This window comes from Lutra lutra, chromosome 13, assembly GCF_902655055.1.
Source record: "Lutra lutra chromosome 13, mLutLut1.2, whole genome shotgun sequence".
NCBI classification, from domain to species: Eukaryota; Metazoa; Chordata; class Mammalia; order Carnivora; family Mustelidae; genus Lutra; species Lutra lutra.
This window is the reverse complement of record NC_062290.1, coordinates 23,756,989-23,829,077: the sequence shown is the minus strand read 5'-3', so window position 1 is coordinate 23,829,077 and position 72,089 is coordinate 23,756,989. Positions and strand designations below refer to the sequence as shown.

Below are 72,089 nucleotides of genomic sequence, written 5' to 3'. Positions count from 1 at the left end.
CATGCTTGCTTTTCATTTTTTGTTTGATTGCAAGATGCAGGTTAGTGTAATTTTTAACCATCCTGATATAGAGGTACATGTTATATGACTTTAAAAAATGTCCTCTTGGTTTGGATTCCTATATTTTGCACTTGGCTTAAAAACATTTTCTTAAAGTAATACACATACCTATAGAATAAAATTCAAGTGCTATCAAGTGGAATATAGTGAAAAAAATTTTCATTCTCTATTTTTTAGTTTTTTGAGTTGGAACCAACCCTACCTTTTAACAGGTAGTCATTGCAGTCATTCATGTGTGTGTGCGTGCGTGCATGTGCACACATGCGTGTGCATGTGTGATGCAAATGGCAACATATTATTCACACTATGCGCTCCTTGTTTATTTAGCAAAATATCAAGTTACTTGTTTTTTGATAAAATATGAACTTGTCAGAGAAATTTCTTTGCAATTACGGTAGGTTTTTTAAGGTACATTTATTCAGGAAATATTCAGTAAGCACCTCCCACACTGTAGGTACTCTAGTGTTTGACGGGCTATGAATGACAGGTGGTAAATGAAAGAGACATGGTCCTTGCTTTGATGCAACTTATCTAATGGTAACCCTTTCTCATTGGACTGGGTTGGCACTGTAGATACTGAAGAAACAAAAAAACACAATAATATTCATCCCTTGGAATAAGCCATCTTCTGCTTTACCCTTATCTGAGGTTTGAAAATCTTTGCTTTCTGTATGGTGACAATGATTTTGCTCTAAGACTGGGTTTCTCAGTGGTAAGTGTATTAATGCTGTAAAGCAAGAAGGTTTAAAGGCTACTTAGACAAGTATTTTTTAATAGCTATGGATTTATTTTTCTAATTCTCTTCCTTATGACCAATGATACTGATTTTTCGAATATAGAGATCAAATTTCCTCTTGAAATAAATCTAGGTAAACAAATAATGATAAATATGCCATGCAAATAAATGTATGATGACAATGATAATAGTTATGGCAAAAAATTGTGAAGGCCATACTTAGATCACTGCAATTAGGGAACATGATTGTAGACAATAACAGTGGTAATAAAAATGTTTTGGCAAGGAATCACATAATCAGATTTGGGATTTAGGAAGATCACCTTGGTTGCCATGTAGAGAATGGGCTGACAGTGGGGAAGAATGGAAGGTTATGCTAGGCTGGTTGGCAAACAGTGAAAGCTTGAATTAAGGCAGAGACATTGTGGGAAAAGCCCAGCTCTCAGGACAGTAGAATGTGAGAAGAGAGGAGGACCTGAGGAAAGCTCCCAGCTTCCTGGTTTAGGTGATTAGACAGTTGGATATAATTAAGCAGAATATGAAATATAAGAGAAAACAGCAATAAGCTTTGGAGAAAAGGGGGAGTCCAATTTTAGCAGTGTTTAGTAAATTTGAGGTGTCTGTGGGTCACAACAGAAATGTCTAGTAGGTAATTGGGTGCTGGGGCTCAAGGAAAGGTTTTGGCTGGAGACATGAACTGGTGGTTAGAAGACAGGAGTGAGAGTATAGGCCGTCAGCGTGGATGAGGCTGCCAGGGCATCCAGGTACTAAGGGAAGAGAGACAGTGTAAACACCCTCCACCAGTTACACCAGCATTTAAAAGTGGATAGAAGGAAAGGACCTGCTTCAGGAAACCTAGCCATTTTATGGTTTGGGGTAACCTGAATAGTGAAACCAGGGGAGAAGGAAATCTCCAGGAGGGAGTGAATAATGGTGCAGAAGGATGAGGCCAGAACTGTTTACAAGACTTGTCAACTAGCAAGGGCTTGAGTGGTGCCTCAGTGTAAGATATTTTTTTTTAAGATTTATTTATTTCTTTTAGAGAGAGAGATAAAGAGAGAGAGTGTATAGGGGAGGGGCAGAAGGAGAGAGAGAGAATCCCAAGCAGACTCCCTGCTGAATGTGGAGCCCAACGAGGGGCTCAATCCCCTCAGGACCTGAGCTGAAACCAAGATGCCTAACTGACTGAGCCATCCAGGCACCCTGATATGGTGTTTTGTAACAGTAAAGTGGACTAATGGAGAGAAAGACGTTTTCAGATTTAATGTCTTTGAGGAGGTGAACAAGAAAGAACACAGGAGGGACTTCCACTTCTGCAATGACAGCATGAGGAGCTCTGAAGACTTACTCCCCAATGAAACAACCACACTTTGTGAAGATTATTTAAAAACAACCATTTAAAGTTCCTGAAAATTGTCACTACAGGGGTTCAGCAGTAGATCTGAACCAAGAAAAGAACAAATTAACAAGCTTGAAGATGGAAATCATGAAACCAACAGAGAGAAAAAGGAGAGAATGAAGAAAACCAGTAAACACACCACTACACACATAATGAAAGTCCCCAATGGAGAAGAGAGAATGAAAACTGATAAGAAAACAATGTACATACAAAAAGCTCAACAAACTCTATGTAGATAAATGTAAAGTGATCCACATGAGGACATGTTGTAGTAAAAATATTGAAATCCAAAGATAAAGAGAAAATCTTAAAAGTGTCAAGAGAAGAATGACAAATGACATACAAAGAAATTGCAATAAGAGTAATGTCTCACCTGAAACTTTTCACCAGAAACAATGGAGGCCAGAAGGCATTTGGATGTCCTAGTCAAAATTTGAAAAGTACACGCACAAACAAGAAAACCTTTCAACCAAGAATCTTATATTTAGTGAAACCATATTTCAAAAATGAAAATGATATGCAGACATTCCCAGATAAACAAAGATAAAGAATTTGTTGCCGGCCAACCCACCCTACAAGAAATACCAAAGAAAGTTCTTCAAACCATTTAGATAGTAATTTAAATCCATACAGACAAAAACGAAGAACACTGGTAAAGGTTATTATGTTATTATAAAAAACAGGATGAATGCACATTTCTTCTTTCTTGTATTAATGGATTTAAAAAGCAACCACACAGAGTAATATGTATTTAATTGTACTGTGGATCTATCACATACAGAAACATAATATGTTTGCCAATAATGGTACAAATAAGGTGGTGGGAATAAGGAATATTGGAGTAAGGGATTTGTGTCTAGAATATATAAAGAACTCCAACCACTCAATAATAGGAAGACAACCCAATTAAAAATGAGCAAAGGATCTGAATAGACATTTCTCCAAAGAAGATACACAAATGGCCAAGAAGCACATTAAAAGATGCTCAACACCATTAGCCATCAGGGAAATCCAAGTCAAAACCATGATGAGAGGGGCTCCTGGGTGGCTCAGTGGGTTAAGCCTCTGCCTTCGGCCCAGGTCGTGATCCCAGGGTCCTGGGATCGAACCCCACATTGGGCTCTCTGCTCAGCGGGAAGCCTGCTCCCCCCACCCCCGCCTCTGCCTGCCTCTCTGCCTACTTGTGATCTCTCTCTCTGTGAAATAAATAAAAAATCTTAAAAAAAAAACCATGATGAGATACCATTTCATCATACCCACTAAGATGGCTATAAAAAAAAAAGACATAGTAGCAAGTATTGACAGGGATGTGCAGAAACTGGTAGGACTGCTGGAGTAGGCTCTTTGGAAAACATTTCGCTGTTCCTCAAAAAGTTAAGTATCAAATTAGCCATATAACCCAGCAATTTCACGTCTAGATATATGCCCAGGAGAACTGAAAATATAGGTCCACAAAAAAATCCATACATGAATGTTCAGAGCAGCATTAGTCATAATAGCCAAAAAGTAGAAAAAACCCACATGGTCATCAACTGAGGATAATAAAATGTGATATATCTATATAATAGAGTATTATTCAGCCATATAAAGGAATAAAGTACTAATACCACTTGGATGAAACTTGAAAACATTATATCAAGTCGAAGAACCCTAACATAAAACGCCATACATTATATTATTCAATTTCTATGAAATGTCTATAGTGGGCAAATTTATATAGACAGAAAGTAGATTAGCAGTTACCTAGCTCTGGGGGAGGGAGAGTGAGTAATGGGGGGTGACTGCTAAAGCCGATGGGATTTCTTGTGGGGGATGTTAAAAATGTTCTACAGTTGATTATAGTGATGGTTGCAAAACTGTGAAAATACAAAAAGTCTCTGAATTGCACACTTTAAATGGGTGAGTTGTATGGTATGTGAATTCTCTGTCAATAGAGCTGTTGCAAGAGAAAGAAAATGCAAGAGGCATATCCCCAGCATTTGTAGAATATGTATTTACAAAATGTTACTATCTTGAACATCTCCTAGGCTTCCACAGCAATCCCGGGAAGAGACTGGTATTGCCAGAAAGTAAGCTCTAAAGACTCTAAGTGATTTACCTAAGATATTTGCTAGTTTGTGGTACAGCAAGGAGATGCCAGCCACCATCCCAGAGGCCAATTCCAGTGTTATTTCCATCACACGAGTTTTTTTCCCAAGGTATTTTCTGCTTACTCCTTACTTACTTCTTATTTAGGGACTCATAAATAAGTTTCACTTTTTTTTTTTTTAAAGATTTTATTTATTTATTTGACAGAGAGAGATCACAAGTAGGCAGAGAGGCAGACAGAGAGAGGGGGAAGCAGGCTCCCTGCTGAGCAGAGAGCCCAACGTGGGGCTCGATCCCAGGTCCCCGGGATCATGACCCGAGTGAAGGCAGAGGCCTTAACCCACTGAGCCACCCAGGTGCCCCAATAAGTTTCACTTTTGTGCCTGGCACTGTTCTAAGACCCTCAAATATATTAACTAATTAAATCCTTTTTAGGACCTTCTGAAGAAGCTGCTACTTTGACCCCATTTGCTGATTAGGAAATAGAAGTATGGGGATGAAATTCCCCAGACCACAGAGCCGGGAAGTGGCAAAACTGGGATTTGAACCGAGGGAGTCTGGCTCCAGGCCCTCTTGCTCTTGAACTTGTGTACTTGGCAGAGAGCTTCTCTTCTTTGGATGCTGGGATCTTGGACCTCAACCTCAATTGCAGGAAGAGCTGAAGAGAACCTGCTCTCTCTGTGTAGTTGTTTTGAGATCCAACGTGGTTTTGAGTTCCCAACACTGAAGCCCAAGGTGAATGGCATCAGGGAACTGATGACTTCCGGGCTCAGAGCTCAGCTGGGAGCAGAACTTGCTTTGCAGTAACTAGAGGAATCCTTCATCCATCAGGTGATCCAGCTGGAGTGGGGGTGGGGTAAGGCAGGGGAGAGGAGGAGCTACCGATTGTTTGTGACCTCAGGCCCATGCAAACCTGCCTGGAAACATAATGCCACTAAAGAAGGATCTGAACAAGAGCTGTGGGATTCGAGAAGACTCACCGTGCGTACACACCCACACACACATGCATTGTGCGGATGGCCACACCACACTCCCCACAGCGTCTTACTGCTAAGTGGCCACAGGGTTGCCTGTTACTTTATACCGTGGCTCCCGGGTTTTGCGTCAATGGGCGTCCACAGCCAGTTCCTGGACTTGTCTTTCTGGTTGGTTGTTTAGAGAGGGCTTACGGGTGCAACAGTGCTTTCCTTGTGACTTCCCGTCCCTATTTGCAATCGTGTGTGTCAAGTGTAATTAAGAGTTCCTACCAGGTCACGCAGGCTGCCCTCCCCAGCGGTGACTGTACCTGGCCACCTCAGGGGGAGGCGCGGTCACACTTGTATTTGGTCTGTGGACATGGGCCAGATTGCTTCGTTTCACAGTTATGTTGAGTCGTTCCGAGAGTTCAACGGGCAGCTTTTGGGCTGCAGTGGAGGAATATGCAGTCTTCCTAGCGCTGACTTGGGAGGGGAGGGCTACACCGACCTGACCTGTACCTCGAGCTGTCATGTGTTGTTCACCTGTAGTTAAATCGAGGGCTGTGCACTTTATTGTGGGAGAGGGGAGGAAGACGGTGTGTCACTATGGGGAGGGGTAGTGATGACCGTGCATTTGCTAGGGACAAGCCTTAGTTTGTTCATAATCTGGAGCTTCTGCAATTTATCCTCCCTTTAATATACTCAGGCATATCTTCCTCTCAATGTCCTATTTAACTCTTTATTTATTTCAAGTACAACTTAAATCTAAATTATGATTTTATTTTAGGGAAAGGGTTTATAAATGCTTCTGTATTGGAAGTTGAAGAGCAGCTGAGACATGTTAGGATATTAGGACTATTCAGTTTTAGATGACTTCTAGTTTGTTCTGGTTAATACTGTCTAGTACTCTGGCTTCCACCACCCACAGGAACCCTCTCTCGCTCCTAATTACCTACTAGCTAAGAGGAAGAATAATAAGAGATAAAGTGACAGGGAAAAGAGCCAGTCTGTGTAGGTTTTACCACACAGCTATTGTAAGAACTGTAGCTCTTAATCCTGAGGAAGAGGAGAAGGTACTGGAGTTCGTTGAGCAGACACTTAAAAAACACAGTTGCAATACCATTATGCCCCACACAATTAATAATAACATGCTAATATCATCACATACCCAACCAATATTTATCCTTCTATTTCTCCCATAAATGTTATATTTTAGTCTTTTTTTAGAAAAAAGAAGGATCCAAATAAGAGACACACGTTCAACTGGTTGATGCATCTTTTAGTCTGTTTTAATCTGTAAGTTCTCCCCTCTCCCCTTAGTGTTTTTTTTTTTTTTTTAACTCTTTAGTTTATTTGTGGAAAAATCCAGATTACTGTTGCTGACGTTGTGGAGACTTCCACATTCTGGATTTGCTGATGGTATCTTTTGGAGCTCTCCAACATGCCTCTCTGCCCCGGTACTTCTTATACATTATTAATTAGGCTTAGAGGTCTACTCAGATTCAGGTTTTATTTTTGTCAGATACCTTTTATTATACTTACTTTTTAAAAAAGATTTTTACTTATTTATTTGATAGAGATCACAAGTAGGCAGAGAGGCAGGCAGTGGGGGTGGGGGCAGGCTCCCCACTAAGTAGAGAGCCCAATGCGGGGCTCAATCCCAGGACCCTGAGATCAGGACCTGAGCTGAAGGCAGAGGCTTTAACCCACTGAGCCACCCAGGCACCCCTATCAGCTACCTTTCAAATGGCTTTGTGTTCTTCCATCAGGAAGTAAAATATCTAGATTTTGCTTTTTCGGTGTCGTGTTAGCACCTGTTGATATTCAATGCTTAAATTTATTAATCCCTTCGGTATTGCAAAGTGGTGATTTTCAAATTCTACTACTTTAAAAAAAAATATTTTGCTCAGCCTTGAGAATAGCTTGGGGCAGATGAAGGAGGAGCTAATCATCCAAGTGAGTAGTCTTTTCAGATTGGCTTCAGTGACTTAGTAATATGCACCTAATGAGCTGGATAGCTCATTAATGTTTAATGTTTAATGCTCAATAATATTCCATTGTCTGGATGTACTACAGTTGGCCCATTCATCTCCTGGACGTTTTATTTGCTTCTGAGTTTGGGCAATTATGAACAGAGGTGAAGTGCGGTAAACATCTCTGTGGTAAACATCTCTTTGTATGGGCATAAGTTTTTAATTCCTTTGGGTAGATACCAAGGAACTCAACTGCTGGATTGGTTGGTAAGAGCATATTTACTTTCGTAAGAAAATGCCAAGCTGTCTTCCAAAGTAATTGTACATTTCCAGCAGCAGTGATGAGAGCCTCTGTTTTTCCACACCCTGGTCAGCCTTTGGTGTTGTCAGTGCTCCATATTTCAGCCATTCAGATAGGTGTGCAATGGTATCTCGTTGTTTTAATTTTCATTTCCCTGATGACTTATGGTGTAGAGCATTTTTTCCATATGCTTGTTACCTGTATATCTTCTTGGGTGTGAGGTGCCTGTGAAGGTCTTTGACCCATTTTTTAATGCTGATGTTTGTTTTCTTGTTGAGTTTTAAGAATTCTTTGTATGTTTTGGATAACAGACCTCTATCAGATGTATTGTTTGCAAATATTTTCTCCCAGTCTGTGGCTTGTCTTCTTATTCTTTTGATAGGTCTTTTGCAGAGCAAAAATTTTAAATTTGATGAAATACAACTTCTCAGTTATGCATTTCATAGATCCTATCTTTGGTGTTGTATCTATAAAGGCAAAACCACACCCCAGGTCATCTAGGTTTTCTCCTATGTTATCTTCTAGAAGCTTTATACTTTGGCCCCTTACATTTCAGTTTATGATGCATTCTGTGTTAATTTTTGTGAATGGTGTAAAGTCTATATCGACATTCATTTTTGTTTTTATGTGGCTGTCCAATTGTCCTAGCATCATTTCATAAACAAAGTATCTTCGCTTCTTTGTATTGCCTTTTGTCCTTTTTTAAAAAAAGATCAGGTGACTCTATTTATAGAGGTATTTTGCTGGGCTCTCTATTCTCTTCCAATGATCTATTTGTTTATTCTTTCAACAATAACATAATATCTTAATTACTGTAGATTTACAGTGAGACTTGAAGTTGGGTAGTATCAGTCATCCACCCTTGTTCTCCTTTAATATCATATTGGATATTCTGAGTGTGTTACTCAGAAGTATATTTTAAAATTTCCAAGCATTTGGGGATTTTCCAACTACTTTTCTGTTATTAATTTCTAGTTGAGGTTCCCTATGGTATGAGAACAGACATTGTAAGATTTCTGTTCTTTTAAATTTATTTGTTAAGATATATTTTATGGCCCAGAGTGTGGTCTGTGTTGGTTCATATTCCACGTGAGCTTGAGAAGAATGTGTATTCTGCTGTTGTTGGGTGACATAGTCTATGGATGTCCATTGTGTACCGTTGATTGGCAGTGGTGTTGAGTTCAACTGTGTCTGTAGTGATTTTCTGGCTGCTAGATCTGTCCAGTTCTGACAGAGGGCTGTTGAAGTCTCCAGTTAGAATAGTGGATTCATCCATTTCTCCTTGCAATTCTATCAGTTTTTGCCTCATAAGCTTGGTGCTCTTCTGTTAAGAACAGATGTGTTAAGGATTATTAGGTATTCTTGGAGAATTGACCCTTTCATAATATGTAATTACCATCTTTATCCCCGATAATGCTCCTTTCTCTAAAGTCTGTCTGAAGTTAGTATAACTACTCCTGCTTTCTTTTTATTAGTGTTATCATAGCATATTTCCATTCATTTACTTTTTATCTATAAGTGTCTTTATACTTAGAGTGGATTTCTTGTAGACAGCATGTACTTGGGTCTTGTATTTTGATGCATTATGACAATCTCTGTCTTTTAACTGGTACAGTTGCACTGTTGTAAGTGACATAGTTGGATTAATATTTGCCACATTCCTTACTGTTTTCTATTTGTTGTCTTAGTTCTTTGTTCCTATTTTTGTCTTCTGCTCTCTTTTCTGCCTTTTGTGGGTTTTGTTGAATGTTTTATATGATTTCATTTTTCTCCTTTCTTAGCATGTAAGTTATACTTTTTTTCCTAACTTTTTTTTGTGATTGCCCTACGGTTCGCAATATACACTTAAAACTAATCCAAGTTCACGTTCAACTCACACTGTACTGCTTCACAGGTGGTGTGAGTACATTACAGTACATTATAACAAAGTAATTCTAATTCTTCCTTCCTGTCCCATTTATCTTTGCTGCCATTCATTTCATATATGTATGCCTACATAATCAAGCACTTTATTTCTCTTCATGTTTTGAACAAACTGTAATAGTTAGAACAATTAAAAATAAGAAAAAGAGAACTTTTATTTTACCTTCACTTATTCTTTCTCTGATGGTCTTCTTTTCTTTATGCAGATCTGAATTTCTGATTATATGATTTTCCTTCTCTCTAAATAACTTCTTTTAACATATCTGTCAAGGGAAATCTTCTGGCAACAAACTTCCTTAGTTTTTGCTTGAGAAAGTGGTTGCATTCTATGATTACAATTTTAAAATTACTGATACTTTCTATTTATTTTCATCTATAGGCCATCATATTTTAAATCAGCTCTCTTTATAGATGTCTGGATACCTAGTGAGCTCATGGTAAATCCTCTAGAGTGAACAAAAGTCTGAATTCTAATTTTTCTGTATTTAAATTTGTAAATATAGCAGCTATAATATTTTCATAAGTTTTGTGTTTATTCAACAAACATTTTATAAGATAAAATTATCAAATAATTTGTTTATAAGTATTTTCAATGTTTTTCCAATATAAATGGTGAAAATTTGTGTATTTTCTCAATCTATTTCATTTCAATGTAGAATATAAAATTATCCAATTAAAAATAGGAGCTCCATGAAAAGAGCATTGCTATACATCAGGATATCCAAAAGCACAGTTAGGGAATTTCAAAGCTAAATATTATTTCCCATGTGAATTCTGACTACTAATTTTTTTCAATTCCTCCCCTCCTTGTTTTTATAGAATATAGTTCAGGAAATTTCTGCCTTTAAACATTAGTTATTATCACTGAAACTTTTAAAAGCAAATTGTAAAAGCTGAAATTTTTGCTACTCCATTCATTGAACATTTTACTAAAAATCTTCAAGTGATGCAGAACAAGGGGTACCAACAATTTAGAGGACTTACTTATAAAATGTTCAATGTAAGTGCGGAACATTAAGGTTAACTTACAAAGCACTTTTTAAAAACTCAGACTTTTCTAAATTTGCTTGAGGTTATGCATCGAAGAAAGAAAGCATATTTTTGCCTTGCAAAAAATCTTAACATCTATTCACACACTGTTTTGTAATTTATATATGTATATATAAAGCTTACAAATATTACTTACAAATATTAGATATATTTGTAAAAATTTATAATGATTCCCATTTACTATCTGTAAGTATTTATAAATATTTTAAAATATCATATGAACAATGAATCTTGGAACACTGAAAAAATAAAATAAAATTTTAAAAATAATAATAAAAACAAATAAAAAAAACTCAAAAACTGTTCTCGAACAATAAAATAGGTAGTTACAGATTAATACCATCTAAAGGACAAGACCTCCGTAACCAAGTTCACTAAACTACTAAGACTACTCTTAGAAATAAAAAAAAATTTCTTAGCCTGTGCTCACTCTATTTCCTGTGTATTTTTTATGTCCACCTGACCTGTAATTCCTGCGCTGACCCCTGACCTTACTGACTGGCAGCTGTGTCTTCATTTTGTAGGCCACGGAAGCCTCCAGAGCAACACTGGCTGGTGCACCAAGTGGCTGGTTGCTGTAGGAGCTTCCACTGTTTTTCCTTTCACCACCAGATACCAGGAGTTAGCCAACTCTAACTTCATTGACTGATTAATTGATTGCTCAACTGAGGTAAGCGCAGTGCTCCACACCCAGCACAGAGCTGGATATGGAACTCGATCTTAGAACCCTGAGACCATGAGCTGAGCTGAAGTCAAGAGTTGGATGCTTAACCGACTGAGCCACCCAGGTGCCCTGAGTTAACCTTCTCTTCTGTCCAGACTTTCTTTAAAGCAGTAAGTGTCTTCAATGCTGTATTTGAGAGGGAGGATTAGGTTTCATCTTGAAATGGTTGGGAAAAGAGAGATGGGTTATTTTAATGGAACCACATGTTAATGTGAAAACTTTGTTTACTCCCCATGTATCTTCCATATTATTAAGCAAAACGAAGGCAGGAGTTGGAAGTACAAAGTGGAGACCTCACAAACCCATCCCAGCTCACTGTAATAAAATAATAATGATAATATTTCATTAAAAATGAAAAATCCTGGGGTGCCTGGGTGGCTCATTCAGTTAACCATCTGCCTTGTGCTCAGGTCATGACCTCAGGGTCCTGGGATCGAGTCTAGCTTCTGGCTCCTTGCTCAGTGAGAAGCCTGCTTCTCCCTCTCGCTCCATCACTCCCCCCTGCTCATGCTCTCTCCCTCAAATAACTAAATAAAATCTATTTAAAAAAAAGGAAATAAATCTAATAAAAAATGGAAAATCCAGGACACAAGCTAGATCATATGGGATGCTGTTGGGACCACAGGCATAATCCAAGACTCTCCTATGCAAACCAGAAAGGTTCTAGAGAAACAAATGTATGATTATCCCACCTTTCGATAGTCAAGGGGAGAGAGTCGTGCATGCAGTTAGATAAGTGAGACTTGGGTTCCTGATGTGTCTGTTCTGGAACACATTAGGTAAAATCTACACATTTGGGAATCATCAGTATGTAGATTGTATTGAAACCATGAGATTGGATGGGGTTGCCAATGGGAATAAGAAAGGGGAGAGGCCCAAGGACTATGCCTGGGCACTCCAATCGTGGGAAAGGGGAGAAGTGGAGGGGCCAGCAACAGAGACTGGAAGTTGAAACTCAAGTTGCAGAATGCCACTTCTTGGGTTGCACAGAGCACTCAGAATATTGCCTCAGGGTTTGCGCTATGCTAGGAGATTTTACACCCTCATGGGACTCCTGAAGAAGAAGTCCATAGGTCTGGGCACAGAACACAAACCCTAACGCAGGTCAGTATAAGACCAGAGGGGAGAACAGAGTGTGCCAAATAGGAGAAGGCAGGCCTCCTCTAAAGGAATTTATAAAGTACATTTCACAGTTTTGGGAATCAAGGAAATTATGTCTGTGGACACTGTAAAGCCTGTGAGTCATAAGTTGTGATACTGGGGGGTGCCTGGGTAGCTCAGTGGGTTAAGCCTCTGCCTTCAGCTCAGGTCATGATCTCAGGGTCCTGGGATCGAGCCCCACATTGGGCTCTCTGCTCAGCAGGGAGCCTGCTTCCCCCATCCCCCACCTGCCTCTGCCTAATTGTGATCTCTCTCTGTCAAATAAATAAATCTTTAAAAAAAAAAGTTTGTGATACCGCATATAACCTTCCAACAGATATTCCCATGTTTCTAGGCAGGATAAATGCATCGCAGGGCCACATAGCTATTAAGTGGCAGATTCTGGGATGGAAGCTTAGGTTCGCAGAGTTGGGGTTCTTTTCACTGCACCGAACTGCTGCCCTGAAAGTTCTGAAAGCAAACCTTGCTGGAAGCTGACTGACAAATCCAAGCACCAAGCTGGCTCTGTCTGTCTGTTTGCTGGAGCGAATGCAAAAAGTGGAGAAAATTATATGCATTTTTTTCTTCCAGAATATTCTCATTGGTACTTTGAAGTATTTCTACCTCCACACCATCCTAGTTCTAAAAAGAAAATGGAGGCACTTGTTTGCATTTTTCACTGGAAGAAAATGTATGGAATTCAGGCACCATAGAGGGAAGAAGAGACAGAGGCATCCAGGAATCCTAAGGTCCCTAAAGTGTGTTTTTGGCCCTCTGAACATGACTCTGGGAGACTGAATGACCCCATAATGCTGCCTGTTATTCTTGGAGTCAATGACCTTTTTCCTTTTTTAACTTTCTGGTTTACTTCAGGATTTAGGCTGTCTGTTTATTATAGGTGGCTAGAATGTTCCTTCTTGGCTGTACCTCTTGTGTTTCTTATGGAACCCACAAGGTGTAATGTTCAGAATATTGACCTTGAGTCAGCAAGCTGGCGTGTGGGGCCAGGCTTGGCCACATACTATCTATGTGGCCTTGGAGCACATCACCCAGCCTTTCTGACTCTTGCCTTTTAATTTTTTTAAATTCTAAAACAGGGAAAAAAACACCTTCTGCCATTACTTCCTTAGATAGTGGAGAACCTAAAATATAGTATTTGTAATTTCACCTTTGTAGAACACTTTATTAAGTCTGTGGATATAAATATTCTTTTTTTTAAACATAAGCAGGAGGAAAGGTGTCTGCTGGTATGGAGAAAGGAAAAGGCAAGCTTAAAAAAAAAATCAGATTGTGAGCAAGGGAATTGCCATGGGGTAGAAAGAAGGTCAGCCAACCTTGATCAAGAACTTATAGAAATCATGTTCCAACTTATTGTGCTTTGAAAGTTTCTGATTTTTTTCATATGTCAAAAGCAATCCTGTGTACCCAGGGAGTGAGGGCAGGGAAGGGGGAAGGGATCAGCTTTCTGCCCAGCTGTCCGTTTTCTCACTGTGACTGTAAGGCAGCAGAGACCCAGTGTTCTGGAGTTCCTGACCCATCTGGAATCACACTACTGAACATAGGACTGTGGATGGTACTTTCCGTGCTGGGGAGAAAGGGTTCTAGAAGTGTTTGGACTTTTAAATGAGACCTTAACAGGCAAGATAAGGTAAGGAGGCCCAAGGAGGGTGTTCCTTCAATCTTTGAAGATTGTGTAGTTCACAGGACTTTCTAAAGCCCATATATCCTTTCCTTATAACAGCAACACTGTGCAAACAGGGAAGATATTATTGTCCTTGTTTTATAATAAGATATTTGAGGCCATATTGACTGAGAGCTGGCAAGTGGCCAAATGTAGACCAGGATGTGAGCTGTTGTACTGCCTACTCTTTACCCACAAAGCCATCCATGGTTCATAGTTGCTGGAGCCCAGAGAGAATAAGTAACTCTTAAAAGGTCACACAGCAATAAATAGCAGATCCAGGACTTTAAACAAGGCACCCTGGCTCTGTATCCTATGCATTCTCCACTATTCTATGCAGCCTTCCTAAGGAGCTGTGGAAAGGTTATTTGACAACTGCTGGGCACTAAGCAGGTGTCAGGGTGAGGCATCAGTGAAGTGGTATTCCATGACCATATGTGACACACCTGGGTCTGCCATACCTACCTGAGAATGTGCCACAGACTCTTCACTATATTGGTAGGTGCTGCCTTTTTTTTTTTTTTTTTTTTTTTAGGTGTTGCTTCTGAAGTTTTATCTTTTTATTTCCCTTAAGGCCCACTGGTGCCAAGGACTAGAAGATAAAATCAAAAGAAATGAAATATCGTTAAATAGTATCACACAATGGGTCTGTATGAGACTTCTATGGCATGGGTTAGAATTTGAAAGTCTTAGTTGAATTACTAGGTTACAGAAGAATGGGCACTGTCATTCCAGTGAAAGTACAGAAGGCAGCTCAGGGTCCCTGTGATGGAGAAACAAAATGAAAGACTGTCTTGTGACATGAAATTGACATAAACCTTCTCTGTGGTTTCCATAGCATTAGAGATGGTCTTCTTAAACTCTGGAATGATTCATAGTGTCTTGGAACATTTACAGTAAATAGTGGGTTCCCTTGAATATGCAGAGGACAGCAGATTTCTATAAGCAGTAATAAGAGAGAATTGAGGAGACCTGGTGACCTTTGTTTTCACTAAAGTCATAGCAGTTGAGTTGGAATTGATCGAACTTATTTCTAACTTCTACTGCAATTGACCCTTGACTGATGTGGGGGTGAGGAGGGATGGCCCCTCATGCAGGAGAATATCTGTGTGTAACTTGATTCCCCCAAACTCCTAGTAGCTCACTATTGACCAAAATTCTTACTGATAACATAAACAATTGATTAACACATGTTGTGTGCACTATATGTTTTATATACAGTATTCTTACAATAAAGTAAGCTAGAGAAAAAAATATTTAAAAAATCATAAGAAGAGAAAACACATTTAGTCCTGTACTGTATTTATTAAAAAATCCTGTGTGTAAGTGGACCCGTGTAGTTCATACCTGTGTTATTCAAGGCTTGACTATGTCTTTTATGTTACTCTCTGCAAAACAATTTTCTGAAGGTATTCTTTTGCAGAATCAAGCAGCATAGAATATTTCATTGGGCTGGAGTAGAAAACACTGGTTGTCCAAATTCTCCAGTGGTATGCTCATTTTATTCTGAGTGCAGTATCACTAACTGCATAGAAGGGGTTTATGTGGTTAGCAAGATTTAGTCTTGTCAACTGTGCCTGAGATTTTAATTATCTCTTTGTTACAATAGGTCCTATCAGTACTGTACAAGAGGTTGGAGAGATTGATGGGAAAAAATAGATAAGGTTTCTGAGTTAGGCCTCAGTTACAATTTTCAGTATGTGTGTATGTGTGTACATGTACACAAATGTATTCCGAGAGTCTAGTGGCTTTCTTCGTTTTCTTCCACACATGAAGAAAGACAATGGACCTGTAAGATGGAACAGTGACCTTTATGAAGGGGAGGCTCTTTCTTAGTCTGGGCTTCCTTAGATTGAAGGGCCCTAAGAAGGAAGATGGTGTGTAAGATCCCTTCCAGCTCTGCTTTTGGAATTTGTGATTCAATCCGATAAATGAAGGCAATGATAATTATTCTGGAAGTGGTCCAATCTGACATGAGTTAAATTATTTGATTAAGGCTGCACATTTAGGCTAACAGACACATGAAAAAAATGTTCATCATTAGCCATCAGGGAGATTCAAATCAAAACCACACTGAGATACCACCTTATACCAGTTAGAATGGCCAAAATCAACAAGATAGTAAATAACTTTTGGAGAAGATGTGGAGAAAGGGAAACCCTTTTATACTGCTGGTGGGAATGCAAGTTGGTGCAGCCACTTTGGAAAACAATGTGGAGATTCCTTAAGAAATTAAAAATAGAGCTACCCTATGACTCTGTAGTTGCACTACTGGGTATTTACCCCAGAGATATAGATGTAGTGAAAAGAAGGGCCATCTGTACCCCAATGTTCATAGCAGCAATGGCCACAGTTGCCGAACTGTGGAAAGAACCAAGATGCCCTTCAACAGATGAATGGATAAAGAAGATATGGTCCATATATACTATGGAGTATTACACCTCCATCAGAAAGGATGAATACCCAACTTTTGTACCAACATGGACAGGACTGGAGGAGATTATGCTGAGTGAAATAAGTCAAGCAGAGAGAGTGAATTATCATATGGTTTCACTTGTGGAGCATAAGGAATAACGTGGAGGACATTGGGAGAAGGAGAGGAGAAGTGAGTTGGGGGAAACTGGAGGGAGAGACAAACGACGAGAGAGTGAACTTTGAGAAACAAACTGAGGGTTTTAGAGGGGCGGGGGTGGGGGGTTGGGTGAGCCTGGTGGTGGGTATTAAGGAAGGCATGTGTTGCATGGATCACTGGGTGTGGTGCATAAACAATGTATTTTGGAACACTGAAAAAAAAATTTTTAAAAAAAGTCTGCACATTAAGTTTCCTTAGAGCTGGATCTAGATCCAGGGGATGGATCCTTAGCCTAGTGTGACTTCTGGTCTATCTGACTTCCTGCCATCTTGCAAGTATTGAGCCCCTACCACATGTGAAGACCCCAGGCTTAGGTGCCAGGGATATCAGAAGAGGTCTTTCTCCCTGAAATGTCCTCTCCTCTTGGTTTTGGTGATGCCAGGCTTTGTGGTCTTCTACATCTTTGGTAGCCTTCCTGGACTTCCTGAAACCACATGTCACGTAAAACAAACCTATTTTCAGAGAGAAGCAAGTCTGCATTGCTCTCTTCATACCATGTCCTCTTTAGCTCTAAGTTCCAACTGCACCAGACACTGGTAATGTCTGTAGGCAACTCCTCACTGCAGTGCAGAGTAATAGACCTTGTGTTTCTTTCCAATATCTCCGAGAGATGGTTCTTTCTCAAAACAAAGTTTGACCAAGTAATTGGGTGCGCAAGATGAGGCCAAAAATCAACCATGGTATCTCCTAAGTTGCTTTTGGAAAAGTGATGTAATTGCTCAGTGCCTTGGTTTTCCAGTTGCAAGATGGAAATAATATTTGCCAACATACTCCCTTCTCCATGTTAGAGCTCATCAAGGTTCAGCACTACTGCACAACCCTCCCTTCCCAGGCCATTCTTGTGGCATCAGTCCCCATCTACATCCCCCTGGGTGCCCAGCAGACTGCTGGGCGTGGCCTCATTCCTTTCCCCGTCTGAATGTCCAATCAGTCACAAAGCCCTAAAAGCCTTCATTTTCTCTGCCACTGGCTTCCCTCCTACTGGCCTTCTCCAGATGTCTTGCTCTCCTTCAATGCATTCTCCACACCAGTGGTGTCCTGAGGGCTGGGGGCAGAGAGAGGAGACGTGCCCTGGGTGTATTAGGAAGGAGGTACATTGAATGTAAAGAGTTTAAAAGCAGTAAGAAAACCTACTAAACGTAGTGATAATAGGTTACCTACTAAACCTATTATCACCATGCAAAGGCAATTCTAAATGGTTTCAGCAATGAAGTACTCATTGCTGGAAAAGAAAATCTTTTTTTTTTTTTTAAGATATTTTATTTATTTATTTGACAGAGAGATCACAAGTAGGCAGAGAGAAAGGGGGAAGCAGGCTCCCTGCTGAGTAGGGAACCCGATGCAGGGCTCAAGCCCAGGACCCTGAGATCATGACCTGAGCTGAAGGCAGAGGCTTAACCCACTGAGCCACCCAGATACCCGTGGAAAAGAAAATCTTAACCTAAGTTGTATACAACTGTTGCAGTTGCTCTGGAATTCTATTAATTAATATATGAGATTTAAATGAATCCATTTGCAATTCTTAACCCTTTGATAAACATTGTATTCTACATGGAAATGGATCCTTGAGTGCTCAGTAACACAGCGGGCCCCTGACTCACATGGCGTCATCAATCCCCATCTTTTGAACGTTAAGTTCATGACTGTGTGTCTTCTGGAGCTTCATATTCAAGCATTTAAATGGCTGATCCAAATTACACGATCATAGCACAGGGAATATAAAGAGTTACTTTGGTTCCATTATTTCATGTAACCACATAGAGAATTTATATGTTTAAAGTTTTCAACAGCAAAAGTTTGATATGTCCACTTTTTGCTCATACACAAAGTGATCTGTTGATTTTAGATGATGTCTTAAGAAAGTACATTTAAAGGTATTGCACTAAACCCAAACAGCTCCAGGAAATAATAATTGTTGTTGGAAATCATTTTGCCCTATAGAGAATGGGGAGTGTTAAGAATGACCTATCGCATCTCCACAAGGTGGCCAGAGTGATCTTTTTTAAAACTCAAGATGGCTCCTTGCTTAAAATCACTGGGTTCCAACTCTCATCCTAGGCCACAAGGTCGCATGCAGTGTGACCCTTTGCCACCTCATCTTGGGTCACCTCACACCCCCACTGTGCAAATGCAGGTCACACCAACCTTTCTTCCCTTCCCTGTGCCAGGCTCTTTCCCTTCTCCCTTCCATGTGGATTCTCACATCAGCACAAATGTCTCTTCCCAGGGAAGGCTTCTCTAACTCGACATTACCCTTCATACAATCTTCCAGCATCTTTACTTGAGCATTGGTCAGGGTTGCCGGTGACCTTGCACACATGATCCTCCCTTGAAGGTCTGCCTCCTCCAGCTGCGCATCCTGAGAACAGAGACCTGTTTGTGTGGTTACATCTCCACGTGCACCACAGTGCCTAGCACTTGCTGGTACTCAGTAACCTTGATGGCACAAGAGAGGACACCTGGAATGGGCCTTATCCTGAGGGTGCTATTGGAGGGGAGCTCCTTAAGGTATTTGGTTTTATTTATTATTATTATTTTTAACTCCCAGGGAAGCAGGTCTGGATCACAGACTGCTGCATCCTAGAGGATGACTGGCTAGTGGCTGCGGCTGGCCACCAGCCCCATTCTCTCTCTCTCTGCACTGCTGCCACCATGTTGTCCAGGCCGTGACTGAGCAAGGACTGAAGGACTTCTCCAGAGCTGTGGGGCTGCTTTTCAGGTATCAGTACTGGCTGCATGCCTGATGCTTTTTCTCCCGGGGGGGAACAGTATGGGTTGGGTTCTGATGGCTTTCTCCCGCCCTTTCCCCTCACTCCGCATAAAACATTATCTCTTTGGCATAAGACTGCACAAAAAATGCAATCTGTTGGATGGGTACTACATTCAGTTGGTGTAAAAAGTGAAAAGAGTATGAAAAGCTATCCTCTGAGACTGTGCCCAGATCCATGTTGTATTAGCTGGGGAGGATAGTCAGGGCAGGGTACCACCAACAGGCTTATGGGATTATAGGCCTGCCCTACACCAGTTCCACCTCATCTTCACTAATTACATCTGCAATGAACCTATTCCCAAATAAGGTCACATTCTGAGGCACTGGGGATGGGGCTTCAAAATGTAAAGTTTTGGGAATCACACCTCAACCCATAACACATATCCCCCATGATATTTTATCATCTGATTGGACTTCCATGCAGGTGAAAAAAGCACTTTATAATTATCTGAGCATAGATGACTTTACATAGACACTCAAAGTAATTTTTGCACAGTTTTAGTATGCGCTGAATTTCTCAGAAATGCAACTACCATACTTACTGAGTTTGTTTTGTTTGGAAATTTACAAGGAGTTGCTCATATCTTTGGAAAATTGGGATCACTAAGATAACACACTGAAAATATGCTTCATTTACAGAAAAATGTCAGGGTCCTGCAACTGTAAAAATGATCTGGAGTGTGCTTTTCATTTTGTTACACAGTTTTCTTCTTTTGAGGTGGGAAGAATGGGATTGCAAAATGTTCTAAGCCAGATTTACAGATATTCCCAAAATAGTCCCAAAAATATTATGGGAAAAATACACAAAGAGATGTGCACGCACTCACACATACATATATATTGACACATTCATGATTTATGCATAAAGTTAAATATTTGTAGCATTGGGGAGGTTCGGAACATAATGATTTTGTACAATATCTTGAAGATTTAAAATTTTCTTTTTTTTTTTTAAAGATTTTATTTATTCATTTGACAGAGATCACAGGTAGTCAGAGAGGCAGGCAGAGAGAGAGGGAGGAAAGCAGACTCACTGCTGAGCAGGGAGCCCGATGTGGGGCTCGATCCCAGGACCCTGAGATCATGACCTGAGCTGAAGGCAGAGGCTTTAACCCACTGAGCCACCAGGAGCCCTGATTTAAAATTTTCTTAAATATTGTTAGTTGTTGTTGGTCCACTTCTTTAATTTTCCTCCAGTTCCTGGGGGCTCTGTCTTTTCTGCACTGTTTTGTCCCCAAGTTTTCAAAAGCCCAACATTTCTAGTTGTGTCTTTTTTTTTTTTAAAGATTTTATTTATTTATTTGTCAGAGAGAGAGAGGGAGAGAGAGCGAGCACAGGCAGACAGAATGGCAGGCAGAGGCAGAGGGAGAAGCAGGCTCCCTGATGAGCAAGGAGCCCGATGTGGGACTCGATTCCAGGACACCGGGATCATGACCTGAGCTGAAGGCAGCTGCCCAACCAACTGAGCCACCCAGGCGTCCCTAGTTGTGTCTTTTTAATGGTGGGAAACATTCCTGGGATTTCGAATACAAAGACTTTAAGACAGTGAGGTGCTGAGTGCCTCATTTAGCATATGCACCCAGTTACATATTTGTTTGAAAATTTCAGTCTGACAGAAGCATTCAAAAGGAATTTTAAATACTCAGGGAGAGTTTCTAACCTTCATCTGGGTTCAAAGATTAACAATTTAGGAGGACAGAAGGTGCCCGCTCTCTGTTGACATTCATGGATCAATTGGTGTGCAAATACTGGATTCTTTCCTGCTATAATAACAGCAGGAATAGCAGCAAATCTACTCTCCAGAAAAGCACAATTATGAAATACTCAAAAGGGTGTTTGCACCTCTATGTGCGTGGGTTTAGAATTCCTTTTAATCCAAGGATATAGCACATAGTAGGGGCTCAGTAAAAAAAATTCACCAAGAGTCACATTACTCAGCCATAAAAAAGAGTGAAATCTTGCCATTTGCCATGATGTAAATGGACCTAGAAGGTATTATGACAAGTGAAAGAAGTCAGAGAAAGACAAAATCCATCTCACTTTTATGTGAAATCTAGAAAACAAAGCAAATAAACAAACAGATTCTTAAATACAGGGAACTGATGATCGCCCAAAGGGAAGGTGGGTAGGGGGATGGGTGAAATAGATGAAGGGGACTAAGGGGTACAAATTTCCACTTATAAAATAATAAGTCCCAGAGATGACAAGTATAACCTAGGAAATACATTCAGTAATATTGCAATAATGTTACATGGTGACAGTTGCTGGATATACTTAAGGTGAGCCCTGAGTAATGTGGAGAATTGATGAATCACTATGTCCTACACCTGAAACAAATATAACATTGTATGTCAATTACACTTCAATAAGAACTATAAAAAGAATCACATTTTTTTCAGAGCTAAAAGGACCCTTAGGGTTTATCTACACTGTTCCACCTGCCAGTCATCTTCCCTTTTTCGGACTGACCATTACTGAAGTCCACAGAGATTAACTGAATTACTGGTGATTGCTCATATACTTGGCCTACTTTGAGGGATCTTGCAAAAAACAGTTGTCTTGCATTGGTACATGAATGTCTTTGAGGACTTAACTTATGAGCCACCATATGGCTCCCTGAGGAGTGTCACCTTCAAGAACTCTATTTTTTGCATTTTTAGCACTTCTTTAGTCCACTTCACATATCATGGATTATTAAACTTTAGGGCTGAGCATTCTTTATAGCTACATTATTAACTGACCTCTTCATGAGTGCCCATGAAATAAATTTCTCAAAGAACTTGGACTTAGGGCTCTTGTCATTGTTGGGGACTTGTCATTGTTCTGAGTAACTGATTTGTGTTTACTTTATGGAAGGTATGGTGATGCTTTCTGCTTTGTCTTAGAAATTCCTTGCTAGGAAACCTAGATTTAAATCTGTGAAATTAGACATCTTCATAGGACATAGGATATTATGACTTACATTTTGTAAACTAATCTAAACTTTGGTCTCATTTTATTTTTCTTCCCCTTTTTCCTGTTTTTTTTTTTTTTTTTTTTCTGTTTATTTCTATTTTTCTTTCTTTCTTATTTTTAATCTTATTGAACTGTGGGTATTTTGAAGTTCCTTTTCAATATTATACTTAACAATCTTCTTTGGATCTATTATTCATTGCACAGCAAAATAGGCTAGGCCCACGTTAGCAATTGTGATGAGACAGGTTTAAGAGATAGAGAATCCGATCAGCTGCCTTTTTATTTATTTTTTTTTTAAATTTTTTTTATTTTTTTCAGCATAACAGTATTCATTATTTTTGCACCACACCCAGTGCTCCATGCAATCCGTGCCCTCTACAATACCCACCACCTGGTGCCCCCAACCTCCCACCCCCCACCCCTTCAAAATTCTCAGATCGTTTTTCAGAGTCCATAGTCTCTCATGGTTCACCTCCCCTTCCAATTTCCCTCAACTCCCTTCTCCTCTCCATCTCCCCTTGTCCTCCATGCTATTTGTTATGCTCCACAAATAAGTGAAACCATATGATAATTGACTCTCTCTGCTTGACTTATTTCACTCAGCATCATCTCTTCCAGTCCCGTCCATGTTGCTACAAAACTTGGGGATTCATCCTTTCTTTTTTTTTTTTTTTACAGCTTTATAAACATATATTTTTATCCCCAGGGGTACAGGTCTGCGAATCGCCAGGTTTACACACTTCACAACACTCACCATAGCACATACCCTCCCCGATATCCATAACCCCACCCCCTCTCCCAACCCCCTCCCCCCATCAACCCTCAGTTTGTTTTGTGAGATTAAGAGTCACTTATGGTTTGTCTCCCTCCCAATCCCATCTTGTTTCATTTACTCTTCTCCTACCCCCTCGACCCCCCATGTTGCATCTCCTCTCCCTCATATCAGGGAGATCATATGATAGTTGTCTTTCTCCGATTGACTTATTTCGCTAAGCATGATACCCTCTAGTTCCATCCACGTTGTCGCAAATGGCAAGATTTCATTTCTTTTGATGGCTGCATAGTATTCCATTGTGTATATATACCACCTCTTCTTTATACATTCGTCTGTTGGTGGACATCTAGGTTCTTTCCATAGTTTGGCTATTGTAGACATTGCTGCTATAAACATTCGGGTGCATGTGCCCCTTCGGATCACTATGTTTGTATCTTTAGGGTAAATACCCAGCAGTGCAATTGCAGGGTCATAGGGTAGTTCTATTTTCAACATTTTGAGGAACCTCCATGCTGTTTTCCAGAGTGGTTGCACCAGCTTGCATTCCCACCAACAGTGTAGGAGGGTTCCCCTTTCTCCGCATCCTCGCCAGCATCTGTCATTTCCTGACTTGTTCATTTTAGCCATTCTGACTGGTGTGAGGTGATATCTCATGGTGGTTTTGATTTGTATTTCCCTGATGCCGAGTGATATGGAGCACTTTTTCATGTGTCTGTTGGCCATCTGGATGTCTTCTTTGCAGAAATGTCTGTTTCAGCTGCCTTTTTAATATTGAATAAAACATTGGGGCCCTGCCAGGTAGAAAGAATATGAGACGGATTCAGGTTTCCCTCAAGTTCTAAGGTCTCTTCAGCTAACTAGGAAAATAAATGATCATATTTAATATTATATATATACATATAAATATATATTAAAAATATAGTTTATCTTAAAAATGTAATATATCAAGTGAAATTAACCCAGAATTCCCTCTAGTGGATGGGGTTTATAGGCTCAAATCTGACATGAAAACTATATCGTGTTGTGACTTCACCCCAGTGATCAGAATGTTCGATTGGCTTCTATTATAAGTTTTATAGTCCTTGCTCAATGTTTAAAGAGGGCTCTGTGTCACTGAATTTTGAACAAAAATTCAGCCTACATTCCAGCCAATCATTGTGGTTGGTAGGGATTTTTAGCAAACTGAGGAGACAGCCCCCAAAATTGCTTGAAAAAGTAGCCTCAAAATTGTTTGGGGTGATTTAAATTTCTTTTTTGAGTTCACAGATCGTAATCCTAGAAATTAAGACTAGAAATGTTGATGAGAACCGAACCCATATTATTAATATCTTGCATAAAAGTCTGTACATATTTGTGTTTTAAGTATTTATAAAATTTAAGGGGATTTGGATTATTAAGGTAAAATCCTTGCGATTCTAATTTAAAGAGCATAATTGAATAAATGATTTATACATGTAAGCTAGGATTTGCAATCATACCAATCTGAGCCCTGGTTTTTCTCCTCCTCCGTCCGCGGGATACTCTAAGAAAGTAACTGATTAGTGTAACTCATTTGCTCTCCAGTAAATAAGTTACTGCTTCCTTTCTGGGTGCTGTTTCCTTTTGTATACCAGCTGTCTCATTCTGTCTGCCTATGCTGTGTACTTTCTTACCCACGTGTGTCTCTTCATATGTTCCAGATAACCACCACCAGGCCTATCTCTGCTTGGAAAAATTCAGCCCAGTCTGTAAGGAACAGCAGAAATGTCCCCCTAGCTGACATCTTCCCACGTCCCTCCTCCCCAAGCAGGAGTAAGATGTTCAGCAGCCTCTGTGGTGTTGCCCAGGAGGAAGTATGTGTGACTGTCAGCTGTGTGAGCCCACATCCATAAAGGGACAGATCATGACCTGGACACAGTGTCCATCCGCAGCAGTCACTTAATGCCTGTTCAGTTGAGCTAACGAAATGAGTTAAATTGGCATTCAATATGCTGACCAGCTAGATCCCAGATCATAACTCGGCCAACTCTTATTTAGGGTCATAAAATCATGGGGATTTGAAATATAATCTGGTTCTCTCTGTTTCAAATTTTTCTGTTCTGCAGAGAATTTAACTTGAAGACAGACTTCTGTAGCATGAAATAGCATGATAGCCACGGATCCTGGACAAAACCCTTCATTTTCAGATGCAGAAACTGAAGATTCTTTAAAATATAAAAATGTAGATATCAAATTTCTCCTAAACATGAGAAGACTCAGCAATATGGATTCCCATTCTTGAAAAGTGTCCATTGGCTGGCACAGCCCCCCATGTTTGCCATGGTCCTCAGCACCCCTGCATTTCCCTGATGCGGAAGCTAAGTACCAAGATGAGGGTTAACACTCCAAAAAGAGGACGCTGTTGTACCATGGTACACGGTACTTCTCCTGGCCTCCTCCCCTTGTGTATGTTACTTGCCTGTCCCTGAAGGCAATTAACTCGAGGCCCCAGATTTGCAGCAGGTGTGGATCTGTGAGGTGGGAAAAATATTGTTTACAAGTCAAACTTCATCTGAACTGCATGTAGTTTGCATGCAATTCAGAGAAATCCACTGTAACTGTAAACCAACTCTTTTGTGCATCAAATAAACACACTTGATTATAATTCTTTGACCTTGACAAAAAGCTACATCTTAGCTTGGCATATAATTTTGAGAGCTCAACTTGTCCTATTAAAATTGTGTAAAAATTTCTTCTTTTTATTATGACATTTACATTCACACAGGTGAAGACTAGGTTCAGTGATTATCTTTCTTCCGCAAGTTATCTGTTTTTCTCGTTTTCTTTTCCCACACAGATAAGATTTTATCACTTATACAATTTTTATCATGAATATAAAACTTGCCAAGACAAACTGAAGACTGAGCAATATTAATTTTTGCGAGATACATGGTGAGTTCATTAGAGCTCTCAGCTGAGCCTTTCTTTTTATCTTAGAAAGTTTTCCTTTTTAGACTCTGAGTCTTAATTCTAAACGTTATATGAAGACTTAAATTTCAGATAAAGTAGAAAAGCTCCTCAGTGTGGCTTCAATGTCACTATTCAGCCAAGATCTGCTCCTTGGCTTCAACTCTGGCCTCAGCCGTTGAAAGTCTGATTACTAAATCATCACTTCAGTGGCATTTCTGGTGTCCTTGGACTTGTGCATGACCAAGTGATCACTTTGGTTATGACCATATGTAATCAGTGTAACAAAAAGGGAGATCACGTGGATTAGCTGTTAATATCTGGATATGCAGTTGCAAATACTACACGTATAATTGAGGATAGAAAAGCTCAGATATTTTATATGTTGAGGTATAAGAGCATAATTTTTACTGCAAATGTTAAATGTTGCAATAATGGATAGTTGGGGCCATAGTTTTATGTATAAAACTATTATTTTAAAATCTTAAAAAAGGAAAAGAAATTGAAAGTTTATATGTGTGTATGTGTGTGTGTGTGTGTGTGTGTATAAAGATTTTATTTATTTATTTGACAGAGACAGAGATAATGAGTGCAGGAACACAAACAGGGGTAGTGGGAGAAGGAGAAGCAGACTCCCTGCCGAGCAGAGAACCCAATGTGGGGCTCAATCCCAGGACCCTGGGATCATGAACTGAGCCAAAGGCAGACACATTTTTTTTTTTAAAGATTTTATTTATTTATTTGACAGACAGAGATCACAAGTAGGCAGAGAGAGAGAGAGAGAGAGAGAGGAGGAAGCAGGCTCCCTGCGGAGCAGAGAGCCGGACGCGGGGCTCGATCCCAGGACCCTGGGATCATGACCTGAGCTGAAGGAGAGGCTTTAACCCACTGAGCCACCCAGGTGCCCCGGCAGACACGTTTTAACGACTGAGCCACCCACGTGCCCCCAAAATTAATACATATATTAAAGAGAGAGTAAATTTGCTGAATAGTTTATGAAGAGTATTTTATCTTTTGGGGGCTTACAACTACTTATTAAATTAAAAAGTAACTTATAAAGTTAAGAAGGTATCACTTCTTTGCTTTATAAAATTATTTGGTATACCAACATTCATAATACTAAAAAAAATAATCTTTAAGAATTGTAAAAAAATTATAATAAAAATAAAATAAAAACAGTTTTATTGGTAAATAAATGTCATATAGAACTTATGCATGCTAAGAGTACAGTTCAGGGATTTTTTATTTCAGAACATTTTCATGATCCCAGACAGTTCCTACATGTTCCCTTGTGGCTAATCTTTGCTCCTACTCCCCAGCCCTAGCCAGTCCTGGGCCAAGAATGTGCTTGCTCCATCAGGACCTCAACCTCAGGCAGTAGAGCGACTGCTACCCCCCCCACCCCAATTCATTCAGTCACCTCTTTCATCACTGTCATCAACAATGCCATTGGGCATGGGTGTCACCACTAGTCGCCTGTGGTCCCTGGGTGGCTCAGTCAGTTAGGCGTCTGCCTTCAGCTCAGGTCATGATCCTCCGGTCCTAGGATGGAGCCTCCCATGAAGCCCCCCATGGAGCCCTCCACTGGGATCTGTGCTCATTGAAGAGTCGGCTTCTCCTTCTCCCTCTCCCTGCTGCTTGTGCTCTCTCTCTCAAATAAGTAAAACCTTAAAAAAACAAAGCAAAACAAAAAACAAAACCCAATGCCATTGGGTATGGAGGTCACCACCACCCCAAAGGGACTGAACCATCTTCCCGGAAGCACAGCGTGCGCCCTGCTTGGCAGAGCCCCAGGCCTACAGAGCTGGAAGAAGCTGGGCGAGTGACTGGGGCTGTCTCATGCAAGAATGTCTCAGACTCCCACTATTCCTTCCTGAAGTTCAGCAGATCTCCGTGCTGTGTGATCTATTGCTTTCTGTTTGTCTAATCATTTTCATCTCTTTTTCCTTCTGGAGCTTTTCTAGTTGGTCTTTGGTCCCACCGATTCTGTTTTGTAATTGGTGCCATCGCACTAGTTCTGTTTTCTGCTCTGTGCTGCCCCTGAGCTGTGTTTTAGTTAGCTACTGCCATATTCCTTCCTCTACATTTCTTACATGTCCTTGTGATTTACCTTTCTACAGGAGCCATGTGTCTCAGTGAATTCTTTTTTCATCATTTTTTCCTTAATTTTTAAAATATTTATCTGATTCCTCAGTACTAATAAGAATAATTTTCCTGGAATACCTGGGTGGCTCAGTCAGCTAAGTGACCACCTTCAGCTCAGGTCATGATCCCGGGGTCCTGGGATCAAGTCCTGCATTGGTCTCCTTGGTCAGCGGGGAATCTGCTTCTCCTTCTGCCTGCCGCTTTTCCTGCTTGTGCTCTTTCCCTCTCTCTCTCTTTCTCTGTTTAATACAAAAATAAAATCTTAAAAAAAAAAAGAATAATTTTCCCCTGCCCATGTGGAGCAATAATTAATCCTTCTTTGATCTTCAAAAACTATGTCTTACATACTTTTTTTTTCTGATTTCTGAACTTTGAGTGAGGAAGATCACTTCCAGTCTGATGTTTGGTAGCCAATAGGACTCCTATATTTTATTTGGATTCTCTCACTGTCTACCAACATTAGAATTCTCTTTCAGGATGTAAGCCGGAGGTCAAACAGAAGACATTTATCCTGCTCAGTATTACTTTATTGAGGCAGGTCATTTTGTTCCTATTGCCTGGTTTTCTATGAGGTTGTGTATTTACTACTGAAAAACTTGAATCAGTGTGTAGCTCCTGCTTTGTTAGAACATGGGTAAGTTCAGTCTCCCAGTGGACTGCTTCCTTTTTATGCCCCCAGTTACTCATCATGTGACAAGATGGGATGCAATGCCCTACTGCTGGACTCATGACCTCATGGCCAAGTTGAATTACTGGGCATTATAGACTCTAAAGTCAACCCAACAATGATGGACTGAAGAATTCCCATGAAATAATTCTCTTAGGGAGGAAGACCTTTCAGGAATTAGGTGTCTAGTATAATAATGAATTTTTATGACCGTGTTGCATTCTTAAGAAACCCATACATGAGCTCACTGGCCATCATGTTTCAGTATGACCCATCTACACCGCAGTTAGGACTAATTCCTCCCAGTGATTGAAAAACATCATTAATATTATTGATTTATATCTTTAGTTTCCACTGCTGTTGTAATTTCCCCGATATGTTGGTATTTTATTTATTTATTTATTTATTTATTATTTATTTATAAGATTTATTTATTTATGTGACAGAGAGAGAGATCACAAGTAGGCAGAGGGCAGGCAGAGAGAGAGGGGGAAGCAGACTCTCCGCTCAGCGAAGAACCGGATCCGGGGCTCAGTCCCAGGACTCTGAGATTATGACCTGAGCCAAAGGCAGAGGCTTAACCCACTGAGCGACCCAGGCGCCCCGTTGGTATTTAAAAGTGTGAAGAAGAAATTAGCAGCCTGTTACCATATTCTAAAAATATCCTAATATTGGCTACACTAATGAAATGTTTTAATGTTAAGTGGGGCTTTTATTCATATGACCCTTAAGATTTTTAGCCCAAATCCATTTATACACTCTACATCTTCTGTTCTAGTTTATACAATTTCTGCTCTAGTTTATATACCAGGAAATATTTTGGAGGGGTGTGTGCTAGAGCAGCAAATCTTTTTTTTTAATATACAGTGCTTCTAAAACTTGAACATGCACGTAAATCCCCTGGGAATCTAGTTAAATGCAGATTCTGCACTTGTAACAAAGTCCCGGTAATGTCAACACTGCCGTTCAGAGCAGTAAGGTGCCAGACGAGCTGGTATGCTCATGATTTGGAGCCCCCATCACTCATATTTTGATTACCATTCAGGAAGACACAAACAGGGACAATTCTGCAATGTCATATTTCCAGACTCACTGAGGACCTGGTGCTCTATGACCTTTGCCCCCAAACGGAGGTTGTTACCAAGAAGTTGCTCTGTTAATAACTGTGTTCCATTTCATGTTCAATATTCATGGCCTTTAATCTGGGCAGAGACTGTTTGGAAAAGAGGTGGCCACCACAGATAAGTCTTATCATTTTCATGACACCATTCATACGTTTTTATTTAAAAACAAAAAGGGGGGGCACCTGGGTGGCTCAGTGGGTTGAGCTTCTGTCTTCAGCTCAGGTCATAATCTCAGGGTCCTGGGATCCAGCCCCGCATTGGGCTCTTTGCTCAGCGGGGAGTCTGCTTCCCCTCTCTCTCTGCCTGCCTCTCTGCCTACTTGTGATCTCTGCCTGTCAAATAAATAAATAAAATCTTTAAAAATAAATAAATAATTTTTAAAAAGCTTCTCAGAGTTTGAAGTAGGCTTTGTTTGCAACAGTTGATGCCATAAATTCAGACCTTTCTTCGAGGCATGGATAGAGTTCACATAGACCGAGAGGTCACATAGCTCTGCAGGGGATTTTTGAAAGGAACAAGTCTCCTAGTGAAATAGCCCAGGGTGTGTTTGGCGCAATGGGAAAAAGAGCCATGTTGAGAAAGTTGGCTCTAGTCTAGAAGAGCTGAGCTGTTCATCACATTTAATGACAATAACCGCTCCTGTTGATCTAGAAGAAATGTTGTGGGAGAACCTCCAAACAGATTCCACTGTGGTCCTTTTCTGCCCCTTTGGACCTTTTTAGGGTGTCAAACCTAAATCGGAGTTAATTTTCAGGATACGATTGTTTTTTTTCCCCGCTGGCTGCTTGACGTCCATTATTTTCCAGACTTCTCCCCCGACATTAATTACTTCCTTATTATATTTTCCTTAGAGGACCATCTTCACCATTGGCAGTTTATGGGTAATGCTGTCGCTAAGAACTGCAAGGCACGTAGCCATAAAGGCATAACTGGCCCACTTGAGACCTAAAGAAAGGACCAATAGTAGTAGCATTTTCAAAGGTGGTGCTTCTGAAACTAGCCCGCTGGAGTGTTTGGTCAACGGATGCAGGTAGGAAAACAATGTGCCTGGGAAGCTTTGAGGGTCTTAGATGTTTGGAAAAACAGATTAATGCAAGTACCACTGACCCAGGTTCTGTAGCTTTGGATAAATCACTGCTGGTACTATTTAATTTCTTATGCTGTGTGGTCTTCGTAAAGTAACTAAAAATTAAATTGCATTTATATTTTCAAATAGGGCCACTCCTTCCATGGATAATGTTCAAAACAGTCTTTTAAGTATCTTTTATCTTTCTTTTTTAGAAATGCAACAGCATGTTGCCAGTTTAACCTGCATCCATCCATCTGGCCCTTCCTTCCGCCTCCCTGGCCTCCCTCCCTGCCTCTTCCCATTTTTTATGCTCGACGTGCATTCCTTCTTATTCTTTTCATACATAAAAATCCCTTGTGGCTGCTCCACGGCTGCCTCCTGAATTTCCAGCCTTCTCACCCTGCCTGGCTGCAAACTGTGCTTAAATAAATTTTTCGTGCCTTTCCATAACATTCAAATCAAGTGACATGCACTGGCCCCCTGCCCCAGCTGATCTAGCTTCTGACTTCAGTCAGCAAGCTTTGCGATATCTATCTGGACCACTTGCTTTTTCTTCTTCCCAGCATGAGCCCGTCTGTTAATGTCTTGCTGCCTCTAGCTCTTTAATCCTTCTCAACATTCACCATTGTCCTGTTTTCTGTCTACTGAGTGATGTCCACTGTTATAGGAAATGTCACATCGAGGCAGACCAAGCAGTAACATTTTTCAAGATTGACTTTTTAAACGAATGTTTCACCACACTTAACTCCCGACTCCAATTTGCTCCATTTTTATGATTATAATCTTCATTACGTACTTACTATCTTATTAATTTTGCATCCAGGGACTATGTTCTTTATCATGTGTACTATCAGGCTTAGTCCATAAACCAACAATTCCCCAGACAGTATTTTGCTACAATGAAAAACGAGACTATCAATGAACACAACAGATTAGAGAGCAACATAAGGTGATAGATACATGAATATATATGTGTGCCAAACTGTGCATGTTTGAAAAGGTTAAGGAAGTGTTGTTTAATAGAGGGTATTATAGAAACAGGATAACATTTCAGTAAAATTAAGGTGAAGCCCTGCTTTATCGTGTTTCAAAATCAATCCATTTGGAATAAAAATATAAAATTCATATCAGTTTATAATAAAAATTGACAAAGACTAGAACCTTTAGTCAATAATATACAGCAGGGAACAACTTCATTTTTTAGGAGATAAATTGTAAGGGGATGATTGATAGCTTCAACACTATTTAAAATTTCTATACTATTAAAAAACCCAAAGGTGCTGATATATACAATATTTTAAGAACTCATATTTATGAAGATGACATTCAAACTTCAGAGGTTCACTAAAGAGGATATGGATGCATTTCACTAGACTGTGAAGTCTGTAAGGAAAGGGACATTTCCGTATATTACATTACACACCTAATACATATGTCTTAAATATTGAATGAATAATTAACTAAAGGGGAACACATAAAATAGAAGAGCTCATCATTCCAGGAAAAAATACATGAAATAAACAACTCTGGACAACTAAAATAGGCCAACTAAATGTTTTAAAAATTATACCATATAGGGGTGCCTGGGTGGCTCAGTGGGTTAAGCCTCTGCCTTCTGTTCAGGTCATGATCTCAGGGTCCTGGGATGGAGTCCTGCATTGGGCTCTCTGCACAGTGAGGAGCCTACTTCCCCCTCTCTCTCTGCCTGCCTCTTTGCCTACTTGTGATCTCTGTCTGTTGAATAAATAAAGAAAATCTTTAAAAAAATTTATACTATATAATATAAGCAATGTTATAGTAGAATTGTACACATTCCTTGTAGTGGCTCTATAATTGGTTACCTTATGAAAGGAAAATGATAATTTGTTTTTTTTTTATAATTTTTTTATTGGAAAATGATAATTTGTAATGAAAGCTAATCATCCACCATGCAGAAATTTATCTTAATGAAGTACTCAAGGTTAAATAAGTCATATGTCTATATTAAATAGATACAACTACTTAGTATTTCCTTATTCATAGTATTTCTATATTAAAGGTGTTACTCTGTGTCATATTAATATTAGGGACATGGCTATGCATTCTCACTTTGCACAAGTGCATGTTATGAAACCACATAAATAATAGTAAAGCTAAAGATGCATGGAGATTGTTTAAATAAAAAAAGAAGGCATGTTATTATTATATTATGATTGCGATTATTAAATATCCTGTTAGCCCATAGAAGACAATAGACATATATGCGGAAATAAAAGCAATTTCACGAGGGTGAAGAACTTATGGTCTTACTATTATTCTTTTAATGTATTTTTAATATTATAGCTTTAATTAAAATATTAAGATGATGTCTCTACTATTTATATTATATATGTAACATACATATAATTTACATTCTCATGAATGTAGTGAAGCTGTTGGTCTCCTAGGGAAATTATAATAATTATATATTGACCAAGGACTCTCCACTGAGTATTGATATACACTGATGAGCCAAGTATAGGGCAGTTTCAACTAGGGTTGAGGGATACCTTGGAAAGAAATATTCTTGAATCACTGTCTACCATAACACATCTGTGAAATATAAATACAGGTAATGTTTCCTGCCTATAGAGAAAAAAGGCTTAGAGGCATTTGGGCTGTGTCTGCATTGACAATGGGGTTATTTTGGAGTGAACTCATTGGTGGATACTCACCAGGACATAACTTGCAACATTGAAAATATTAATTGTACTTATTTTTATGTCTTAGACTTATGGTTGGGTTTTAAAGGAATAACTGGTTTATTGAGATATGATTTACAAGCCATAAAATTCCCACCTTTAAAGCATACAATTCAACGGTTTTTAGTATATTCACTGAGTTGTACAACCATCACTGCTATGTAATTTAAGAATGCTTTCAGTACCCCAAAAAGAAATCCTGTACCCACTAGCAATCAATCCCCATTTCCCCTCCTCCAGCCTAGATCTAGCAATACTCATCTACCTTCCATGTCTATGAATTTCACTGTTTAGGATGTTTCATATAAATGGAATTAGAAGTGTTTTTTTGCATCTGGCTTCTTTCGTGTAACATGTTTTCAAGGTTTGTCTACATTACAGCATGTATCATTATTTCATTCTTGTTTTATGGATGAATAATTTCATTTTATCGATGTAATCAGATTTTGTTTATCCATGGACATTTGGGTTGTTTCCACTTTTTTGCTACTATGAACAATGCTGATATGAGCATTCATGTACAAGTTGTTGTGTGGTCATATATTTATTTCCAATCCTCTTGTCAACATACCTAGGAAGGAAATTGCTGGGTCACATGGTAACTACATATTGGACATTTTGAGGGGCTGTCAAATGTTTTTCCAAAGCAGTTACAGTATTTTACAATCCTATTTGCAGGTTGCTTTTACTTTCTTCCTTCTTTTACTTAGTCTTTTATAATGGGCATATATCACTTTAATAATAATAAGAAGAGAGTTATTTTTTAAAATTCTGAGTGCCAATCTGTGGACCACAATCATTTTGAACTTTTAATCCATTTCGATACCATCTTTGTCCTTAAATTTAACAAAGACCTTATCTTCTATCTGTCTATCCATCTATCCATCCATCCACCCATCTATCCAAAGCTACTGTGATCGAAGAGGGACACACACTCTTTTTTTTTTTTAAGATTTTATTTATTTATTTACTTATTTTTAAAGATTTTATTTTTAAAGAGAAAGACAGTGAGAGAGAGCATGAGTGAGGAGAAGGTCAGAGGGAGAAGCAGACTCCCCATAGAGCTGGGAGCCCGATGCAGGACTCAATCCTGGGACTCCGGGATCATGACCTGAGCCAAAGGCAGTCTTCTAACCAATTGAGCCACCCAGGTGTCCAAAGATTTTTTTATTTGACAGAAAGAGATCACAAGTAGGCAGAGAGGCAGGCAGAGAGAGAGAGGGAAAACAGGCTCCCTGGTGAGCAGAGAGTCCAATGCGGGGCTCCATCCGAAGACCCTGAGATCATGACCTGAGCTGAAGGCAGAGGATTAACCCACTGAGCCACCCAGGCATCCTGAAAAAGAACAAATTCTTTGTTGGATGAAAGAATCTTCTCCCAATCAGTCTGACCAAAGTGATAGACTCTTCCCACTTGGAAGAGATGCAAACTGCATGTTCTTCACAAGTTGTTGTTCTTCACAGGATTTCTCTGTGAAAGTCGTTGAGTTCCTATCCTGTGTGTTCTCTGTTAAACTTAAAACCTGTGAAAGTACAGTCAAGCCACCTTAGCTGATCAGCAGACTGAGAATAGGGAGGGGAGAAGAGGCATGAGAAAGCCTATGTGTGATGGAAAAATCCATTTCAGTACATTAGGAATACAGAGCTGTATCTATATATCTGTATCTATATGTCTGTCTCTATATCCATATCTGTATCTATAGCTATTAAATTTGGCTATCAGAGTTTTGACTAGCACAGAGTCCCAAAGTAATTTGCTTAAATAAATAATATGCTCTGTATGTAAAATAGTGTTTCTCAGTTGCAGAGGGGAACCCAAAACAATGTAAATATTGATCACTAGTCTGTCATACTTATCATGTATGATGAATCGGTGTTCAATTTATCTTACTTTTAAGGACTTCGTAATAGCACTGTATCTTGGAACTTAAGGCAAAAAGAAAAATCAGTAATATTGATCCTGCCTTTTTATTGGAAATTTTGACATTTGTTCATTATAGAATTCATTTGCATTAATTTTGATAAAAAACTTTTGCACTAAATATTTTGTGTTGATAACTGAGATTTTGAACACCTCCTTCAATTTTACATCCAAAGGGAGTGTCTTTTTGGCCTCATCTTTGTCGCAGGTGTAACTTTGACTCTATTTAGAGTTCCTTAGGTAAAAGAGCTTGAAAACTGAATGGCAATTTAGTCATGGAGAAACTGAGTCATGGATTAGAGCATTTGATGTCGTACATTGGTAGTCATATAGTGACTAACTGGGAATCATATGGGTAACTCCTACTCTTTTATCAAATCAGAAAGTGATACTCCCTTGTTATATATTTATTAAGGTTTGATCCCTTTACCTTAATTCCCATTTCACATATTTGATAAACATTCTCTAATTTTTAACACTTAGAAAGTGGGCAGAAGTTTCCCAACAATCTCTAGCAGTTTAATCCTCATTCCTGGCCTTTTAGAATCTTCTGGACAGGAGAAGCACTCTATCTTACAGCCATGTGGGGAACTGATACTACTAAGTGGAATTTTCTGCATCATTCCTTCATTCCTCTCAAAGACATTTGGCACAAAATGCCTCTCTCTCTCTCTCTTTCTCTAACCAACACTTTAGAGCTTTTCAGTTTGAAAGTGAAAGAGTCAGAAGAGCCAGAGGGTTATGAGAATTTCAGCACATCAAAATGTTTGTTGAACCCGTTGGAAGTACAGTATATCCTGGAGTTATTATTGGCATAGCAAATAGTGAATGACATTCAGAGTTCATACTGTTTGCTCTGTGATACTGTTGGAATGAGTTTACATCACACACAGGAGTTACCAAGAGGTGACTCCTTCTTGACTGCCAATAACCATTTGTTCCTCAATTTATTATCACAGTGAAGTAAACTTATTATCTGGAGTTCAGATCACTGGGGGAAAGGAAAACCTGCACGGGAGAAGAATGCATCATTTTAGCCCAGTGTTTCCCAAAGTTATCCCTTGAGTGTAGCTATAATGGTTTCTTGGGGAAACAAATTAGGAAGTTCTGCACACTAAATGTCAGTCTTGGAGACGCACATGTTCATTTGCATATGAAGGCTCTGAGAAATCCTGCAGGGAAAGTAAAAACCTATAGAGTCTTGTTTAACCCAGCTTTGGCCAAATTTTTTGATGGAACCTCTTTCTCTTAGTACGAAACAAGTGCCCCAAAATTTAGAGACTTAAAACAATAAACATTTCATTACCTCCTGGTTTCTGTGGATCAGGAATTGGGGAAGGACTCACACCTGGCAGGTTCTGACTTGGGGGCTGTCATGCAGTGTAGTTGGGTGGTGGCTAGGGCTAGAGCAGCAGGTGGCAGGAGCAGCTGGGACATTTTTCTCTTTACATCACCTTGGAGTATCTCCTTGTGGTCTCGCAGAGGCTAGATTGCACTTCCTCACAGCATGGCTGCCCACGGTCTTAGGACTCTGTCATGGTAGCTCAGAGCTTCCAATCACAGGCGAAAGCTACAGTGATTTATAACCTTGGATATCAGGCAGCATGACTTTCACATGTAAGTGGATCCCAAGACCACAAAAGCAGGGGAATTCAATTCTACATCTTGATGAGACAATGGCAGAGTTCCATTAAGAGCATGTAGACAAGGAGGAGATATTGTTGCTACCATCTTTGGAAAAGACATTCTAGCCCAGAACCCACTTTTCCCCATGGAATCTGTTCAATGTCGGTTCCATGAAACATATACTTTGTGAATGTGGCTTTAGGCAGTTATCACCAGAATGACTTCTAAGCAAAAAGGCAGACTGGTCAAAAAAGATGTCTTCACAGATTCTGCAGATGTCCAGATATGCACTGCACAAAGAGATTATTTGTCCTGATGATGCTAAAAGGCACCATTATTTTTTTATAACAGATTTTTATTTATTTATTTGACAGATCACAAGTAGGCAGAGCGGCAGGCAGAGTGGCAGGCAGAGAGAGAGGAGGAAGCAGGCTCCCTGCGGAGCAGAGAGCCTGATGCAGGACTCGATCCCAGGACCCTGAGATCATTACCTGACCCGAAGGCAGAGGTTTAACCCACTGAGCCATCCAGACACCCAGCACCATTATTTTAAATCCCATAATCCAGGCTGTACCCACATAGATGTTTCATTTTTATGGTTCAGAGAGGCGTAAACCTGTAACCTTCCACCTCAGTGCCAATAATTGAATCAGAGTGTGTGGAATCTCTTGGCTTTCCTGTATCTAGACGGGAGCAGGTACAGAAGTGACCCACTGCAATCTAGAATGGTCCTCAGACATCTTCTCCAAGTAAGATGGGCCGTTATCAACCCGAATGGCTTCCTGGCAGAGACGCTAAACCTGGTCTAAGGAAATGCACATATTTAAAAAATAAGGAACAAACGTCTGCTTAATATCTCACTCTTACGTGAATTGTTGGTTTACATGAGAAGAGGGTGCCTCTGCTTTTCAAATAAATACTCCAGAGTAATAACAAAATATTTGAATTTGAAGCACTAGCTATTAAATTTTAGTTGACTTTAAATCAAGGTACTAAAATTCATTCCCACACTAGTGATGCATTTTATTGATTTATCACTGTCTTGCCCCAAAGGCGCTATTTGAAAGTCATCCAACAAGAGTTAATAGTATATAGTCTGTGACACAGAACATCACTAGATGTTGTTTCCTTGTTTTGTTTAAAGTAACTGACCTGTGTGGGGATAAAATCCATCGATTTGAATTATTTTTGTCTTTCTTTTACTCAGTGATTGGCAAATACCAGAATATGGACTTACATGAACAAAATAATATGGAATAAAAAACTAATAATATGGAATAAAAATTATTATATTGAAGCCATCATCACTGTTTTAGAGTGTTCAGAATTGCCGAAATGCTTCCATAATGAAAACATGGTCTTTATATAAATTATGGAGTAGAAGAAGTGGGAAATGTCAGAAATAATTCCGTTAGTTTTTGCAAAAAAATCCTCTTTGTGGGAGTAGGCACTCCATTGATTGAGTTTCAGGTCAATAAATAGGAGCAAATATGAATTCATCCAAGAAATATCGTGAGAAATATTGTCCAGCACAAGCAGGGTTGATTCTTGTTGGAAGGCACAAAAAATTAGGGAAATCATTTCTAAATTTGTTTTTCTGAGTCACGGCCTTGGCAGTCTCGGGGGTGTGCATTTCGGTAGGCTTGCTGGGCTTCCCACCTCCTTGCTGCGGGTGTCTGGTTTCAGGGCTGCTCGCAGACAAAGGATTGCCTATGAAAGCGGTGACACCCCTGGATCAGGACACCCCGTAACTCACCCCCACCTGTGGTGCCTGGAAATGAAGCTCACTTTCTCCTTCCAGGCTCTCGTTTCATTTTTGTTTTTGCTTTTTACTTCTCCCCTGTTCCTGCCAACACACACACCAGCCTTTCATTCACGTTGCTGGAATCGTTCCATTCCGAATCTTAGTCTCTCAATCTCTCTCTCTCTCAGTCTTTTTCTTTGCTTTCTCCCGTGTCCTCCCCCTACCAAGTTTCCTTTCCCAGTTTGTCCTAACAAAAGGACAGTTAAGTCTCAGCAGCTCTTACTTTGGTAGCGACTCTTAACCTGGGGCTCTTGTGACCTTGGAAATCCAAAGGGCTTGTGAACTTGGAAAAGAGATTACATGTCTACTTCCACTTCTACCCCAAGAAGGAGATTTAGCATCTCCTTCTACTATGGAAGATGGCAACTAATCACCTAGTATTAGTAATACCTGTGACTTGGTCACTAGCAGAAGACATACTTATTTTCATTTTACATTAAAGTTACTGCAGAATCTCAAAATGCAGTTTGTGTCTGTCACTACTTCAAAATCATGGCCATTACTGGACCAGCGGCTACACCATATTATATGCTGTATTAATAAAGAAGCAAATGTGTTACTGTATCACAAATTTTTAAAAATGTTGCTACCTGTATTTCTATATATTGGCTTCCTCGGCAATGCTATATGTTGTATTTTATTCATTTGCAGCCATTATTCTGATGCAGGTTCATAAGTTTGCCCGTCTGTCAGTGGAGTCCAGGGCACAAAAAGGGCTAAAACCCTTCTGTAAACAAATAGGCAGGGCTGGAAATCCAGGCCTGTTTCTTCGGTGTCCCAGGACAGCCCTGTTTTTTTTTTTTTTTGTTTGTTTGTTTTTGTTTTTGTTTTAAGCACAATGTAGTAAAAAATTAATTTTGATAATGTTTAATTAGAATAATGTTGCACATGATGCTTTTGGTGTTAATGGTGAATAAGAATCTCCATGCCAACATCCCCCAGTGCGAATCACTGTTCTGAGCTGTCCACTAGCATTAGGTTTGCCTTGCTGCAAAAAACTTTAGGCTAGTGCTTGCTTCGGCAGCACATATACTAAAAAAAAAAAAAAAAACTTTTAGGCTACAAAATTAATATTTATTTATTTATAGAATTATTTATTTTTTAGAAAGAGTACAAGGGTAGGGACAGAGGAGAGGGAAAGAATTTCAGGCAGGCTCCCCGCTGAGTGCAGAGCCTGATGCAGGGCTCAATCCCACAACCCTGAGATCGTGACCTGAGTCCAAATCAAGAGTTAGATGCTTAACCAACTGAGCCATTCCAGGCACCCCAATCTATATTTACTAAAGAGCATTTTAAAATAACATATGTTTAAAGAACATAATGGAGATTATAAAATATATAAAACATTCTGTAGTTCTCATTTTCACTCAAACATTTTCTCAGTTGATTAAAAGCTATTCGTAAAAATAACTTTGAATGACTACACAATGTTGGCCATTTGAATGAGTTCCTATCATCCCACCATGGCTCTTGAGTTCCTTCTCTCCTGTAGTGTAAATCCTTTGCTATTAGAAAGAAGGCATGGCAGTTTCAGTAAGTAGGCCTGCTGAAAGGCGGGCTGGCTAAAAGAGAAACATTATAGTTTTGTTTCTTAAAGATTTATTAATTTATTTTGGGGGGGAGGGTAGAGGGAGAGAATCTCAAGTGGACTGCCCGCTGAGCATAGAGCCTGACTTGCGGCTGGAACCCACGACCCTGAGATCATGACCTGAGCCAAAATCGAGAGCCAGACACTTAACTGAGCCCCCCACCAGGTTCCTGGAGACATTCTAGTTTTGATTCCTTTCATCATATTCTCCTTCCCCCTTTGCCAAGCTGTTTATACCTCAGCTGCTGGCTTCTATGGTGATTCTCTTCCTCCCTAACCCTCTCTGTTAGTTTCTGACCTCTCTTTCGGATCATGCCCTATTCTCAAGGGATTCTGAAGCATTTCTAATGAATGCTCCCTTGGTTTTAATCACGCAGGAGCTCAATGTGACAGCTGCAGTGGTCCTGGGCTTACAGGAGACAAGGTCCTGCTCCACACAGGGGACCTTTGCCACAGACTTACAGCTGTGGACGTAAATTGGCTCCAAGCCACAGATGTGGGCGTGATGGCTTGCACACAAGCAGCTTCAAGGTAACGCACCAACAATTCCCCTGCCATTCCTCCAATTCATTCATTGATAATACGTTTTTTGAAATAACATTTCTTGTTATTTTATGCAAGCCACTGTTCTAAGTGCTATTTATGCATTATATTAATCCCTATGACGTAGGAATTCTTATTCTCTTCATTTTGCTGAGGAGTAAACTGAGGCACAGTGAGATTCAGTAACTGGTCTAACTTCACACATCTGGTAAGTAGTAGAGTCTGTTTTGGGACCCAGAGTCTCATTGCCCTCTGCCTTCTATCTGTTTCCTGCAGAAAGAAACAGTGAGGATTTTTTTTCTGGGTTTAATGTTCGGCTCTAATCGAGCAATGATTTTTGTAGAGTCAGACCTGCTAGTCTCAGTTCATAGCCAGGAGTGCCTGATTGTAGACCGAGCAGAGTCCAGAGCAGGAATCAGAATACTTTTTCTCTCAAGTGGGTAGTTTATATTTTATAAAGGTAGTTTATATTTTAGGCTTGTGGGCCATACAATCTATCGTAACTACTCAATTCTGCCTTTGTGGCAGCCATAGATAATATGTAAGTAAATGAACCCAGTCATGTTCCAGTAAAACTTCATTTACAAAATCAGGTGGCAAGCTATATTTGGCCTGTGGGCCATGGTTGTTGACCCCTAGTGTAGAGAAGTAGTTACAATGTTATAAGTAACAACTTCTTTGAGAATCAGATGAAAGCAATGGATTCCTCACCCATAATGAGTCACGTAAACACATGCATCAAGCTTTTGCATATATTGATAAGTATATTAATATATACAAATACATGTATGTCTATGGTATATATATGTATATTACCAACCAATGTACATATAAGCATATTAATTGGTATGATATATTTACACCTATTGATATATTGCCTTGAAATTTTATTCTCTTCGGAAAAATCAGAACATTATCTTTACAAATAGTTTATCTCATAAATATTTTCATGCAAAAGTTAATTCCATCACCAAGAAAGTGAAATAGTTCCAAACTGTATAATTAAAGCATAAGCAAAAATTAAATCTGCTCCAAAGCAACTCTAACATAACGGCTCTTCCTGAATGCAAAGATCATCTTTAACATCCTAATGGTTGTGACTTTTTGTTTTGATGGTAACCGAAGCTGAGAGTTGAGAGGCCTGACTTAGAGAGATACATAAATGGAATCAGAACTCTAGAAGGTCTCTTTATCAGGTAATGGTTGATGGATATCAAGATCACGGCATCTGGATTTCCCAGAGGCTCTTCAGTTGAATTGATATTGTATTCCCTCCTTTGTTCCTAAAGCAAGAGGTCACCCTGGCAAGCTTTTCATCACTGGTGCTGTTTATGACAGTGAGGAAAGGATTACAGATCTACATTTAAATTTTAAGGGTCATCTGAGTTTAAGAAACATGGAAAAGAGCTCTGCAGAGTTTCTGATTATCTGCAAATTCTACTTGCTGAAATACTCTGGTGATAGAAAGTTGCCAGATTCCTTGAATCAGTCCTGAGAAAAATAAGTTACATTGTAACAAAGAACTTCTAGATCTCAGTAGCTTAAAACAGCAGAGGTTTATTTCTTGCTCATGTCCATCTTGCATGGGTTGGAAGCTCCAGTCCACGGCTTCATCTGGCTCAGACTAGAGCCTGGGCTCAAAGAGCGAGCACTGTGTGGAGTACTGGCACCCGTCAGAAGGAAAGGGAAGGTAGCGAATCTTGCACTGGAACCTAAAGCAACTGATTCCATTTCATGGTCAAAGCAACAAGCTCCGCCGAATGGGGCATTATAATCCTAGCACATTTCTAGAAGATAAGAGAAAACAAGACACTTTCGCACAGCCTTTCTGATACCATAATTGATCTGCTCTTAATCTCTTTTTCTAGAGTAGAATTGTGGCCAGAGTAGTTTTAGTTTTCCACCTGCCCCTTTAACCACCCAATTCCTAGCTCTAACGAAGTTGACAACTCTCCTAACAGTATGCAAGGCTCTTTCAGAATTTTTAATAGAATCTTTGATGTCAATCTATGTCAGATGCAGAAGGCAATGAAGCATTAATGGCTTTTCCATCCCAAGCAGCAAAATCAGGTGTGTTGTCAATCATCACAAATATAATGTCTGTACACAGGGTCCATAAGAATTTTGCAAAATACACTTAGTGTCATTTTGAAGTTATCAGTGTCTTTACTGGTTTCCTAAAAGGGGAAGTAATACAAGAATCCACTGTTATATGTTTCCATATGTATATAACAGATAAAAACCAGGAAATGGCCGCACTGAGCAATATCGCTAATTTCTTCCAGTTGCCTATGTAGAGAAAATGGCGCAATTTTCAACTCCTTCATGACCTGCTTCAAAATTGCAGGTGGCGGGGGTATAGCTCAGTGGTAGAGCATTTGACTGCAAAATTGCAGGTGGCATGCCTGATGGGGAGGGAAGTCTCCATCTCCATGGCTATTGCCTTAGTCTTCTTCTTTTGCTCCAAGTAATTATGTAAGATACACATTTCCATGACTTGTAACTTTAGTAAGGGTTCTTCAGTCATGCTTCTCAACATGAAAACTTACCATATAGGACATTTTAAGCCAAGGACTTTATATTGAGCCTTGTTTTCAGAAAGAATCCCTACTGCTAGTGTAATCTGGTACTGGGTATGATCTTTTAGCTTTTTTTATTTTGTGCACCCAGTGGGAAGGAATGTGTCATATAAACAGCACTGTTGCTTTTATGTCCCATTATATATGGTGGTAAATGTAAAATCAAAGGCTATGTAAGACTCACTGTATTTCATTTCTTTGTTAATTTCTAGCTGAAGCCTGGCCTAGCGTTGAGCATAGAGAATTTTTATTTTTTTTTTTTTTAAGATTTTTTTTTATTTATTTGGCAGATAGAGATCGCAAAGTGGGCAGAGAGGCAGGCAGAGAGAGAGGAGGAAGCAGGCTCCCTGCCGAGCAGAGAGCCCGATGCGGGGCTCGATCCCAGGACCCTGAGATCATGACCCGAGCCGAAGGCAGCGGCTTAACCCACTGAGCCACCCAGGCGCCCCGAGCATAGAGAATCTTTATAAGGATCATGATGTCATTATATGCTTTCTTTAATTTATAGGAAATTATTCTTGGCTTAAGAACATGGAGGTGATGATAGAAACTATATTTTAAATGACCACACCCAGGAATATTCCATAACCTTTATACAACCATGTTCCTTGGACATAACTGAAGCCTTAATAAAATAATTTGAAATGAAAATATATTTTCTATAAAGAAAAACTTAGAGAAAAGAAATCCAAGAAATAAAGATAAATATTTGTGCCTGATTTATTGAGATGTTCCCCAAAGTTGATAAGCCAAAATTAAAGTGCACTTTTTACCAAAATTCCTCTTTGAATATTTTGAGGCTATTTGAAATACTAAAGAACCACAGACTTTTGGTATGAAATTCTTTTTTTTTTTTTTAAGATTTTTATTATTTATTTATTTGACAGAGAGAAAGAGATCACAAGTAGGCAGAAAGGCAGGAAGCAGGCTTCCTGCTGAGCAGAGAGCCCGACGCAGGGCTCGACCCCAGGACTCGATACCAGGACTCTGAGATCATGACCTGAGCCAAAGGCAGAGGCTGAACCCACTGAGCCACCAGGCACCCCTGAAATTCTTTTTTTAAAATGGAGATAATAGGGCCTCTGGGTGGCTCAGTTGGTTAAGCAACTTCCTTCAGCTCAGGTCTTGATCCTGGAGTCTTGGGATCTAGTCCCGCATCAGGCTCTCTGCTCAGCGGAGTCTGCTTCTCCCTCTGACCATCCTCTTCTCCTTCTCTCTCTCTTTCTCATTCTCTTTCTCTCAAATAAATAAATAAAATCTTTTAAAAAATAAAATAGAGATATTATTAAGAGGTAATTCTTTTTTTTTCTTTCTTTCTTTTTTTTTTTTTTTTTTTTTTTGGTAAACTTCCACCTTTCAAGGACTCTCTGTCAATGGATGGGAGATTACAGATAAAGCCATTAAAGCTTTAGTTAAAAAGCATGGAAACAGGTAATAATGATAAGCTCATTTATATATACCTTTCATTTATGTATCACCTGTCAGTTTACACAGTGCATTCTATGGTTTTTGTATTATGTTATTTGGTGTTTCATCAAGAACTCATTATCCACATGTGTCAGTTGAATAAACTGAGGCCCAGAGCCATTAAGTGACCTGCTAACCAGCACACAGTAAGTTATAGAAGCTAGACTTTCCAGTTTCAAGCATAGCGTGTTCTGGCACAACTCAAGGAAAGATGTGGAAAACATTTTCCCTCACTTGTTCAGAACCTCAAGGCCAATCACAAATAACTAGAGACTTTTCCCATCATGATTTGATGAAATCAAATGGAAATCAAATGGAAAAGAAAGAGTTAGTACCATGCATTTATCCCACCATTCTGGAAAGATCAAATGACTACCTTTTCAGTAGCTGTCATTCTCCCACACTTTGGGGGAGGAATTGCCCACGCACCACGGTAGGGTGACCAGTAGCCAACGGCACTGTGGGAAGGTGCTCAGACTCACAGGATTCCACAGGGACAGAAGGGGTTTGACTTTAGTAACATGAAGTCTCAAACTGGGGGAGGGGGGCGGCCTTCAGATACGGTTCTCTCCAGGCAGCAGCTGCTGCTTCCACACCCTACGGGAAACGTTTAGAAAGAAGCTTCATGGAGAGCAGTGTTGCCCTCTTCCTATTTCTGAGGTGAGATGATATGGAGGGTGAACATTTTTGCTCCTTGAGTTTGAGTCTGATTCTGATTTGTGGACATGCCAAGGGAGTCTGGTGAGTCTTGCCCAGTGTGTGGACCAGAGGGCACTGAAGTCCAGGCATGAACAACTCCTGGATAAACAGGACTTTTATCATGACCACTCCCTGTGGAGAGAACCTGCTGCCTTTTCTTCAACTTTTTATTTGCTTTTTAAACAAAGTGTCCCATACACATTTAATATTAAAGTATATATAACAGAGTAAAGTATAAATAACAGAGTAGGTTGTTCTCTGAAGCTTAATAAAGGATTGTAGCTGGAAAATAAAATGGGAGGAAAAATCAAAATAAGAACAATTTATTGAGATACATGCACGTTTTATTAAATTTGTATTTCAGTGTCCATAAAAAAAAATAAAGTTTCCCAATGTTACCAGCCTGGGAAAGTCTAATTGAATAATACTTAGATGTGATAATGTGTTAAAAACATGGCAGATGAGGAGTGCGATGTGAATTGGGAGTTCAATATTTTCTCAAGGATCTGTTTGAAACATCATTACTTCAATTCACTCTCTTCCTTATAATTTCATAAACCACAAGGCATAGGAATCAGTTTAATATTGTGTTTTTGGAAAGAGTAATTGAGAAACTAGATATTTGCTTAATTAAAACTGTGGTTGTTTTTGATACCTTAGCCTTTCTATTTTATAAGAAGAAAAATATTCTACTAAATTGACTCTAATCATTGATCAACTTATTGTGAGGAGGGAGTATTGGATGGATTATAATTTATTTACAGAATATCTATCCTTTTACATATTGACATGTTATTTCCCCCCCACCAAAACTATTTCTGTGAAGTGTTCTTTAAGTAGCAGGAGAAAAAATGGAATCATATAAGCCTGCTCATTAGTTATGTGGATTTAGGAAAGTTACATATATTTTCTGAGCCCCAGTTACCTTACTTATAAAATATGGGTCATAATGATTATCAGGGAGAGCTCTTATGAAAATTAAGAGAAAGTTTATTAAAAAAAAAAAACTCTCAGTGACTGGTATTTAGTATGTGCTCAATAAATTCCACTTTGTTTCAGCCTACACTGATTATCCCCTCTCTGAATGCCTGTAGCATATGCTGTTTATTTCCCAGTATTTCTACAATGATAACCTTGTCTCCATAAGCAGCTTTTAAAGCAAGACTACCTTTTGCACTTGCAAAATCTGGCACAATACACGGAATAATTTGGGGGAATACCCTGAATCCTCCCAAGGTCAACAGGCTGTGAATTGTGTAATAACTTGTTTGTAGAAAAACACACCAAGGAGCATGGCCCTTTGTGATTAAAAAAACAACAAAGCAAAACAACAAACAAACAAACAAAAAAACCAGTTGCAGCTGGCCAATAAAAACCTCATCAAATTGAATTCTGATTGGCAAAGTGTATGAGAAGATTAAGAAGGCCAACATTTCTTGAATAAGTTGGCAGAAGGCTGTGGTTTCTCTGAATTATCTCATTTTTGAGTCCTTGTCCTTGGATAATTTTGATATATGTCAACATTAAATGGAAAGATAAAACTAGAAGATGAAGTCTTGGCAGGGATTTCCAAAATGTTCCCTGTTGCTGGTTTTGAATTTCACCTTCACCTCCCTCTAGAATATTAATCCTTCGGTTTAGAAAAATTCTAGTGTATTTTCCTTGTTTCTTTGTTTCAGTTATTACTATTTGCATATATTGCTTCTACTGTTTTAATACACAGGTTTATTTTTAATAGTTTTAACTTTCTTGCCTTTAACATTTTAGAAAACACTTTCCTACATTATTGAAAACTTGTGATTAAAATCAGTTTAGTGTTTCCAAAATTTATTATCCATCTCTCAAATGTTGAATAGTTAACGGTTTCTAATATTTGAAAGTAAATACAGCCCCAATGATGTTTCTGCATAGAGATTCCTACCTCCCCTTTTTGACTATGTATTTAGGCTAGAATATCCAAAGGGAGATTTCTGGGTCTAACCACAGGAAAATACCGTAAAATCTTGATTCACATTTCCAGATGATTTCAAGGATTCCATCAAGTTATACTCCATCAACAGTAGAATGCCTGCTCATAATACTCTGGCCACTCTGTTGTTTGGGATGGGGTGGAGAGTTGAGGGCTGAGGACAAATTGAGCATCACTGATTTGATAGGGAGAAAAAGATGTTGCATGATTCCTTTAATACTCCTGTTTTTCATTACTTGGTTTTATCTTGATTCATATGTTAGTTCTTTGCATTTCTTCATGTGTACATTTTCCATTCAAGTTCTACTGAAGGCATAGTGTTTTTTGTAACAAAGATTTTATTCTTTTAAGATAACACAGTTCTTTTCTCTGTTTATATTAGATTATTATATCTATATTTTATTTAATTTCTTCTATATTTGTTGAAAATTGACTCTTAAACCCAGAGGGATTTTGAAATAAAACACTTATTGATATTTTATTTATTCTTTTATTTTTTAAAAGGTTTTATTTATTTATTTGAGAGATGAGAAAGCAAGAGCAGGGGGGGAGGTAGAGGGACAAGAAGACTCCACATTGAACATGGAGTCCAATGCAGGGTTCAATCTCAGGACCTTGATTTCACGACCTGAGCTAAAACCGAGTCAGACGTTTAACTGACTGTGCCACTCAAGGGCCCCACAATGCTTGTTTTTAAAATATAAAACAATATATTTAAAAAAAATTAAAACATATAGAATTAGATAAAAAAAAAATAAAAATGGCCCTTAATTCTACTACCCTGTGAGGAGCATTGTTCACATGTGATCTATTTCTTTCAGTCTTTTTTCTAAATATTAAAAAAATAATTTAAATAGAACCATGACCACTAGGATAGTTTTGTAGTTTTTATTTTCATTGACTGCATTGAAAGGATATTCTCAATTCATAAAATATCCCTTGAAAGAATAACTTTTAATGGTTGCATAAAATTTATGTACAAACTCACTAACAGATATTTGGATGGTTTCTGAATGTTTGTTATTATATGTAATATGATGAAAAATCGTAGAATAGAGACTTAGAGGTGGAATTACTGGATCAAAGGCATGAACCTAAATATTGCAAAATAGCTTTCTAGAAAGTGGTAACAGTATGTATTTCAGCAGAATGTAAAAATGTCAATCAAACCTCATTTTACTGGCATTGAGCATTATTATACTTTTAAATAAAATTTTTTGCTTCTTAGGATTAGGTTATAGTTCACCATTTTGATTTGTTTCTCTTTGATAGCAGAGTTAAAAAATTTAATAGAAATTTTCTTTAAGATTTTATTTATTTATTCGAGAGAGTGAGAGAGAGCATGAGCATAGGGAAGGGCAGAGGGAGAGAAGCAGGCTTCCCGCTGAGCAGGGAGCCTAAAGCAGGGCTCCATCCCAGGACCCCAGGATCATGACTTTAGCTGAAGGCTAAGCCTTCAAACTGACCCACACAGGGGCCCCAATAGAACATTTGTTTATCCCAAATTTATTATTTGCTTCTATTCTGTGAAATATATGTTCATATTTCAGAGGTTTTATTTCTTTTTAAGAGCTCTCGGTATAGGGGTACTAACTTTCCATTACAGCTATTGTAAGCATTGTAAGCATTTTTCCAGGTTGCCATTTACATTTAAAAACTCCCATGTTCAGATTTATAAAAACTATTTAGTTATATTAATCTCCTTTATGTTTTCTTCCATTGTTTTTAGTTTAAAAAAAGCGTCAAAAACCCTGAACTTAATATTCGTCCACTTTTTCTATTTTAAAATGTTTTCTCAATTAACTCTTTATATTTATAGTGATATATATATATTTATATCTATATTTACATATATATTTATATTTATTTATATTTATTTACATTGATTTTATTCTTTGGAAACGAAAAATGTACTAAGAAAATACAATTACCTGTATTCTTAACACCCCAAACTATCTGCTGTTAGTATTTAGTTTTTTGCCTCCCTTTTTCTTATCTTTTCAAAGAATAAGTTGTCTTATTTGCAAACTCATTGTTCAGAAATCATTTTGCTCCTCAAATTTTTAGGAATTGCTGAGAATTTCAGCATTTTGTTGCCAGCGCCAATCCTGGGGCTGCAGGTGGGACTGGGAACCAAGTCATACTGACACTTCTTGGCTCCAGAATCTATTTATTTTCTTTCAAAGGTGTTTTAAGTGTTCAATGACCTTTGCTTTTGGGGGGTTTGTTGTTGAAGAGATGTGGATATTTTCACTTTTCTCAGGTTTTGGTCATTCATTTCATTGGCTACTAGGAAAAGAGATTCAATGTTAAAGATGCAAGAAGGCCACTACCTATGTTCTCCTCTAGGATTCTGATGGATTCTGTTTCATGTTGAGGTCTTTTAATCATTTCGAGTTTATCTTTGTGTACGGTGTAAGAGAATGGTCGAGTTTCATTCTTCTACATATAGCTGTCCAGTTTTCCCAGCACCATTTATTGAAGAGACTGTCTTTTTTCCACTGTATATTTTTTCCTGTTTTGTCGAAGATTATGTGACCGTAGAGTTGAGGGTCCATATCTGGGCTCTCTACTCTGTTCCACTGGTCTATGTGTCTGTTTTTTATGCCAGTACCATGCTGTCTTGGTGATCACAGCTTTGTAGTAAAGCTTGAAATCAGGTAATGTGATGCCCCCAGTTTTATTTTTGTTTTTCAACATTTCCTTAGCGATTTGGGGTCTCTTCTGATTCCATACAAATTTTAGGATTATTTGCTCCAGCTCTTTGAAAAATATCGGTGGAATTTTGATCGGAATGACATTAAAAGTATAGATTGCTCTAGGCAGTATAGACATTTTAACAATGTTTGTTCTTCTGATCCAAGAGCATGGAATGGTCTTCCATCTTTTTGTGTCTTCTTCAATTTCTTTCATGAGTGTTCTGTAGTTCCTCGAGTACAGATCCTTTACTTCTTTGGTTAGGTTTATTCCCAGGTATCTTTTGGTTCTTGGTGCTATAGTAAATGGAATCGATTCTCTAATTTCCCTTTCTGTATTTTCATTGTTAGTGTATAAGAAAGCCACTGATTTCTGTACATTGACTTTGTATCCTGCCAGGTTGCTGAATTGCTCTATGAGTTCTAGTAGTTTGGGGGTGGAGTCTTTTGGGTTTTCCATATAAAGAATCATGTCATATGGACTCTGAAAAACAATCTGAGGGTTTTGAAGGGGCAGGGGGTGGGAGGTTGGGGGAACCAGGTGGTGGGTATTAGAGAGGGCACGGATTGCATGGAGCACTGGGTGTGGTGCAAAAACAATGAATACTGTTACGCTGAAAAGAAATTTAAATAAATAAGTAAATAAGTAAAAACCACTATTTTTGTACAAAAAATAAATAAATAAATAAAAATAAAGATGCAAGAAGGAAAAATCCATTCTTACTTATTTCAGTCACTAGTGTAAAGAGATGATTTGGAATGACTTCTCTGAGCGGGGCCAGTCTTCTAATACCATTTGCTAGATAGTATTAGATATGTTTCTGAATAGTATCTTGTTGGTTTAGAAGCTTTATTAGATAGTAAGCTTTCCTCCTCATCAGAATATGTAGAAAGCCTACCCATTCTATTACATTAATGTGTCTGCCAATTCTTGTGTCAACGTCACATTTCTCTATTATATTTCTATTAAGTAAAAGGAGAAGTGCTTCATTTTATTTTTAAACAGTTTATTCTCCATTCTTTCTTGTTCCATTTTTCTGGACTATATTTAGAATGTTTTCTCAATTTCCTCCAAAAATTCTCTCGGAAATTTTCTTATTAACATTTTTTTAAGTGTTATGTTACCTGGGAAGATCAATGTCTTGTCAAATTTGTAAACATTTGCATTCTGCATATAACCTTCAGCTCGATTTCTAGCTCATTAATTCTCCCACTGCATGCCATTTAATCCATCAGTTGAATTGTACATTTTTAAAAAAGATTTTATTTATTTATTTGTCAGAGGAAAAGGGAGAGCGAGCACAAGCAGGGGGAGCAGCAGGCTCCCCATTGAGCAAGGAGCTAGATGCGGGGCTGGATGCCAGCACCCTGGGATCATGACCTGAGCTGAAGGCACACACTTAACCTACTGAGCCACCCAGGCATCCCTGAAGTCTACATTTTAATTATTACATTTTCGTGCTTGGATTTCTTCCCTTCCTTCCTTCCTTCCTTTTTCTTTTTTCCTTCTCCTCCTCCTTCTCTCTTTTCTTCTTTCTTTTCTTTTCTCTCTTCAAATCTGCCTATCCAAGTTTGATAGTTTTTCATTATTTGTACATACTTCTAATATTTTCTGGAATTTCTTTAGAAATATCATATATTCTTATTTTATATTCTGTAACTAAAAGTTCCAGTATCTGCAGCTTCTGTGCGTCTGACTTTACCACTTGTTGTTTCTGGTGATTCTTGCTCATGGTGCCTTGTTTCTCATGTGGCTTCTGAGTTTTTAATGTCGGCTCATGTTTCAAGCTCCTTTCAGAACACCAGGAGGACAGGGTAAATGTACATTTCTCCAGTAAGAATTTGCCTTTTCTTCTTCCTGGTTCTAAATCAGAATCACCTTAAAAAAATCTGGACTTGGGGGTTTTTCAGATCAAACAAGTGGTACAAATTTAGGGCACCGAGCAGTGTGAGGGCCAACTTGTGATCATAAACTGAAGGGCAGATGGGCACTTTCTGTGGTGTCTCCTTTATTTGGGGTGAGCCCAGTTTATTCTTTTACTGAAGGTAGAGACATTTAAGATCCTGGTTCTATGTGCACATTTCTGTTCTGACTCCCTTCTTCTTATGTCTGTTAGGGTGTTCGATCCTGTCCTCTGTGTTGCCATTAAAATACAAGGTATGAGAAAATATCCCCATTTTCATTCTAAATTAAGATGCCAGACCACCCATAGAGGACATGCTAAGAGAGTGTAAGGTTAGTTTTTCAGGATTGGCAGTTACTCTCAGTCTGTAGGAGAAGTAAAGGTTGTAGAGCTGGAGAAGGGATTTTGAGGAGTAACTTAGCAGTTTACTCTAATGAAAGAGGGAAGTGGACCTTGACTTCAAGCCATGGGGGAAGGGGTGGTGAGAGCCACTTTGAGAGTTCGGCCCATGTCCCTTGTGGCTTAGGAGCCATAGGGACTAGTGTCAAACTTAAAGAAGCCATTTTTGGCTTCTAAATATGGTTGTTCTGATAGTCATCATTTGTCCATACTGAGATGGCCACTTTGCATAGGCTGATCTATGCCAATTGCTCTGAGGCCTTAATAATGCTAACGACCACAAATGAATTGGCACATTTAATTTTCTTTAAAAATATAATTGTGTGGATAATAAAATGCTTTTTTTGATAAACTTAGGAGGTTCATGTTAGCACAGATCTGTGGATTGTTATTGACATGATACCAAAAATAGCAAATGTATTCAGAAATATATTCCTTCCACTTTGGTGTTTGACTCATTGGAATTAGAGAGATTTAGCCTCCTGATGAACCCATAAAACCTTTTTACTGTTAGGGAAAAGCATTCAATCTCATTGAAGGGAAAATATATAACATGGCATTTGAGAAGAAAATAAGATAGGCTAACGCCTTGCACAATGATAGAAATGACAATTTTTTGATTAGCAAATTGTCAGCATGGGGCACATTCCTTCAATTTTCAGCAATTTGAGATCCTAGCATTAATCAGCTTTTGTAGAAGGCCACCCGCTGTTCGTACAGCAGCTAGGAAGGCAGTAATGAAAAACTGTAGAACTAGCATTAGATCAGAGATCATGTTGACTGGAGTGTTTTTATTTTGTGTGAAGATCCTTTCTTATTATTCTTATTATTATAATCATTATTATTATTATTTAAGAATTGCTCAAAACATGCCATGTCCTCCTCAAATGACTCTGTGAATGCTTTCTTTTAGGACAATAAGTGGTGCTAATAAGTTGGCAGACCTCTCACCAACTAGACCTTTGATACATGTTGTGTGAGCACATTAATATGAAATAAGCATTACAGAAACATAAGGAGTGTTCCTCGCTCATAATTGTCTTTTTATGTAATGCAAAATGAATTAAACTATCGTGTTGCTCCCAGGAAGCCTGAAACACTTATAAAATAATGATTTTTGTTTTTATAAATTAGTCTAATTTATCCATTTCTTTATTGCCTATGAGTTTCCTACAACATTCAAGGTGCTGCAGGGACTGAACAGATGTGTGGGGATGGCCCTGCTGTGAAAGAGCTCAGGGTATCCACATACACACCATCGTTTGGTCCCCATGTTTTTACTTCCTCTCTATTCTTGGTCTATTGAATAAAAATGACAATATCTTCACATGTGAATGTGACACTGTTCACCCCTTATCTGTAAACTATCGCTATGTGCTTTTTTTCTAGAATTGAAGCTAAGGACCACCAATTCATCACTTCTGGTGTTCTTGGTCTACCTTGGTACCAAACAAGACATTTTTAGAAAAAATTCTAAGGCTAATTAGTATATAGACTGTCACCTAGAAGGAGAACAAAATATGCTGACTGATGCAGGACTAGATATGGCAATTTTATTTTATTATTGGCTATACCCTGAGTAGTTCCATGGAGAGAATGAGAATGTGAAGAGGCAGTTCAGTCATTTGTGGTTCATAGAGCCAACCTGTGGACTCTTCTCAGTGGAGTGGTTTAGTAGATGGTGATGGAAACCTCAAACAGGAGGTCTCAAGTTGGGGATGATGACTGTGCTTCAGAGGGTAGAACTTCCTGAGATTATAAGTAACATTTTATATTTAAGAACCTGTATATTTTCTTGAGGAAATGATCTATAGCTTTCACTGGATTCTCTGAGACAAACATGAATCCCCCAGAAGTTACAAACTATTGGCCCAGGTCAGTACTTGGCAATTTTTTTTAAAAGATTATTTATTTATTTGACAGAGAGATCACAAGTAGTCAGAGAGGCAGGCAGAGAGAGAGGGGGAAGTAGGCTCCCTGGCGATCAGAGAGCCTGACTCAGGGCTTGATCCCAGGACCAGGCTCAATTCCAGGACACTGAGATCATGACATGAGCCAAAGGCAAAGGCTTAACCCACTGAGCCATCCAGGCGCCCCACTGGCAAATTTTTTATGGAAAGCACCAGATAGTAAATATTTTAGGCTTAGAAGAATAGATAGTCTCTATAAACAAATAGGTGTGTCTGTGTTCCAATTCAACTTTTTGTTGTTGTTTTTAAAATAAATATGGTGAGTGTAGGCTCTGGTTCTCTGACCTCTGGCTTAAGCCATGACTTGGTAGCGTGAACTTTCAAAATACTGTGCTAAAGTAAGTTTATCCAGGTTTTCCCTTTTATGAAACTCAGATTTAATGCAATGATTTTTATTTATTTATATTTGTCTTACTGAAGTATAATTTACATGGAGTAAGATGAACAAAGCTTTACGTGTACTACTCAAAGTATGTGTCTACATCCATATAAACATCACCCACATTAAGATATATTCCATCACTCCAGAAAGCTCCCTAATGTTTCTCTTTAGCTACCATCTCTCTCCCTGGAAGTAATCATTCTTTATTCTTCTATCACCATAGCTTAGTTTTACCTTTTCTTTAACTTCATTTAAATGCAATTATAGAGCAGTGTGTATCTTTTGTGTGTGTTTGGCTTCTTTCCCTCAACCTAATGTTTTGAGGTTCACCTGTGTTTTTTAACACACAGATTTTTAATAGATATTCTGGTTCTTTATAGTGTTGTTGCTCAAGATCCCACTTGCTTCACTAGCAAGACTTTTGGTTTTTATAGTGCTAGATTAGGGGTCACAAGGAGATCTAGGAAAATTCCTCTCTTTACCCTCCCACCACCTGGAGTCAAATCACAAACACAGAAACTACAATTCAAGAACTCTTAGTTACTTGGGATGCCTGGGTGGCTCAGTTGGTTAAGCGGCTGCCTTCGGCTCAGGTCATGATCCCAGCATCCTGGGATCGAGTCCCACATCGTGCTCCTTGCTCAGCGGGGAGCCTGCTTCTCCCTCTGCCTCTGCCTACCACTCTGTCTGCCTGTGCTCATGCTCGCTCCCTCTCTAACAAATAAATAAAATCTTTAAAAAAAAAAAAAGAACTCTTAGTTACAAATAACATCAACAAATTGAAGCACGAACTGAGTACCTTTCCTCATTGAAGAATTTAAATATTTAAATGTATTCTTAACAAGTGAGGGCTCTTGGGGTGCCTGGGTGGCTCAGTGGGTTAAACCTCTGCTTTCGGCTCAGGTCATGATCTCAGAGTCCTGGGATCAAGTCCTGCATCTGGCTCTCTGCTCAGTGGGGAGCCTACTTCCCCCTTTCTCTCTGCCTGCCTCTCTGCCTAGTTGTGATCTCTGTCAAATAAATAAATTAAATCTTAAAAAACAAAACAAACAACAACAACAAAAAAAACAAATGAGGGCTCTTGTTTCTCTTTACCTTTAGATCATTATAAGCCAATCTGGTTTTACACTACCACTGGCCCATAAAATTAAAAGAAAGTTTCCAATGCCCTTTGGTCCAGTGCTTCTTAGACTTGTATGTGCATATGAATTACCTGGAAGTCTTATTAAGATGCAGATTATAATTCAGGGGGTCTGGGTTATGGCCTGAGAATTTACATATCTGGCAAGTTCCCACATAGTGCTGATGCCGCTGACATGGGAAACATGTTTGAACAGCAGGGCTCTCATCTAGTAATTATTACCGATGCAGTCTGGACCAGAGACAATGGTATCCAAGGGCAGTGGCAGTGACAAGTCAGAGAGAAGTAGGACATTTATGAGTTAAAATGAAGAGACCTTGCTGAGAAACTGGAATAGTACATGAGGAACAGAAGACACTAAGGGGATTCCCAGGGGTCTGCTTTAGGATATTAGATAAATGGCAGTAGCTCTGGATACCTTCCAGATCGCTGTCTACCTCTTGACTGCTTCTGGCCCTGGGTCTCTTGCAGCCACGGGAACTTATGGATTTGGGTTCCTACTGGAGCAATATATATCCCATTATTTCTATGTCTAAACTTTAAAGGTCTGAATATGCTTTGTCTTCCTCTACTGGCTTTATGGTGGATTTTTTAAAAATCTCGATTTAAAAAATTGCATTCTCTATATCATAATACATATTGATAGATCTATTGATATAGGTATATCAATCTGCATTCTCTATATCATAATATTTACCTAATTTGTTCTTATGATGCTACCTAACCACCTCTGCTTTTACGAGTTCAATTTTGGCGTAACATATGTTTTTAAATTGTTAACACATGTAGGGCTTATAATCTTCACATGGACTCATGTTCATCACATCTCCCACTGCTGTCTTTGTTAAGTAAGGCTTACTTTATTACAGGTACATTTTCAGACCCTCCTGCAACATGCAGACACCTGATTTTGTTGATTTTAGTCTTGCTTCAGCTTGTTCACAATCATCTCCAGGAACCCCTGTTCATATCAGCTCATGTTCATGCGTTTGTTACCTCTCCACTGAACCCCAAATACACACATGGTATTTGTTTAGGGACTTCATTTATACAGTGCTTCTGATTATTAATTCCATATTTTATAACAAGCACAGTCTAAATTAGTACTAGCAGGTTGTGCTGCACTTTTGCCTGTGACACCCTTCCTACCCATCTCCATAATTCCAGAGCTCTATTTTTAGATGCTCACATAAACATTTCCATTACAAAGTCTTTTCTATCTTTTAAAGAAATTGTGTGTATTTGAAAAATCCCTTGCGCCTAGACATTTATTTGAAGGCCTTGATGAGATGGAAGAATGGCCACAGTGAGAGTAGCTAGAAAAGTAGTTGTAAGCTGGAAGGAAAAGAAGTCAAGATCTAAATAAGGGAAGTCCTAGTCAGTAATTTCAGGGTATGACAAAGTTCAAGGCCATACTAACAGAGTAAGTGGCTGATGGGGGTGCACAGATCATAAGAAATCAGGAGGTTGAGAATCCAAGGTCAAGATGTTAGATGGGCTGTCCACTTGGCTACTAAAGTCACCTAGGCTATTGGCAGGACTTGGGTGGGGAGGAAGACTGGGCCTGTGCTAAAGTCTTTCATAAATGATGGCAATGGAGGGATGAGGGAAGTTGATGTGTTGAAGGGTGATAAATGAAATCTAAGGGAAGTTGGAGAGGCTGTCATGTATCATGTGAGAGGAGGCGATCATTGTTGGCAAGTGATGATGGTGCACACAGAGGACAAAAATTCTCCGTCCAGATTTGAGCTCCATGGCAATGAGAAAATGAACAATTTCCACTTGTGAGGGATGTGGGAAAGTAATTGTGGGGGCGGGGCTTCTCCCTTAAGGAAAGGTTGAGGGATTTTTCAAACAGATAACTGCACAGAAGATTTTAGTATGAAGCAGTATTTCCATAGAATGGAACTCAAGGGTTTAGACGGGTTTACAGGGATGGGCTGGGTCAAGGGCCCAGAAATCCCAACGGATGGATGAGGGTGGAGGAGAGAACGGAAGGACAGAGACTCATACTTTGGGTATTCCTGGTGAAAATACATAATGGGTTTTCAGTTAATCTCTAGAAGGAGAGTCGGCAATGGGCCTGTGTGCAGATGATTTCTCTTAGCTGATGCTGGTCCCAGCAGCTGCAGTTTCTGCAATCACTTGGCCTCAGGTGGTGTTCTTCCAGGCTGCAACCCCACAGCTAAGGCATGAGATGGTGTAAAACCTTATTGTTATGCAGCCTTATCATCAAAATTCCTGCCTATGATTAGGTTCAGCTTTTATACCCTAGCGTCACACTTGCTTTCCATAAATTGGCTGGGATCTATAATAATGTAATCATATACTTTCGTAGTTTTTATAGGCCTTGGAACAGTTTTCAAGGTACTTTCAAGTACATAATGCCATATAATGCCTTGAATTTTCTTTTTAAAAATCACAAAGCTTTTCTCTTATGGTTTATTCACAATTATGGCAAATTCGGGGTGAGAAAAGAGAATTTTATTTTGGGTTAATATTTTCAGTTAGATTAATTGTTTTATCAAGTGGAAATGAAAAAACACATTGAAAACTAAGCTTGAGGAGTGAGGGGCAAGGTGTACACCTTGTCAGTTTTCAGTGACCTTGGATGGGTCAAGGTGATGCTAATTTCAGTTGGTGCATCTTTATGTGTTGTTCTCCAGGCTTGATGGTGTCTTCCACTTTTTATTTTTTCACTTTTAACGTAATGGTCCTCAGGGCTTGAGACTAATCTCTTATTTGTGACTCTTCAAGATTGGAGGGAAGTGGCCGATACTTTGGATATCTGGCTGGTAATGTAAAGCTCACCTTGGCCTTGGAAGCAGCAAAAAGAAACAGAGCATGAAGCATGGAAACTTACCCTCTTACAGATGTTTTTAATGCTCAAGCTTGAGTCAGTTACAAAACAGCTCCTGAACCCCATATTCCTCCCTATTAACAATGTAAGTTATGAAACTCATTTACCTGGAACAAGGTAGACAGTCCATAAATGTGAAGCTTTCATTTCTCCCTCTTAGCTGAACTGTTATTTACATTCAGCACTAAATTGGTGTTTGAAAGTACAGGAAGGGTCTGGAGGTCTTCTGTCCAGGGCAAGCTAGCCTTGGTTGTGGGCAAGTATTAAATAATGTGACCTGTTTTATTTTATACTACTTGGGTGTCCGGATACTAATTTGAACATTTAGCTGTTTTTAGAGAGTGGACAATATTTTAATATCATTGTCAGCTATATTAAAGTACCCAGACAGGACTCACTGCCCTCTAGAGAACAGAGGTAATAGATGTGAGGGGCACTGGGACTTTCTTCTCTTTCTTCTCCTGGCCAGGGTCCATGAAGTTCCTTCCCACAGGTCAGCCTTACTCTGTTTGGGGTCCCAGGAGGTGGGGAGAGGAGAGTAGGTTCTTGGTACTCAGGACTGGATCTTGTGGTTGGCCATGGCCTACCTGCTGCCTGGCTCTGTCTCCTCCCAACGACTGGCCCAGGCCGAATTCCTCTTGCTAGGTGGGCTCTGGCACACGGTCTCATGCTTGCGGAGGGACCCCCATCCCAGGGGCAAGGAAGGGAACGGTCACAACGCCTTCAGTGCGTGAGGGTATCAGCCAGTCACAGAGAATTCCTTGGCCTGATCCCTCCCCGCTCCGGCACCCAGGGAAATAACTCTCAACTTTTTGTTTTTAATTTTTGTTTGAAATAAAGTTTTTAGCTAGCTAAAGAAAAAAAAAGTATACAGAGTTAAATGAGGGGTTTGACAGTTGATGTCATCTACCAAGAATATAATTGTTTGGAAAACAGAATTGACTCGTCAGATGAAGCAAAGAATTTTCCAGGATTTGTCACTGAGGTTTCCTTGTGGGAAGATAAAGGAAGTAATTTCTTGCAGTTTGAATGGACCAATACCACCAAGTATATTTGTACAGATTCATCCTCTCTCCTTTTCTCTAGCAGACCTTGATTATCAAGTGCTTTGTCACTACATACAACTTTTTGATTAAAGGATCTCTTATGTTGGTCATCTCCTTTTATTGCACAGACTGACTCAGTGTTTCTTCAATCTCTTTCAGTAGCTTTACAGATATTGTGAAAAGAAGACTCTCCAAGGATCGCCTCTTTTTTAATTTCCTCTGTTGATTGGCTTAGAATTATGGTTTATGGTTTTCGTTTTCTTTTTTTAATTTTGGGAGGGTTGTTGTTTTAAGGATTCTTATTTTTCCAAACAAGAATAATGAATTTGGGGAAAGAGTTGCTCAAAGCAAAAGTTGATCACTTTATGGAAAGTTTAAGGAAATGCTTATGTAAATCCAATGCCAACAATGTGCTTAAAGAAAAGTCCACTGATACTATTAATATCAACATATTTTCGGGGCGCCTGGGTGGCTCAGTGGGTTGAGCTGCTGCCTTCGGCTCGGGTCGTGGTCTCAGGGTCCTGGGGTCGAGCCCCGCGTCGGGCTCTCTGCTCAGCAGGGAGCCTGCTTCCTCCTCTCTCTCTCTGCCTGTCTCTCTGCCTGCTTGTGATCTCTCTCTGTCAGATAAATAAATAAAATCTTTAAAAAAATATTTAAAAAAATATCAACATATTTTCCTTTTCCTTCTGTTGGTAAGTCTTCCAGGAATTTTCACACCGAGATTTCTGAGTGTAGTCTTTGGAGGATTCTTTCATCAACTTGGCACAGATAGAAATGTCATCTCGACCTTGTTTCTGAAGGATGTTTTAACCTTACTAATTAAGCAACCTCTACCGCTATTCAGTGAAGCTCTCTTGAGAGTGAAGAGCCTTTGATTCGGGAAATCTCCTAATTGAATAGGACCTCTCATCATAAACTAGTCATAACATGTTGATTATAGTTTTACCATTAGGAATTCTGTTGCTTAACACAAATGGATTATAAAAAGAATTTGATTAACCTAAGTCAATTTTAGCCTGGAGATACTTGGAACCATTGACAAGATCAAGTTGCTTTAGCAATCCAGGAGTCCAAGGAAAGAGGGCCTTTGATTCATGATAGGAAAAAAAAAAAAAACTTGTACAATAGAGTTTGTGTTCTTACATAATAGCAGTTTTCCAGTGATAGCTAAAGTCTAATGCTTCTTTTCTCTCTCAACTTGTACTTAAAATTTTTGTTATGAAAATATTAGAAATACACAAAATCATGTAAAGAATTCCCACAAACCCATCATTCACCCTCAATATTACCAATATTTTATCAATCTTGTGTCATCAATCCCCTCCACTTCTTGTTTGTTTTCTGGGGTTATTTAGAGCAAATCCCAGGTACATTATTTCACGCATAAACACTTCAGTATTTGCCTCTGTTGATCTACTTTTATGTTATTAAAATTACTACAAATGCTGAAACTTACATAGTGCTTTATGGTTTTAAAGTACCTTATCTCATTGGGTTATCACAATCATTTGTTATGTATTACTATTACTGGTCAGCACATTATAAACAAAGCAAAACAACCCAGAGGTTTTGAGTGCTGATGACATTCTTAGGGGCTACTGAACAGTGACAATGGGTTTGAAGCTTGGGTCTCCTACAAATAGCTCTGTGTTGTACTTGCTGTGGATATAACCACATCAAGTACAAGCCGATTCCTTGGGTATTTGACTCACCTATTCTGTGCAGACACTCCCTTCTTTTGCTCTTAGGATACCTGAGAACCATGTAAAGGAGGCTGAGAATAGCCAGAGGGAAAGAGGTCACGGGAGATACAACTTTTTATTCTGGTGTTTTGACATCTAGGGCCTTGGTGGCCCTAGAGAGACTGATGTTCCCAGGGCTCCAGTTCCCAGAGAATAAAGGACTCACTTGCAAGTGTGGTTTTCATATGTGAACCAACCAATCCAAGTCCAAACCCTCCTACCCGCATTCTTTACCTCTCTCTTATAGTCCACGCCACTATTTGCCTGTCCCAATCACAGGAGGGCCAGGCAGCAGACAACTAGGGACAGCCCCTGTGCCCTAAAGCCCACCAAAATTATCCAAACTAATCCTAAACCTGCTTACCCTGCCTCACCGATTCTTTCCCATGGCAGCCACCATAAAGGCTCTTGCCCATGTGGCCAGTGTCCCGTGGCGTGCCCCTCCTCTTAGGAACTGTTGGTCTGTGGGCCTCGCTTTACTTGGATAACAATAACATTTTCCAACAAGGTGGTAAAAGCTGAGTAAAATCTCTTGAAACTAATATCAAGGTCTTTCTAAGATCAGACAAGCCTAGCTGGAAGCAGGTTAAGGGTCCAGGTTCAGGTAATTAAATTGGAGACCATATTCCATGAAAAAACAGCCACTGGGACAGATAATGAGGTCAAATGTACACGAACAACATCATAATGGAATGGCAATAGGCAATTGTTAACCTTGCTGGGCTTCAGCTGGGCTGAATTCCAGAGGGAATTATATTTTTCGTTAGGTATGAATGTAATTCAAATACACTCCCTTAGGACCAGGAAGGCAGCATTCCCTTGTGCCCTGACGTTGATGTCTCCCCAGTATTTCTTCCCTCAGGCTACCATTCCTGCTGGTCCTGCCTATCCCATCCTATCTTGTAGTAGCTAACAGTGAACAACTGTACCTGAGGCTTTCAGTTTCTGCCTCTACCTCAAGTGTTTCCTCTTCTCTGAGACTCGACTTCTCAAGCTAATGCTTGCATATCCACTCAGTGTCCCCGTCAGGTAGAATTTTAGATCAGGCACCCTAGACTTCTCTAATATCCTCATTTTAAAGATGAGGAAAGTGAGCTTCAGAGAGGCAAAGGATGGGTCCTAAGAACACAGGCTGCAAAAAAAAGGGCAGAGGCCTTTGACTCTGAAGTACACATTCCCTTACTATGTTGGGAACTTTCAGTAAAATCTGACTTTTATTCAATATAGATCACATCTCACAATAATGAGTTTTAGCTGACTACTAGATGGCCAGAGCACAATCAGTATAATAAATATTTATTTAGGTAACTAGGAAGTGATTTTAAGAAAAAAAGTATTCTTATAACAGTGTATGTCATATTTCATTATAATTCTGATACTGTAATATGCTAGATTTCTCTTTCTGACTTTTGCTTCCATCTACACAACTATCCTCACAAATTCCACTAACACACAACATAAAGACACCCCACATCTGAGTATACGCTCTCCTTTTGCCCTTAAAAAAAAAAAATTCCTTGGGGCTCCTGGGTGGCTCAGTGGGTTAAGCCTCTGCCTTCGGCTCAGGTCATGATCTCAGGGTCTTAAGATCGAGCCCCGCATCAGGCTCTCTGCTCGGCAGGGAGCCTGCTTCCCCCTCTCTCTCTGCCTGCCTCTCTGCCTATTTGTGATCTCTCTCTGTCAAATAAATAAATAAAATCTTTAAAAAAATTAAAAAAAATTCCTTAACTCAAATGAATTTATCTTGATTGATGGGGCAATAATAGGCTATGTGTTAAAATACTTCACAATAACTCATTAATTTTCATACAAGTTGATCTTGAAATAACGTCCTAAAAGCATGCCATCATTTGAGGTAGATTATTATTTTGTACTCATTCTGGGAAATAGGTAATTAAAGCTTCATTACTCACTAAGGAACTCACTTATCTGAGATGTCACTATGGATCCAGGACCCACGTGCCTGTGCTAAGGACTCAAGTGATCTGGACATGATGAGGAAAATTCCTGAGGCCCAGTTCTCTCAAGCTAGAGTTGCAGGGAGGGGAGGGGGGCTGTCAGCCACAGGGCGCTGCGTTCCACCTTCTGAGCTTCTGAGACAATAGGTCTGGGGAGGCCCCAGCCGTCTGCATTTCTAACAAGGTTCTTCTGGTTCAAGAACCACATTTAGAGAGGGCTGCCAGCAGGAGCTGGCAGAAACTCCCAGATTCCTTCAGAGCCAACTCTTGATCTTGTAGCCTTATACCTAGTAGACACGTTATTGCTAACCACCTTCCCCTGCTTCTGCCCTGAACCAAAATTCTCTAAGACGAGGCTCCTAAAGCACAGCAAGTAGTAACCCCAGTCAGACAAATGTGTGTGAAAAGTAGACCAGTGCCAGCCACGTGATAGATACTGCACACTTTCAAGCCTTAGTGCTTTGCAGCAATCAGACAGGCTTTATATGTCCTGTAAGTAATTTGAGCATGAGATGGTTTCATATTTCTGTGCAGTATCAATCTGTAAGAAATGTGACGATATTTTGATGAACCTGCACTGCCCTTGAGCATGGTTTCCTGTAATTCAGGGGTCCTTAGCACAAGCTAAGGTTATGTTGCTTCTCCTGGCAGCTGCCTTTATCCTCATCTATTATTGCTGATTTTATTGTATTGATATTGTCGATCTTCATTTGGGGATGCCATATTTGTGAAATTGCCTATTTGCTAAAATTTATCTGTAATTCCCAAATCAACAGTCAAGGTGCCTCCCTGGTAACAAACCTGCGTTGCCTGCCGTGCGTGTTCTGAGATGACATCCAACAGTGTGAGGCTCTGCCTTTTTGTTTCAGTTCTCATAGTGTAAAAGTGTCCCTGAGGCAGTCCACTTAATGCCATGTTCTTCACATTTTTGTGCTTTTGTTGTAGTTGTTGATTTCATTGCTTAAGATGGTCCCCAAGCATAATACTGAAGTGCTGTGCAGTGTTCCTAAGGGCAAGAGGCTGTAGAGTGTCTTATGGAGAAGAAGTATGTGTCAGCTTAATTTATTTCAGCAGGAGTTATAGCTTTGGCCAAGAGTCCAATGCTGATGAATCGGTAATATATATCTTAAAATAGGCGTCTTGGGGGTGCCTGGGTGGCTCCGTTGGTTGAGTGTCTGCCTTCGGCTCAGGTCATGGTCTCAGCGTCCTGGAACCAAGCTCCATGTTGGGCTCCCTGCTCAGCCAGAGGTCTGCTTCTCCCCTAGCTCATGCTCTCGGGTGTCCTCTCTCTCTCTCTCATAAATAAATAAAATCTTCAATAAAGAAATAAGTGTCTTTAAACCAAAACACACATAAAACAGGTTATGTATTGACCAGCTGACAAAAATGTCATGACCAGAGGCTTGCAGGAACCTAACCTTTCATTTCCTTTAGAAGCAATGATTAAGTATTCATTAATCCAGTGTTTGTAGCAACTGTACAGAATGTGAATGTCAGGAATAAGGGGAATCAACATGACTTGTTTTTTGCAAAAAATACTTCCACTCTTAAGGAATTTTACTCATCTGTTGATTAAATTTACCAATTCCATGTTATCAGCATCATATACTGACTTCTCGATATGCAGGCTTTCCACCATGGAAGCTTCCCACCATGAAAAAGTAAAGATGTCAGGCTTTCCACCATGAAAAAGTAAAAATGTCACACAGGTGACATAAGGGATCTTCTCGGGTGCAGCGGATCACGGAACGTGGTAAATTTTGCTAATTCTTCTTTCTTTTCTTCCTTAGTCTCTGCAAAATGCAAGTATTTGGCTGCCTTGCTCTTACCGCCAAGGGTGTAGGTCTCCTGGCCTTGCACTGTCACACCTGTGGACCCTGAGCACCAGGAGAGTCCCCAGGCTTTCTGAGGCCTGCCTGGTCAGGAGCCTGGAGAACTTAATGAGAAATTACCACACTTAATGCTGCTGGTCACAATATGGTGAGACTTCTTGGACCAGACTTTTAATGAAGTCTCCACATTTCTATGTTTCCAGAACATAAAACTAATAATGCTTCTGTGGCTTTCCAGCCTTATCATGAAGTAATGCAGTGAAATGTGCATTTAAGGAGGGAGGGGGGAGAATCTCATAGTACCAGGATAAAAGGGGTTTGGGCACTGGATTATTTTTTCCTACTCAAAAGAAAATGCTTTAAACTGTGGAGAAGCAAATATGATATCCTTAGGGAAGCAGTGCCATGTAGTTATGGGGCAGGTGACAGACCTAAAAGTCGACCCATTAACTGCATCTTCTGCCACTTTTGTAACTGAACTAATATTTATAGTAATTCAATAAAACTCTTGAACAAACAAGAGATAGTGATAATTGTTATCATTTATTGAGCCCCTCCCATATTCCAGGAACTGTACAAGGCCCTTGTTACAAGCATTAGTCCATTAGCTTCCCATCTATCTTCTTTGTGGGAGAAGAAACACTATCCCCAACTATCAAGTGGAGTCATTGAAGTTCTGAGGGTTGAAAGAGATAGGGTACAGGTCACAAAGCTAGTATACCTGGACCCAGGTGTGCTGACTCCCTACTTCTCCCTACCCCTCGCCCCCCCCCACCATCTCCATAACCACTGGTTTCTGTGTATGAGGAAGGACAAGGTGGGCTGACTCCCCCCTCCCAGGTATGATGAACTAAAAGGTGACATGACCATGGGACAGGCTGATTTTCACAAACTGAATGTGGACTGCAATTCCGTGAACTTGGGGTGGACAACACTTCTGGCTGAGAACATATTTTTATGCTTTTTGATACTGGTTGATTAGAAGCCAGTGGAAAGGTGATCTGTTGTAAGCAGCTGAATTAAAACTTCTTTAGTATTGTTTTCCCTTCTACAGCTTCATCTTGAGCACTGAATTGTTCTTGCCTTGAACACTGCTCAGAATGAAGTAATGAGAGAAGGACAATACTGTGTTTCTTTTTCTTTTAATCAAAACGTCATGTCTTGAAAAGAATTCCCCATTGAGAGTTGACGGTCTGCTCTTAGCTTGCTTGATGATGTATTCAGATATGTTTGGGGAAGTCTTTCACAAGCTCAAAATTCTTAGTCTCTCTTTGCTCAAAACAGCAAACTGACATAATAACAAAAGCTTAATCTTATTTAATTTCTAGATGTTCACTTCTAATCCACAAAGAGCTCCCAAATTAGCACTACCTGTGCCATATTGGGTTACTTGATATCCTGAATGAGAGGATGGATGTTGTACAAAGCCAGAGCCTATCACGTAAATGATATGAGGCTAGTTTAAGAAATGCCATATCACTATCATTTTTGAGGTTCCTTAGTTAATCTAAGTACAATATGGGATAAGTACCTCTATGACTCTCTGATTTATATATTTTAGTATATTGGGAATGCTATAGATTCTAACACTAAAATAGATATACCAGATCACAGATTTGGAGCCCAGGCCCAAAAGGTCTTGGGGCTCTGGGTGTTGATGTGTCAATTTAAATTTTGTGAGTCAAGTCTTATTTGGGGGGCTTCTTATATTTAAGAACTTTGCTTAGAATTATTTTAAAATGAATAGCTACTTCCTCATTTGCCCTCTGTTTAAGTTTGACTTTCTCTTATCTAAGGTTTCCTTGAAGTGTGGGTCATCTGAGTGTATGAGAAAATCACTTAGCATAACATGATGTCCTGGACAGGATCTCTCCTGTGATTTTACATCTTCTTTTGTCCTGGAAAGTTGAAGGCCCTTTATGATATTCTCTAAATGTCAAGCCTTTTGGTAAGTTTTTAAGAAAGTTGCCATGGAGGAAGGGCAGCTCTCTTTGCTTTTGAAACTGTAGACTTTGTGGTCCAGAGTCCAAGGTTTGAAAAGTGGGCTTTGGACTCACTCACATAAAGAGTACAGATGTATATGTGCACTTAAACCAGATTATAAGGTAAAGGAAATAACTATTACAGCACAAATATGATACATCATGAATAAATTCACAACATGGATAAATACGGATCTAGGTAAAGACACAAAGATGGATAGATATAAGGGTGGGAAAGGATTGTAGGACTTGATTTCCCCTTCTCTGTGGGTATATAAAGGGATGGGACTTCCAAGATCCTGCTCTATTAAAAATTATGAGAGGGAGAATCCAAGTCTGTGTTCATTCAGTGCCTAGTAACACCCTCATTGCAATTAGGTGATTATTAGTGATTTTTCCTGATAATGATAATGTCAGGAAGAGGAATACAACCTTCCTAGTAAGGCAGTACTCAGCAGTCATTACTATGATAGTGATAAAACCATAATGAGTGGTGGTTAAGAGAAGCAGGAAAATCATGCAAATCCATGCCATTAATCACAAGTTAGATCTGATTTTCCTGTGTGCTTCTAGTTTGGTGCATTTCCATCCTTCAGAACACCTCATTTTCCTAATGTTCCTTAACTGATTTTATTCTAATAATAACCTAAAACTGAACCTACTAGGCCTATACCTGACATTCATTTTATAATCTTACAACTAAGTCCACTTTCTTTTTTTTTTATCAAAGTTTTTATTTTTTTTTAACTTTTATCATTTTTTTAATTTATTTTCAGCATAACAGTATTCATTGTTTTTGTACCACGCCCAGTGCTCCATGCAATCCGTGCCCTCTCTAATACCCACCACCTGTCATTAATTTATCAAGGTCTCTCGTAGTGCCTGATTTTATTAACAGGGAACCTTGGTGCTTGCTTGCATCAGATGACGGACTCTTACCAGGTTAGTTCTTAACTAAAGTGCTTTGGGAAAAATATGGGCTTTGGAACCATCAGCTCTAAACTTGACTGTTCGCTTTGCCCCTTCCTTAGGGACAGCCTCAGCAAGACGTTTAACTCCCAGGTGCACACTCTCCTTATTGTAAAGTGACACTAATATTTATTTTGTAGGACCACTGCAAGGAGTATAGTTAGTGCATACGAAGTGACTAGCTCAGAATCTGACATACCTCAGGCACTCCTGGATCAGAGCTGTTAGTATGATGATGATAATGATAATGCATCTGAAAAAAGGGCCCATTTTAACCAAAACATTCCTATTTTTTAGTATATGTGCTGCTGAAGCGAGCACTAACCAAAACGTTCCTGAATCACTGCCCTGTCTTTGCTGGGCAGAGAGCCCGGTGCTTGAAAATAAATTCTTATTTGTTTCGTCCTGTAGGTAAGAGATCGGATTGTCCATCTCATTGTGACACAGTGCCCTAAGGTGGACAGTCCTGTCCTCAGTGCTTGCTCTCGGGTAACAGACAGGAGCTTGGTGGAAATCAGTGCCCATCTGCGAACCCTTAGGTAATCTCTTCTCTGTGAGTATTGTCACCAGACCTCAGCACCGTGGTCATGTTGTTCTTTAGGACTGTGGCTTTGGTCTGTGTTTTCTCTTGATTTAAGTCCTGAAAAAACCAATATACACTTGTGGATGGATGAATTAGGAGCCAGAGTTCTGCCTGATATGTTTCTGTGCTGAGCACAAAAGCCAGCATCATTCTGTGAAGGGACCTGACCCATCAACACTGACTGGAATGGAATATAACAGAAAGGACTGGATGCACGGTTTGAGGAAGTGTGAGATTTGGTCTAATCAAAGATTTTTTGAAGGGCAAATTTAGGATAGGATTCCAACAACAGCACAGTGACCATTCTATATCCTTAACGGGCCTGTCTTAACAACAGCAGTAAATAGTTCTAACCTCTTCTTCCTTTTACCCTCAAATGTAAGCAAGAATGGCGATGGTGACAAGAGGTGAGGGGAAGGCAGAGCAGTCAGGCAAAATGCCCTCTATAACAGAAGCCCGCTTAGCCAAGAGTGTTCACCAGGGAGAGGCACGGTGTTAAAGCTGATGCTCAAAAGGTCTGAGCCACAGCACTGTGTGCTTAACTGATTCCCAACTCATGACCAGTTTCTCCACATTCTTTTAACTCAGAATTCCACAGCTGCAAAGGACATGGAGGACAACCTCCTATCTTTATATTATACAGTGTTATTAGCCTTTCTTCCAGTTATCGTTTCTATATAACAACTGCCCCTGGAATCAAGTGCTACAAAATAACCATTTTATTAGATTCCCAGATTCTGTGGTTTGTGTATGGAAATGATCGCTTATCTCTGTTCTGTAATGTCTGGGGCCTCAAGGGGGAAGACTGAAAGGGTCTAGAATAATCTCTCATTCACGTTTGGCTTCTGGATAGGGATGACTTGAACTCTGGACTGAACGGATACTGTCCACCGAAGAGCTTACACATGGCCTTTCCCTATGGTTTGGCCTTCCTTCCTCATGGCATGGCTGCCCAGGACAGTGCAGCTTTCTACATGGAAGCTCATGGCTCTAGCAGGAGTACCTAGGAAGCAAGGAGGCAGCTGCATCCCTCTGTATGACGTAGCCTTGGAATTCACGTAGTATCATTTCCTCTGTGCTCTAGTGATGCTTGTAGATAATGAGTGTTCCCACTTTTATAGGGAAGGGCATATAGATCTCACCTCTCCATTGGAGGAATGTCAAAAAGTTTTATGGTCGTTAAAAAAAAAATGGCCACTCTATAGTTGAAGCACTTAAGGAAATATTAATAACTTATCATATAACGTCTATGATAATTATAGATTTTGAATTTTTGAGCCAAAGAAAACCTTAAAGATTCCCCTAATCCAAACACTTGTTTAAATAATAAGGATAGTATTGAGACCCAGAGAAGGTGTTATGACTTGCCCAAGCTCACATGGCTGGGCAACGGCAGGACTGGGATCAGATCCCAAGTCATCTGACCACCAAGTGCTCTCTCCATCAGAACAAATGGATATCAGCAACTGAGCATCACTCACTACAAATAACTCTCTCTGACAAAAGAGAGCTTTGGAAGGGGCGATGACACCACCAGCAGGAACAGTTGCACTGAATAGGGACTGCCACCGCTACTGAAAACATGGGAGACAGAGGAAGAGCTGGGAAATCCAGCAATATGCCACCTCTTTAATAATAATGCCTTCTATCAGAGTAGCACTTTCACAGACACATACATTGATCGCCGTAATAACTAAATGATAAACAGTTACTCCCATTATTTTTTCCCCAAGGGAAGCTGGGGTTTAAAGGAATTAAGTAACTTGTCCAAATTTGCATAATTGGTAAATGGCACTGTGGGACTCCACACCAAGTCATCTGGCTGCACATCCTATGTTGTATTTTCCCCAACTGGAAACTGGTTTTAATCTTTCATTTGCAACATAATAAGGGTACATTATTCTATGGAAGTTTGCCTTCTGTGAGGGGAGGGGTTGGGTGTCATGGGATGCATCAGGGGACAAGGACACAAAACCAGCACTTTTGACTCCAGCCCCTTTACCTGTCTAGTGAGCCTTTCATTTCCTTTTTTTTTTTTTTTAAGATTTTATTTATTTATTTGACAGACAGAGATCACAAGAAGGCAGAGAGGCAGGCAGAGAGAGAGGAAGGGAAGTAGGCTCCCTGCCAAGCAGAGAGCCCAATGCAGGGCTTGATCCCAGGACCCTGGGATCATGACCTGAGCCAAAGGCAGAGGCTTTAACCCACTGAGCCACCCAGGTGCCCCAAACCTTTCATTTCTTAAGAATGTCCTGTTTCGTTACCTCTTTGGTTAGGTTTATTCCCAGGTATCTTATGGTTCTTGGTGCTATAGTAAGTGGAATCGATTCTCTAATTTCCCTTTCTGTATTTTCATTGTTAGTGTATAAAAAAGCCACAGATTTCTGTACATTGACTTTGTATCCTGCCACGTTGCTGAATTGCTGTATGAGTTCTAGTAGTTTGGGGGTGGAGTCCTTTGGGTTTTCCATATAAAGAATCATGTCATCTGTGAAGAGAGAGAGTTTGACTTCTTCATTGCCAATTTTGATACCTTTTATTTCTCTTTGTTGTCTGATTGCTGTTGCTAGGACTTCTAATACTATGTTGAATAAGAGTGGTGAGAGTGGGCATCCTT

At 39.5% G+C, this 72,089-nt stretch overlaps 1 long non-coding RNA gene across 1 annotated transcript; it reads left to right on the top strand.

Moving 5' to 3' along the window:
• Window positions 1–11,744: 11,744 nt before the first annotated feature.
• LOC125083059 (uncharacterized) lies at window positions 11,745–67,979 on the top strand. The gene is made up of 4 exons (XR_007122161.1): window positions 11,745–12,314; window positions 19,212–19,382; window positions 65,897–66,086; window positions 66,993–67,979. It is a non-coding gene; the product is annotated as an uncharacterized LOC125083059 (long non-coding RNA).
• The last annotated feature ends 4,110 nt before the right edge of the window (window positions 67,980–72,089 follow it).